We start from the raw sequence: 72089 nt of genomic DNA, 5'->3' as shown, positions 1-72089 counted from the left end.
AATATCCATAGATTTGTAGTTACAAGACACTTGTCTTATAAAACTACTTACATTAGTAAACTATCTATTACATAAAAACATAAAAAATACTTATTTTCTACGTCGCACGACGAAGGTCGGTATACCGGCGGAGGATATCCGAATCCCACCTTTCTGCTATCATTCTCAGGATGCTATTTGAGCTCCCCCTCATCCGCAGTATAGATGCCGTCTTCTTCCTAACTATAATAATAAAAATAATAATAATTTCGCTGGGTGGTTGGATCAAGGGTCAGATGCAGAAGGCGGTGATCTTGGACACGACGCGGATAGTCCGCCGGTTCCTCTCTCTGCGGCCCTGACCACCGGCAGCTTGGGCCTTGCCCCGCTGCCGGCGGTACCCTAGGTTAGGTTTTTTATAATGTGTTTATATATTTTTGTAATGTTTTGTAAGTGTTTTTGTATTTTACTTTTATATCCATATTATAAAAACCTAGCCTAAGATGAAAGATAAATAAAGAGAATAATAATAAAATGTTTTATTGCAGGCATAAAGAAAAAACCCATACACTTCTTAATAACTAACTATAAACTAGCTAAAGTAACGAAAATAAAAATAAAAATATTGAGTATTAAATATAATTCAATACTCAATATTGTTATTTCCGGTTCTCATTCTGATGAACAGATAGCCAGTGCCTAAAAACATGACTATTTGGGTTCTCACTTATCGTCCTCAGAATTTCGTTCTTGGAACTTCTAATAGCTTCCCAAAAGGAGGCTACTCTTGCTCTGAGAATCGCGAAGAAGTCAGGTACTCTGGCCGTCGCAAACATGTCTGATGCACTACAGTATCTAGGCTTTTGCATCAGGATAGGATATGCATCATTATACTGTACCCTGATGCTACTATACGCCCGCCTCGTGTACCTAGTCCATAACTGGCACGTGTAAAAGCTTTTTGCACTATGACATAAAAGTAAAAGTTAATGATGATATTGTCGCTGTTACTTACTACAAATGTCATGCAACTAGGTCCAACTATTTGTGTTCCTATTCTAGCCTTTTATAAGTACACCGTGTTTTTAGGGTTCTGTAGCCAAATGGCAAAAAACGGAACCCTTATAGATTCGTCACGTCTGTCTGTCCGTCCGTATGTCACAGCCACTTTTCTCTCAAACTATAAGAACTATATTGTTGAAACTTTGTAAGTAGGTATATTATGTGAACCGCATTAAGATTTTCACACAAAAATAGAAAAATAACAATAAATTTTGGGGGTTCCCCATACTTGGAACTGAAACGCAAAAATTTTTTTTTCATCAAACCCATACGTGTGGGGTATCTATCTATAGATAGGTCTTCAAAAATGATATTGAGGTTTTTAATAACATTTTTTCCAAACTGAATAGTTTGCGCGAGAGACACTTCCAAAATGGTAAAATGTGTGTCCCCCCCCTGTAACTTCTAAAATAAGAGAATGATAAAACTGAAAAAAATATATGATGTACATTACTTAGTTCTGTATTACTAAATAATTATTAACAATAGTTTTGTAAGTTTTGTACATGTACGTAATTACTAACACTTTTATGGGCTTTGCCTGAAATAAATGATTTATTATTATTATATTATATTATTATTACCATGCAAACTTCCACAGAAAATTGGTTTGAACGAGATATAGTAAGTAGTTTTTTTTTAATACGTCATAAATCGTAAACCGCAATTTACCTATCACTCACGTTTCACATAAAAAATACATGGTTAAAATTATGTAAGTACGGAACCCTCGGTGCGCGAGTCCTCATTTTTGTTGCTCAAAGCGTTGTTGTAACACGGGCATTAAAAACTCAACCAAACAATTGAAATCTGTAAAGGGGCCCACTGACTATCAGTCCGCCGGACGATATCGGCCTGTCAGTTGTTCGGAACTGTCAAATTTTTGTTCTAACTGACAGGCCGATATCGTCCGGCGGACTGATAGTCAGTGGACCCCTTAACATATCAATGTAATTTCGAACATTGATCATCCGAGATAGTACTTAAGTTTAGTAGCAAAATAAATGTATGAATTCGTACTAAACACAAATCAATAAATATGTAAACTGACCCTAATGCAGTACACGCTTGTCCGGGCCTTGATTATCTCCGAAACTTTGAGAAAGTTACTTGATCTAAGCTCAGGATTGAAATTAACGGAAATAAAAAAAACGGTGTAGGTATATTATTCCTTAGTTTTACAGTAATAGTATTTATTCATGAATAATACAGTATTGTGTTTGAAAATACATGAAGAGAGGAAAAAAAACAACAAAGAACTTATCAAATATACACCTTCATCACATTACCTTGATTACGTTACAGCGAACGCTAACTCATTCCACTCAACCAGAATTACTCAAAGTAAACACAAGAAAAAAAGAGCCCGGCGTGAAAGCAAACGAATGGCCTTTTCCGAGATGACGCAAATTTGGAGAACTCTGTTTTATTAAAACAAGTGAGAGTCGGACTCGCGCACCAAGCATTCCGTACCATTACGCAAAAAACGGCAAATTAATCACGTTTATTGTATGGGAGCCCCACTTAAATATTTATTATATTCTGTTTTTAGTATTTGTAGTTATAGCGGCAACAGAAATACATCATCTGTAAAAATTTCAATTGTCTAGCTATCACGGTGCATGAGATACAGCCTAGTGACAGACAGACGTATAGAGCATAGACGAGTCTTAGTAATAGGGTCCCGTTTTTACCCTTTGGGTACCGGAACCCTAAAAGAAGCCAGTGAAAGCAAACGAATGGCCTTTTCCTAGATGACGCAAATTTGGGGAATTTATTCCATTATTATTTACTTTAGTAAATGGGGGCCAAGTGCGCGTCGGTTCTACAAAGACTTGTCGGCTTCTATAGTGACCAGAGGGCTGGCCAATAATCCGCACAGCGTATTAAAGTAGTATCGCCATACCGTAAAAACGGGACCCTATTTATAAAACTCCACTGTCCGTCTGTCCGTCTGTCTATCACCAGGCTGTCTCATGAACCGTGATAGCTAAATAGTTAAAATTTTCACAGATGATGACGCCATTTAGGGAAGAGGATCCATCCTCGAAAATTTGGCATTTAAATTAATGACTTTTCGTTTTGACAGAAAGTTCAAATTCTATTGACAGTTTTTGTGGACGCCATTTAGGGAAAAGGATCCATCCTCGAAAATTTGGCATTTAAATCAATGACTTTTCGTTTTCACAGAAAGTTCAAATTCTATTGACAGTTTCTTGTGGATAGGCTCCTTTTCCCTAAAAGGCGTCACTATTTCTGCTGCTGCTGCTATAACAACAAATACTAAAAAGTACGGAACGCCTCGGTGGGCGAGTCCGACTCGCACTTGTCCGGTTTTTTATTTGTACTTAAATAGTAAATTTTATTATGTTCGTTTATTTCTTCTTTATTTTTCATTAAATACAGTATTTATATAAAAAAGTAAATAGATTTATTTTCTCGTAAACAAGGTGTCTAAATAAATACACAATACGCTACAAAGGAAATGACACATTTTATTTATTTCCAGTACAGAGAACAATGATGGTGTTCCGGACATTTGGAATGGCTTCGGTCAACACATGTTACAAAAAGGTTCCTTTGTGGCCAAAATAGAAGTTAACGACCCGGGTATTAACTACAGATAAAATGTATCCTGCCTGTGAGAGCACTGCGTGGAAAACAGAGAAAACGCCGGTTTTCCAGAAAGTTTTTCACCGAACTACAAGAACAGCAGTTATTTGTACAAGGGGGCTGTCGTTTAACCGCTCGTGCTAATATTCACCCGAGCAAGCGAAATGTTCCATAATTGCCACCGAGTGAAACACAAAATTTTTCACCACGCGCGGAAAAAACTGTAAAATATCATACAAAATCAGACCAAATCAAATCTAAATGAACATTATTAAACATTTTTCATTCAAAATCATCATTTAAAAGTCAATTCTACTAGCTAACATAAGGAAACAGCTCAAAATTTGCATCAGATTTGCCTCACATGTGGATAAAATACAACTTTCTCATCAGTTTTTGAACAATCAAGAGAGCCTTTACCAGCTGGTAGGGTGACTAAATATTTCCTTGCAAAATATTGTCTTCGGTTACCGCGATTGTTACTGAAATAAAACTATGAAAACCTTAAAGTTTATAGTGTATATTTCTCCGTCAGTAAGTTTATAGTCTATATTTTTCGGTCTCCAACTAGATGGAGCGATCAAGTAAAAGGGACCCCATCCTCAACCAGCTTTTGCTCGGTCGTCAGAGACGCGATGGACAGGCACCGATGGAGGCAGATTAAAAGAACCAGGTATGGAGCATCCACATCCACTGATGACCACGATCCTCAGTCATGAGGGAGCGACCACAGAGAGAGAGAGTATATTTTTAGTATGTTGGTATTTTTGCACTTTGTACTTTTTCCTCAGTCACCCGTTGACCACGAAAGCTGTAAAGGGTTCGAAACGTCGAGATGTATAATAAATTCAATATACGCGATATAATCCGTTTTCATAGTTTTATTTCCTTGCAAGTTCTCTCCGGTACACGAAGGCCTTTCTCGAGGTATCGCCGCAAATGTGAGAGAATTAGGCGCTCTAATGGCGTACATCAAATTAAGTGTTCATCTGGTCGTTGCGTACAAATGTAGTGCATAATTATTTTCCATCGTAATTTCACGGAAACCTACGAACGTGTCTTGCTGTATCATACGTCACGTCACGCTTTAGAATGAAATTTTCAGTTGGGGTACTGTACACTTCCTTTTGAAGTAATTTTATTTTTATTTTATTTTATTGGGAAACAAACAGCTTACAATCTTACACAATATGAATTAATATTAATAAAACACAAGCCAAAACAGTTTCCACTAATTAATTAAGGCAGAAAAGCTCAAAGGGAACTTAATGAAATACAAAATGTAGAAAAGTAATTATTCAAAGCAATCAGGCAAACCAAAAACTTGAATTTTAGCTGAAACTTATGCTTTAGAAAAAAATAAAATAAAAGGTACAATACAAAATTTATTTATTTTATTTATTTAAGGTTTACCAACAATTGTTGACATCGATACATTAATAATGTACTAAGCTAAAACATGTAAGGAGTGGTGTCACAATTACTAACAGGTAAACACCGCATGCATAACAAATATAAGTAAACAACTATAGTAATAAAAACTGTAATAGATGTCATATATTAAAGAAAAAGTGACGAAGCCCTCCAGTGGTGAAGGCCGGATTCGAACCGGCGTCTTTAGCTATCGCGGCTAACGCCATGAACCCCTAGGCCACCCCGCCACGGCGGTGCCCGTCCGAATTTCTCGACTATATGCCATCTTAGTAAGACTAGGCGTCTTTGACCAGCTCTAAGGGCAAGCAGTGCGCGCTTGCACCTCCTAAACGAACTCCTTACGGATTTACGTTGTAGCGAGAGAGACTGGTGCTGCCATCTATGAACAAGTTTGGGAACAAATCAAATTATTTTATTAAATATTTTGATTTGTGTTTTTTAAAGTAGTCACACTACTATATATAAATTAAAAACTGTAATAGATGTCATATATTAAAGAAAAAGTGACGAAGCCCTCCAGTGGTGAAGGCCGGATTCGAACCGGCGTCTTTAGCTATCGCGGCTAACGCCATGAACCCCTAGGCCACCCCGCCACGGCGGTGCCCGTCCGAATTTCTCGACTATATGCCATCTTAGTAAGACTAGGCGTCTTTGACCAGCTCTAAGGGCAAGCAGTGCGCGCTTGCACCTCCTAAACGAACTCCTTACGGATTTACGTTGTAGCGAGAGAGACTGGTGCTGCCATCTATGAACAAGTTTGGGAACAAATCAAATTATTTTATTAAATATTTTGATTTGTGTTTTTTAAAGTAGTCACACTACTATATATAAATTAAAAACTGTAATAGATGTCATATATTAAAGAAAAAGTGACGAAGCCCTCCAGTGGTGAAGGCCGGATTCGAACCGGCGTCTTTAGCTATCGCGGCTAACGCCATGAACCCCTAGGCCACCCCGCTACGGCGGTGCCCGTCCGAATTTCTCGACTATATGCCATCTTAGTAAGACTAGGCGTCTTTGTCTTAAGTATAAGTATAAGTATGCTAGGTAACTAGTTATTAAGTGCTAATTTTGGGTTTTTTTTTTTCATTAAGTTAACAAATTTACCCAGCTTCATATTGAACACATCGAAATTGGAATATTTAGAATTATACATTGAGCATGCTCTAACTAGATATGAGATTTTGAAATACTTTGTACGACAGAGTGGAATGGCAAATAAAATTTTTGATCTAGTTCGGGAATTAGGACATCTATATGAAATATTGCTAATAAGATATTGCGACTCGATTAGATTATTTAATAGTTTAAACAGAAAGATTTGATCTTTTTGCTCCCTGCGCAGCTGGAGACTTACCACGTTTTCACCCTCAAACAATTTAAATCTATATTTCATCCATTTAATAAATTTATTTTGGATTTTTTCGATGGCATTAATATGCACCGAATATTGAGGACTCCAAACGACCGATGCAAATTCTAAATGCGATCTGACAAAGGCATTATAAAGTAAAATAATAGTTTGGGGATCACTAAAATTTTTGCTTTGGCGGAAAATAAAACCTAACTTTCTATATGCCTTTGCATACATGCGTAATCACATGTAATTCCTTAAGAAAACCTCGGCAGGAACCTACAAACATATCCGAGAACATTTTCCAAATCTTAAGACGAAAAAGGGTCACCCAAATCGTAAGACCTGTCCTAACTGTCATATTATACCTTACATTAGCGCCATCATTACATTAAACCTGGCCAGATGGCAGCCATTGTATCGTCCATTAGGCGACCGATTCTGCTTAGGATTTTAATAACAAAACATCCGTGAGACAGATAATATCAATGGTGAGTAGGGTAGATAGGATAGATATCTAGTCACATGTACAACAAAGTCAATAGGTGCCTAAACATTTACCCAAAACTTTACTACGATTGCAAATCAACAATTACAAAATGGTTAAAATCAAAAGCTACGAGGAAATAGAAGACTTACAAAAATAAAATACAAAATACTATATGTTACTAGAGATTCACACATCAACTTACTATTTAAATACATACACACATACGCACACAAACGCTCACACACACACATACACACACACACACACACACACACACACACACACACACACACACACACACACACACACACACACACACACACACACACACACACACACACACACACACACACACACACACACACACACACACACACACACACACACACACACACACACACACACACACACACACACACACACAAAATTACTGGCTCCTTTACTCCTTTTTTAATTCCTTTAATTCCTTTTTTATTACTGCATGTCTAACAACCCAGTTGTTCACTTAGTTCTATAAACAAATGTTATATATAATTTTAATTGTATACATGTTATATTACTTAAACTAGTATTTAAAAAAAATGTTTCGTGTAACAATCTGTTAATTAAGGAAGAGCGGTGTTGCCCAACACAGGCAAATTTTGCTTACCGGGCAGCACTATCCCCTACTTATAGACACCTGTATATTTTACAAAAATAAATATTTTTTTTTAAATATGGGGTAGACATGACGTCACGATGACGTCATCACGTGACGTCACGATGACTTCATCACGTGACGTCACAATGACGTCATTGATCCTGAAGCCCTACTATCCTGCAAATGGCAGTGACTACGCGAGAATAGATGCGACACCCGGGATCACTACTGTGGCTACCCGCAGGTACGCGACCCGCAGCGCTCGCTCTGAAAAGTTGCCTCTTGTGTCTCATAGACTAGCAAAACGGAAAAATATATATCATAGGCCGTATAGGTTCTCAACCACCTACTGGCTGACATTACTGCTGCACAAGTGCACCTATATTCCAGACAAAACTCAAAAAATGGCTTCTCGAGCAGGCGTTCTACAGTACATACATAGTTGTAAGACGCTCTAATAGTAACAATGTTAATTGTAATATATTTTATCTTAATGTTGACATGTAATTGAATACTGCCAATAAAATGAATTTGAATATATTAAGATTATAATAATGCCGAAAACGAGGATAGTTTCTCGCCTCCCCTGCCGCCGCGTAGCCGCTGTCGCCCGTGCCGAGCAATCGGACAGCAAGCAGTCTGCGTCGGTCCGCCAACGTGCAACGCGTCGGGCAATCTTCTACTTAAATGTGACCCGTTTTAATATACGGGCCACTTGCACCATCCCACTAACCCGGGTTAACCGGTTAAACCTGGAGTTACAATGGTTAGCAGTACAATTTGACACTGGGTTAACGGTTTAACCGGTTAACCCAGGGTTAGAGGGATGGTGCAAGTGGCGCTTAATTTGTCTGTGTTAACAATTTGTAATTCATGTCACTAAGGGCCACTTGCACCTTTCACTAACCCGGGGTTAACCAGTTAAACCTGGAGTTACCATGGTTACCAGTACAATTTGACACTGTTAGTGCAAGCGAGACGCTGTAGTTGAATTTCGCGCAAAACAGTGCGCAAAATCAGAGCAGTAAATAGGTAGTGTCATTAGGTATTTTGCTTGCACTTATTGGTGCGCGTAAGATACCTAACAGCACGGCCCAAGTTTGTATCAAAACATGATGAGAACCTGACCTTAATAAACTGTTAAATCAGAAACAGCCTCCGTGAGGCCTTGACAATCGCTCATGCTGATTAGTTCCCGCGCGAGTCATAGAGTCGTGTCATTTAGATATTACGCTCGCATTTATTGGTGCGCGTCAGGTTTACTGTGAACTGTGTTAAGATCGTGTCATAACAAGATCAAAACTATTATCAAATTCTTAAATCAGATTCGGCCCCAAGGTGTCCGCTTTAATAGGGCTTTAAAAAGGCCTAACCCTTTATAGGCCATAAAAACTGTGATGTTTGCAAATCGTCTAATTGAAAAGTTTTAACGGCGCTTGGCGCTTTACGACGGTTTTTTTTGAGATTGGTGAATTTGAAACCCTTTTGATATTGTTTCTCAGGTAGCATTTATACGTCATTATGACGTACGGTACGACATTATGACGTATAAATGACGTCATTTATACATCGCTTGCTACAGTTGCTACCTGGGATATTATTATGTCAGTGTAGTAAATTTTGTTGGGTTGATTTTACCAACACAATTAAAGAAAAAGTGACAAAGCCCTCCCGTGGTGAAGGCCGGATTCGAACCGGCGTCTTTAGCTATCCGGGCTAATGCTATGAACCCTTGATAGGACTAGGACTATTATTTGATTTGTTCTTAAAGTTGTAGATTGTTATGATTTGTAAAATATTGTAATTTTATTATAAATTCCCTATTTTGTAGCTGTTAATATAAATTATAATATTATATAGGCATGCAAAATGGGCTCAGTTTGCATGGTTAAATGTTTTATTTCATACACCAAATCTGGATTTTTTTATTGGCGTTCGTACAATCCCTATAAGATGTCACAGCGATACGATACCGATCTGTCAGTGTCAAATATGACGTTTTGGCAGAAAAAAATCACTTTTGACATTGACCGCTGGATCACTGGTCGCTGTGACCTGTGACATCTTATAAGAATAACCAAGCAAAGGCAGTCCATATACAAATACCTACAGAATTTGGATTAGCAATTCGATTCGGACCTGACAGTAATTTTAACGACATTTCCTAACGAACTTCTGTATCTCCTAAATTGGTTAATAAATTTTTAAACGGTCCCGAAATTGGTTTTTATCGACGACTTTTTATGTAGGTATTTGTGAAGGGGTTTCAGTAAAATTTTAGCTGTTTGATTTGGAATTACATTCTTTATGGCTGAGATAAATTTTGACCGCCTGAAATTAAGCGGTCACCGTTGTTTATTAAGGCCTAGAAGGCCTATAAATAATCTTAATATTTTAATTTATTTTTATTTCAACTAGAAACACTACTATATAAATTATAAACTGAAACAATTGTCATATACTAAGAAAAGTGACCAAGGCCTCCAGTGCCAAAGGCTGGAATCGAACCAGCGTTCTCTCCTTCCTTTCTTCCTCCTTCCTTGTTCCTTGGACACTGGGGGCCTTTGTCACTTTTTCTTAGTATATGACATTTATTTCAGTTCATAATCTTAATAGATGCCCAAGAGTTACTGAGATCCGGGACAATATCTCTCTTCTACTTAATAAACCGAACATGTTTACTATTTAATTAATTCGGTTAAAAGCTAATAAAACAACAAGTACCAGCGAAATGCACGAGCGAATGGTAACAAAAAGACAACATTTGGATATTAATTTTGACAAAATGTATTTTTGAATTGGCCTCTAGGGCAAAAATGGTGCAAAACAATAGATTCCAATCTAATCTTAATAGACACCCATGAGTAACTTAGGGGCAAAGCCCCTTTTCTACTTAACAAACCAAACACGTTTACAATTTAATTAATTCGGTTAAAGTTTCAAAACAATTTACAGCTTGCCCCGGATAATCCGGTTATTCTGGCCGAAATCGGTTTATGTAATAAATGAAACTCATTTTACGGTTAAATCAATATGTAAGGGTGATCATACATTACACTGGTACTAAGGTCAATGTGGAGAAAACAGTTTAAGGGAAGACCATCTAAAATCTATTTTGTTGCCTTTAGGGCCACCCCACACTAGCGTCTTCCGAGCGGGCTTCAACTCTATGGCTACTGCTCGACGCCACGTTGGCGCAACTGCGCAGCGGCGCCATTTTTCATAGCCCTGACAAGACGCCGACGCTCAAAAGACGCTAGTGTGGCCTTTAACAGTATAGCGTTATAGCTTTTCTTTTCTGACTGTGTCTGAGCCAGAGCCCGGAATTTTCGCGCCAAAACATAAGACTGTCGCAATCTTGCTAGAATTAGAAACATTTTTTAGCGATATCGATAGTTGGGTAATGGAAGAAAAATTGGCCCACTAATAATTAAATCAAATAACTAATAAGTAAATTTACGCAAGATTTTTATAAAACTATAATAATATAGAAACAAATGCAATTTCTTCTTCGAAATCTACGTCCTGACACATAGCAGCACATGCCATTATATTTGGTATGCGACAGTGACAGGAGTAGATAATTATTATCATGAATTTCTCAAACTTCTCTGGGAGTGAACAGTTTCGTTTATTTATGTATACTATTAAATTATATATACTAATTATATCTGTTTGTATATAATTTTATACAAACCGCACAGTTTTTTTTTTAAATATTATATTTATTTGGTTGACCGTTCTTTTTCATCTATTACACAACTATCGATATCGATGAAAAAAAAATGTTTCTAACTCTAGCAAGATTGCGACCCGCGGCCTGACTATGCGGATGTACATCCGATATCGGATCGGACAATGTGAAAACGCTCTTAGCCTGCAGTTAAAATTACGCTGTAAATTTCATTTTTATTTTCCGTTGCTCTTTTTATTTCCGTTTTGTAATAACAGTAACTCAAGCCTTAGCTTAACAGACATAGTAAAAGTTGGCGTAATCAGTTTTTTATGGTCTTTGTTACTTAGAAGCCTTCATCATCATCGCATTTTAGTACAAGTACTAGATTTACATACATACATACATATCAAGCCTATTTCCCGGAGGGGTAGGCAGAGACCACGGATTTCCACTTGCTACGATCCTGACATACCTCTTTCGCTTCCATTACTTTCATAACATTCCTCATACACGCTCGCCGGTTAAGGGTGATCTTGACCTGGCCTTTCTTCAGGATTTCCCCGATCTGATCAGAGAAAGTCTGCCGAGGTCTGCCCCTTCCAACTCCCGTTTCTACCTCTCCCTTATACACTCTCTTTGTTAGCCTTCTTTCACTCATTCTTTCTGTAGTATATGTGCAGGGCGCATAAGAGAAAGGCACACGTCCGTTCAGTAAGCGATTTGTTATGAGACTGTCGGTAGGTCCATAACTTATTACCTATATACATATCATTACTCTCTTCTTAAAACTACCCATTAAATATTTTTTAATACAAAAAGAAAAACTTTAAATCTCAGTCGGCCAACCAAAATCTTATGCTTAAACATATATATTTATTATACTATATAGTATACATTTTAACAAATAACTATTACCTATTTCTTACTCTCTTCTTAAAACGACATAGAAAGGTACCTATATATAGTTGTTATTTGCTTTATGTCGGTAACTAAACAAGGTCATAATATAATAATAATAGGAACGTTGATCAGCTGATGAGCTGTGTGTAGGTATAGGAACGTACATAGGTAAGTATAACATTTAATATAAAGTTGTTTACTTTCGAAAGAGGGTCACTGACCTTCCTATTGATCAATAATTGATAGCAATGTATTTACATTTTGATTTGTTTCCTAATAAGTGCTTAAGTACATTTTAAACTAATTATGGTATTGATATTGACTAAATAGTAGTATTACTTACACAGATTATATTTATCTAATTACATGTAGGAAAATAATTTGTTTTACAAGAAAATTTTATTATATGGTTCTTAGTTACAGGATACCCGCACGCTAACCTAAATAAACACTTATTTACTTCTACTTATACGGGTATTTCTTGTCCACACAACAAATAAAACTTTTATGAATCTTATTGCAACGAGATAAGGTGTACCAATGGTAAGTTAATAACTATAATTTGTATTTCGGTGGATTAAAAATCCGGCACTCCCTAATATGGCGGGGTTGAGGCGGTTCAGGTGGCGGCAAGGGCGATGTTTGGGGATTAGTACTGAGGCCAGCGTTAGGTGATGGCGGTGTACTGTGGCGCGCGCTTCCGGGTGGAATGACCTTGTGTGCCGGGGTGTCTGGCGTTGTGGCCGATGATCTCGCCTGCTCTGGCGTACCTGGAGTGGGTGCAGCCTCTCTAGTCGCATTCCCTTGTTGCGATGGTCTGCTCTGTGGTAGCTGATGGATCTGGTGGACATACTAAAACACTTGAACGCCGCTTTAGCTGATCGATGTGCCTATGGGACCCCCTGCCTAAGCTATCTAACACTGTATAGTCGGTTGTCCCTTCTCTCCGTAGTATCTGCCCCGGTGTCCATTTGGTGTTGCCCTGGTATTGCCGTGCCCAAACGAGTTCACCCGGCTGAAATACACGTTTTATACCTGCAGTACTAGACATCTGTTTCTTTTGGGAATCGCGCACCTTTTTTTCGCAATCCGGTCTAATAGCATCTAATTTGGTACGTATTTGCCTACCTAACATTAATGCCGCCGGGCTTTCACCCGTTGTGCAGTGTTCGGTGTTACGATAATGTAATAAAAATGTATTGATTGCAATATTTATATTTTGCTTTTGCCTAACAGCTTTTTTAATTACTTTTTTGATAGTGCGCACGGCATTTTCGGCGGCTCCATTCGACGAAGGATGATATGGCGCGGAAAACAAATGTTCTATACCATTAGTTGTCAAATATACCGCAAACTCCCTACTAGTAAACGGTGGTCCGTTATCGGATACCAATTGTCTTGGCAGACCCCAGCGACCGAAAGCCTCACTTAGTTTCTCAATTGTATTAACGGCCGAGGTACTACAGCGTGGGAAGACCTCCAACCATTTTGATCGTGCATCCACCAAAATGAGATACGTTTCCCCGCCTATAGGGCCTAAAAAATCCGCGTGCACCCTGGACCAAGCTCTCGCCGGGAATGGCCACGCCGCGGGCCCATGCCGGGGCGGCGCGTCGGCCTCGGCCGCGCACACCGTGCACGAGCGACACATGGCCTCCACGGCCTCATCAACGCCGGGCCACCATACGTAACTCCTTGTAAATGCATTAGTTTTCACTATCCCCATATGACTTTCATGCAATAACGCCAATACTTTTTTCTGACAGCTCTGTGGTATCACTACGCGATGGCCCCACATAACACATCCTAATTCCTCATAAAGTTCGCCTTTCCTGTTATGATAGGGGCGTAAATTATCTATTTCTATTTCAGCTGGCCAACTCGATCGTAAATAACTGAGCACCCGACCTAAAATTTGATCTCGTTGGGTTTGTGTTTTGATTTCGTGGTAGTCTAACAACATTTCATTTTGGACAAAATGCAAATAAGTTTGCTCGGGTGGTGGGCCATCCAGCGACGTCGCATTTTTAACTGGCACCGGCAAGCGCGACAACCCGTCGGCGCCGTTCGCGTCTGTCCGTACGTATTCAATGTCGTAGGTATATGCCGACAGCTTGATCGCCCACCGCTGCAATCTACTCGCTACCATTGCAGGGATACCCTGTTTCGGACCAAATATGCTAACAAGGGGTTTGTGATCAGTCCTTAACACGAAACGCCTTCCATACAGGAACTGATGCAATTTTTCAAAACTAAACACAATCGCTAACGCTTCTTTGTCAATTTGCGAATAATTACGCTCCGCGTCGTTAAGCGAGCGCGAGACATAGGCGACCGGCCGCTCCGCCGCCGCGCCCGGCCGCGCGCCGACGCCGGCGCCGGCACAGGGTTGGGTCAACACGCCGGAGATCCCGCGTGAACTAGCATCTGTCGTAAGAATCAGGGGTTTGTTTTGATCGTAATGCATCAATACTTCGGCACTAACTAATACCTGCTTAACCGTTTTAAATGCCTTTTCACATTGTTTACCCCATGTCCACGCTACGCCTTTCCTAAGCAAGTCATATAAGGGTGACAATATGGTGCTTAGCTTTGCCACGAATCTAGCATAGAAGTTGACCACGCCTAAAAATGATTTTAACTCTGTTATGTTTTGTGGTCGTGGAATTTTAACAATTGCCTCAATTTTGGCCGGATCGGCTTTAATACCGTCCTTAGAAATTATAAAACCTAAGTACTTCACTTCTTCAGTAAAAAAGGAACATTTACTTTTTTTGAGTTTCATGCCATGGCTATGCAATCTCTGTAAAACTTTGTCCAATATCAATAAATGCGACGCCACGTCTGGTGTACTTATTAAAATGTCGTCTAAAAATACTTCTACCTGTGGAATATCCTTTAGTAAACTGGACATGATTCTCTGAAAAATACCAGGACTAGATGATAGACCGTAGACCAACCTATTGTACTTAAACAATCCCCTATGCGTGTTAATAACCGTATATTGCTTCGAATCATCTAGTTCTACCTGATTATATGCTTGAGTTAAATCAATTTTCGAGAAAACGCGAGCCCCGTTCAGCCTCACTAATAAATCATCAATTTTTGGGAGCGGGTACCTATCGATCAGCAAATTCGGGTTCAAGGTTATTTTGTAATCGGCGCAAATCCTTAATCCACCATCAGCTTTACGTACCGGCACGAGGGGCGTAGCCCACTCCGAAGTGTCGACGGGCTCGATGACTCCGCTGCGCAGCATCTCGTCCAGCTCGTGGTCCACCCGGTCGCGCAGCGCGTACGGCAGCGGCCGCGCGCGACAGTACACCGGCGCCGCGCCCTCCTTCACGCGAAGAGTCGCCTTGCCGCCCGTAAACCGCCCCAACCCGCCGCTGAATAGCTCCTTATACCTGTCGAGTAATTTACACAATTCATCATTACTCACTGTTTGACAGTTAAATAGTGGGATATTAATCCCTAGCTCCCTCAGCCATTGCCGGCCTAACAAAGATGTGGTACCCCCTTCTACAACAAACAGTTCTAAAGCTTTTAATTTCCCTTCGTAAACAACATCTGGTCTTATAACTCCTAACGGTTTAAATTTACTCCCATCAATAAATGTAAATGACAAATTGAATGGCTTAATTGGCCTATGCCTAAAATATTTATAATAGTTTTCCTTACTAATGCAGGATATTGGGGAGCCCGTGTCTATTTCCATGTCTAACATTATGTTGTCTACGTGCATAGACATGCTTACCGCGCTGTAGTCGTTCAAGCAGAGATGATTCAGATTTTCTTCAAATTCAGGGTCCGACGAATTGTCCTCGTCGGCCCCTGGCCCTCGTGAAAGGCGCGCCGCGAGCCTCGACCGCCCGCGCCGCGTCTGCCGGCGCCCGAGCTGCGCCCCCTGGCAGCCCCCTGGCTGCTAGCTGCGTCCCCAGACGGACACATCCGCCTTAGATGCCCCACGCACCCACACTTGCTGCACGTTAAATTCCTATAGCGGCAACTCGCTTCACGGTGGCCTTCCCGTCCACAAACTGCACATTTGGAGTCATTATTCGGCATATTGCTGGTGCTGGCACTGTTACTCTGTCTGTTATTAGGATTATTGCCTTTATTTCCGCCACGTGGTCCCGGTGTGACTAAATTTACAGACGCCATGTCCGATCTGGCAACGTTGCTCTCGCTCGCACACGGGCGTTCTACAGTCGCTGCGTCCCTCTCCGCCGCTTCCAACGAGAGCGCAAGACTTACCGCTTTTGAATAGGTTAAATTCTTCTCGGTAAAGAGACGTTGTTTGATTGTATCGTTTTTTAATCCACACGTAAACTGATCACGGAGATTTTCCTCTAATGACGTATCGAACTCACAATATTTCGACAATTTCTTGAGCTCCGCGAGGTATTGTGCCACGGATTCGTCCTCGCCCTGACGCCGCAGCCGGAAACGATACCTCTCGGCCATAAAGGAAGGCTTGGGTTCCACATGATCTTGCATAATCCTAATGACATCAGTGTATTTCAAGTCCCCGGGCTTCTTAGGGCTAGTTAAATTTCTCAACAGCTCGTATGCGTCCGCGCCCATGACTGCTATTAACGTTGGTAATTGCACATCCGTTTTAATGTCGTTTGCTTTAAAATACATCTCCAAACGTTCGATGTACGTAGTCCAATTGCCAGAAGCTACTTCGAAAGCCTTGATCTTCCCAACCGACATTTTTTTGTACCACGATAATGCACCAACACAAAATAACCGCTGTCACGTCCATTAAATATTTACGCACACTATCACAGCAAAAAAAAACACTATTCGTATATGTTTGCACGCATCAATCAGTCCGTATTATATTACTTAGTTTAATCGTCGATCGCCAATGTAGTATATGTGCAGGGCGCATAAGAGAAAGGCACACGTCCGTTCAGTAAGCGATTTATTATGAGACTGTCGGTAGGTCCATAACTTATTACCTATATACATATCACTTTCCACGTGTCCAAACCATCTCAACATACTTACTTACTGCTGTGGCGCGACGACCCGAATTGGATCTTGGCCTCCGACACCAAAGACCGCCATGCTACTCTGTCCAGTCGACGGCGCCGAGTTGGCTGAGGTCTGTCTGCACTTCATCTCTCCAGCGGCATCTCAACATACCTATCTCAATTTTTGTCACTACATCTTCGTTCAGTCCACACTTTTCCCTTATCACGAGGTTCCTAATTCTATCTTGTAATCTCACACGACACACACTTCTCAACGCTCTCATTTCCAATGCATTCACTTGGCTCTGATGCCTCTTCTGCCATACCCAACTTTCGCTACCATACATAAGTGTAGGCACTAGATTTAACAATACTTTATCGACGAGATATACAAACACTACGTACTATAACGTCATACAGGATGGTCAGATCAGATATATTCAAGGAAATCAGGTCAATTTTAACAAACGTCAGAGGTTGTTTATCAAACTCAAAGAAGTATTCTGAAGATAATAAGTACGTTTTAGTTCATTGATTTAAACACTCCCTCACTTTGTTTTGTTAGCTTAGTTTGATTTGAAAAGCTAAATTTTAGTAGTCACCACGCAAAAAAACTAAACCCTATAAGTAGGTACTTAACATCATTGTGCCCACCACCAGTCAGTAATTCTGAGGACCTACCGCGAACCACGTTCGACGTGTTGCCTCACTGTCACACTTACGTACGAATTTACAAGTGCGACAGAGAGGCAACACGTCGTACGTGGTTCGTGGTAGGCCATCTGAACCCCTATTGTAAATGCCATTCAATAGCGTGACCTGCGTTCGCGTTTTTGCGTTATCTCTATTTTTGTATGGGATTTTGAAAAGCGCGCCAAGTGGGACGTTTTGGAAACTCAAAATCCCATACAAAATGATACTCAAAATAAACGTCACGTCACGCTTTCGAATGAAACGTACACTAGAGGTAGCTACTGTACTGGGAAGGATCTTACCAATCAGCAGGTTTTGTAAAACTGCCAATAATAAAATAATAATAATAAATTAATTTATTAAAGACCAACTTGGATCAATTTGTGTTAGTGACAGTTTTATCTTAAGGCTAATGTTAGTATATACATTATTATTTATTGCCTACTAACTATATACTACAATTGTAAAATTCCAGTTTTTAAAATAAATAAATAAGCAGATTTTCTCAAAAACCAGTTTAAAGAAAATCTGCCTACTTACCTATTTCAGGCTATCAACCCTGTCCGCAATATCCTGTCCCAATGAATTTAGCGATGTTTTTAATCTTCACTTCGTCCTACCTAAATTAAGCACAGCTATAAAAAAGCTGGTTGTTTCTAAAGTAAATTGATATAATTTAACTAGGTGATAGAAGTGCAACCATGCTGACACCGCAGATACCTCTTTAAGTGAGACAAATTTTCTCGCCCCTCGATGTCCCTTGTATTCATGTTTAAAACAATATTTAACTAGTAATCATACGATTGTAATTAAATCTTGTAAATCAACTTCCTACTTAATAACCGTATCGTCTAGAAACTTTGAATGTTTTTATTCGGCGATATTTGTGTATATTTTTTTACAGATTAATTATTGGCAGGAACCTATATTCATGTCAAACTTAGTAGTAATTAAGAAAGTGTAATTATTATTCGCAACAGTATCACTGATGTCAGTATACGTTCGAATTGGCATGAATATATAATTTTAAATTAGCTTCAAACTTCATTAAAGCCGTCACTGTAGTTTCACAATTACGCTGCGAATGACAGTTTCAACCTGATTTCCCAATATCGGCCGTACTCAGACAATGGCGGCATTATCATATTAATTAACATTAATTATTTGAGGCATGCCAATAAAATTTCATACATGCTTTACTTTCAGTGTAGGCAGGACGTTATTGAAAACTAATCATACTACCGTATTGCTGATTTTAAAATAATTGATTGCTCGGAAACACGTAAGATAGTTCTTCCATGTATTTCCATAAATTTGATTTTTAAAATTAAATGCTTTTTATTCCTCTCAGTTTTTTTTATTTTACATAAAATTGTGTACTTTTTTCTATAACGTCAATATTCTGAGAGGACAATGGGAACTACATTTTTATGAAAAGGCGTTCTCACGCCGTCATCCCGTTTTGTCTTAATAAACAATTAATTTATATTAAACATTCCTATTATCAGGTTTAATTTATAAAACAACTCGTACGACTCTTTTAAATGAATGTGCATTATCAAGCAGCACTTTTTTTTAATAATTTGTGGTTATCCAAGTACATATTAAAATTACAAACATAATTTAACATAAGATTGTCTTCTGACAGCCTTTACCAAATTCTCCGGTATTTTTTTTATTTTTTTTAATTATATAAGCCAAATTATACCTTAATACATTATCTTTTCACAATAGTTAAAACTTTTCTAATTTTATTGTATACAGATTGAGATAGTTCTGAGGTGTTTTTAGTGAATTTGACTTTTTGACAAAAAAATGCCTCCCATATAAAAACGACTTTCAGTGCTTGGAGTCTAAAGTATTTCTGACTACCTCAAGTAGAAGTTTAAAATTTTTTTTTTTGGAAAGATGACATTCTAATGAGCATAAAACAGCTTATAAAAATATAAATTAAATGATGGTATTGTAGCAGGAAGCGAATGAATATTATCAAAAAACGCTGCACAAAAAACTAAAGGTATGATGGAATATATTCAGCAAAAACTCGCAGAAGCCCATTTATTATAATATGGTTGTATTTTCAGTAGATAGTACTATAACTACAGATTATTAAAATTAAATAGGTAATCGCTTAAATATGTGCATTCAGTAAAAAGATATCCCAGATCAGGCATGCTCGGATTTTATCGCGTACTATCTTTACTAATGATAGTTATACAGTTTGTACCGATATATTTATTTTCTGGGTTACTTAGGCATTTTGTTTGTCTTAATCTAAACTAAATCCTTATCAGAAGGCCTATAAGAAACATCGAAAATCGAATTTAGTTAGTAGAATAACGCAAATTCTCAATTCCTTTTAACACCACCTACTCGTATTTAGTTTAGAATAAGGAATAATCACAAACTTCAGACCCAGCGTACGCCAAGGGTCAAACCCAGCCCCCGATGCCCCGAGGTCAGCTGAAATCAATGGCTCATCTGACCTCCGTTATGCCGTCATTTTCTTGACCCTAATGCATTGTCATATCTGCACGGCTGCTATTGTCATCGCTCCGTAAATTTTGGTCTCAAATACCATGTAGTGTGAATTTGATTTCAAAATGTATGTAGGTACCTAATCAGAATTTATACGCGTATTATAATATTTACATAGCTTGTACGGTGACAGCAGACATTTCTATACAATTTTGTGTTTCAAGATGACAGCATTCACGGTACCCGAGCTATGTAAAAAACTATAATGCAGAATACACTAGAAAAATGTTGTATACAAGACTTAGCTCCTATGAAAAATGTTGTATACAAGACTTAGCTCCTATGAAAAATGTTGTATACAAGACTTAGCTCCTATGAAAAATGTTGTATACAAGACTTAGCTCCTATAAAAATGTTGTGTACAAGACTTAGCTCCTATGAAAAATGTTGTATACAAGACTTAGCTCCTATGAAAAATGTTTTTAAGGTGTGACATAGCATAATTTCATCCGATAGCGTGACGTGACGTACGCGTTTACGTTAAGTGTCATTTTGTATGGGATTTTAAGTTTCAAAACGTCCCGCTTGGTGCGCTGTTCAGAATCCCATACAAAATGAGAACGCAAGCGCGTACGCCACGTAACGCATTCAGATGAAATTTACACTGGTTTCTGAAAACTCTAGTTGTATGGAAATTGTGAGTGTGAGAATTGCGAACGTTTGAATGAAGATAAAATCGAAGAGATGTAAATAGCGAAATTTCAGCCAGTTTATCGAGATTATTTTAATTTTTTCTTCAAGTATCCCACACGTTTTCGATATTTCAGGAACACAGTTCGTGACCTCGGAGTAGGGTAGTTCAAATAACCTTTTTTTCTCAACTGCAAGGTGCTCAACCACTTTGAAATTTTTGAAATTGTATGAAATCCAAAAAAAATATTAGTATTTATTTTTCAGATGTTTATGTGATTTATAAGTACTATTATAAGTTTTGAAATAGAAAAACATTTTTATTTTGAAAAATTTATAAAAAATAGAAATAAAAATGTTTTTTTTACTTAATAACTTATAAATCACATTTTCAAATAATGCAAAAAAAAACTAAAAAATATAGTCAATATATTTTTTTTTTTGGATTCCATACAAGGTTTAAAAATTTCAGTGGTTGAGCACCCCCTTGTAGTTGAGATAAAGTTACACAACTTGGCGTATTTTATCAACATAATAAGTCTAACAACAAATATCAAGGAAAACCCAGACGCAGCTTTTTAGATCAAGTGAAAGAAAAAGTAGAAGTCGTGTCGTATTAAAAAGTCAAAGAGCTGGCGCAGGATAGGGAAAGCTAGAAGATACTCCACCGACAAGAGAATAACTCTTAAGTTAATGATGATGATGAAGTCTAACAAAGTAAGGGGTGCCGCTTCTTCTAGCTAGTTTTAATTTTTCTCATACAAACGTGAACCACCCTTTTTTTTAATACCACGTCGGTGGCAATCAAGCATACGGCCCGCCTGATGGTAAGCAGTTAACGTAGCCTATGGACGCCTGCAACACCGGAGATATTAGACCCTACCTCGGAGCAGGGAAGATAACTTTATACACGTGTTATTTTTGATTTCCGTTAATTTTAAGGGGAGATTCATCAGGTTAAATAAAGTTAATTTATCTAAGAAACTAGTATTTTAACTCTTACAGTTTTTGAGATATTCAATAAATAAATTTAATTGCTGAGCCCTGTGTAAAAGATTCTTCATTGCCTTCAAACTTTATTTATTTTTTAAGTTTCGTCAGTAAAGAGTTTTCCATTGATAGCTATTCACTACAAGAAGGTTACTGAGATGAGTTAGTTTGACAATTCCGACATTACCTACTTTTCTTTCATTATGTGTCACACGAACTTTTACGTAACTCTAAAGGACCTTTTACAAGGCAATATTCATTTATTTTGTATGAAAAAGGAAAAAAATTTTTTTTAGAATTTTACAAAAAGCGATATACCAGGTAGCTTCTATTAATGTACCAAGCAACGTGTCGAATTTAACGGAAATCAAAAAAAACACGGTATAAAAATTGTCGTCAATAAAATTTAGAGATTAATTTTTTCAAACAACTATAAACATTATAACTGGTCTGAGAGAAGGAAAATACTCGTTTATGCTATCTAAGCAATAAGAACACAGTTTCTGACCTCTAAGGCAGGAAGATAACTTTTCGTATAAGATTATTGACGGACGCTCCGCTGCTGTAACTTATTTCGGGCTTGATGTCGCTTGGGACGTATTTTGATAAAAAGGTTTGAATGTTTGCTGTTCATTTTTCTCTCTTATTGCGCGTGTGGAAATGTTAGGATTGAAATCTAAGAAACATTTGGAGATATTATAATTATATATATATAAGTAGGTATGTATATCGTCGGGGAGGCGTCGTGGTTAGAATGCTAGCGATCACATGGCGCCTCCCGTCAACGGCAGGTGACGGAAACGCCGCAGGGGATGTTAGTGGGTATTCTCCTTCTCTCCCTCTGACTAGCAAGCAGAGGGAGCCTTGGGAGGAGCGAGTCCCACATACCACCCTCCCCCCCCCCCCCCAATGGGCTTCCCCAGCCCGGGGGGTGAGATGCGTAAATAATATTGTTTTTTCCTTTAATTATCCTTAAACTTAAGATAGGTTACCTATTTTATAATATGGATGTAAAAATAAAATACAAAAACACGTACAAAAACAATATAAAATAATTATAAACTTATTATAAAAAACCTAACCTAGTGTGCCGCCAGCAGCGGGGCCAGGCCTAAGCTGCCGGTGGTCAGGGCTGCAGAGAGAGGAACCGGCGGACTATCCGCGCCGTGTCCAAGATCACCGCCTTCTGCATCTGACCCTTGATCCACCCACCTAGCGAGTCTCTCAAGGTGTTGGTCGAGACTCTTCGCTATGAGACCGTTCGCTGAAACGACTATCGGGACAATGATCGTCGAATCAGCATCTTACATGGCGGTTATCTCGTGAGCCAAGTCTAGGTACTTACTGGACTTGTCCTTCTTGGCTTTCACGAGATTCTCATCATGGGGATATTTATTATTATTATATCCCTACTAATATTATAAATGCGTTGGTAACTGTCTGTTTGCTACCTCTAAATCAAACCGAACCAAACCGCTTAACTAAAATAGGTGGAATTTGGTATATGGAGATAGTTGGAGTTTTTTGACCTTAATTTTAATTAGACAGGCACCGTAAAAACCTACTGCAGGTTGCAGTGACGTTAGCGACGACATAATGACGTAATAATTACGCAATTATGGCGTCATAATGACGTCGCTGACGTCATAATGACGTATAAATGCTGTTAAGTGTGGTCCACAAATTCAAAACGTAATTAAGTATGAATACCAAGGTTATTTGGCTTTGTTTGAGTGATTCCATACATATATCTGGCCATAGAACTACGACATTAAAATAATAGTCACAGCTGAGCTGAACAAAGATATATTACACAATTAACTAATAAAAATACAAGTAATTTCCGCGTTGCAGTTTTTCGTTTCCATTGTCATTATTTTCACGGCAAATAATTCGATATTGCGATAGACTTTGAGGCGTATTTAGATTACAAAAATATGATATTAACATGCTACAAACTCGCACCAACCCACATAGGGCAGAGAAAACCTGAGTGTCGTGTCGTGAGGTACTGACTTTATATCAAGTCAATGGCGGCGAAAAGGTTAATCTCATACACACCCAACTAACGTCATCTTGACTGATACTAGAAATGACGTCAAATCAAATTCTTTTGTTTTTGACGTTATCATTATATTTTTCATGTCATTATTATGCAATATTAACATTTTCACAGACAAGATTTTTGTTATAACAAAACAGTTTATCTTCATGCTGGCAGTAATTTGTGATTTTTAAACGCATCATAGAGGGTTTATGATATGTGTATAGATAAAAAAATCTAACTATAATTCTGTGATATTGCGCCAAACCCACTCAATAAAGTACGTAATCGGTATAATATTGCAAACATCTAGATACGCCTCCTGACCTGTCTGTCGTCACGGCACGGCGCGCCGGATTGGGGACACGACTTCAGTTGCGATTGAAATACGTTGCGGGATTGCTAATTTTGCGGGGCTTTGTTATTCCGTCTCTAGTTTTCGTATATAATTGCTATTTTATATGCCGAGTACACATATGGGACCAAGAGAAGGGATGCAGTTATGCGGGAGCTCTTTCTCGTTCCATCATTGCTAAGGATCGCCATATCTAAATCTCATACGTGCCCCACCCCGACCATGCTTGCCATTCATTGGGCCTAAAATTCGATATCGTGTTCTAATTAGGAAAAAGTAGAAGAATTTTTTTACGCTTCATAAAATTCAGTGTTGTCTTATCATCACCTTTGCTGCGGCAATTAGTGTAAAGTTAGACCAAGAGAAGTCTGCAACGATTTTGATAGCACACGCAGTGCTAGTGTCATTTATACGTCATAATTTCATAGAAGTTTGACGTTTAAAATAACACTTGTACTGCGTATGCTAACAAAATCGTTGCAGACTTTTCTTTATTTAACTCTAAGTACATATTTTGCATGGAGTCTGTCGATCCTCGCAAGCAGTGGTTGTGTTAATGGACGTCAATATGACATGCATGCAATCCGTGACCGCCGAGCTGTCAGTTGCATATTTGAAATTCCAATTAATTACTCCTACGAATCCTACGTCATTTCATCATCATTCGCTTGCCCTTGTCCCATTCACTTGGGGTCGGCGCAGCATGTCTTTTTCTTCCATACCTCTCTGTCACCCGTCATCTCATCATCTGTCACGAGTCCTACGTCATTTGATGACTATAATACCCGGATCTTCACAGCATTGTCCCGGCATTTTGCCACTGGAACCTCCGCTCGGCAACCTTATTCCAAACATCGGCACAGGCACTAGTTTTAATCTCTTGTCGGTGTATGTGAGTTTTTAGTTCTTTTTGCCTTTTTTTCCAAGAATGATTTTTTCGGCTCTATGCAGCACAACCGAGGTTTAAACTAAGACTACAGTCCAATATCAACCTTCAAAGGAAAGGAGCCAAAAATTTAACGCTGTATGTAACAATTGTATTGCTTTATGTTTTAATTAATTGCTCTATGAAACATTTTAGTCTTATAAAATATGAGCTTACATAAAAGAAGTAACATTTATTGATCAAAAATGTAAAATTATAAAAAACAGAAATGAGCAACGAAAAGAAAACGACGCTAGTACAGGTTATATTAAATTAGATATCTCCCAGTTTATTTAATATCAAGAAAAACGATTATCCCAATTCGTATCAATCCATTTTTATTTGAGTAAAAATTTTTATTTAAGTGAATATTGCGGTATAACTATCGGTTTATGGTAACGTTAACGGGTAGGTATTTAAAAATGTACCTACTATTTGCTTTTTCTCCAACACATATGTTTTCGGTAAATATTACTACGATCAGAAATACTTGAGTAGGTCGTTAATAGTATTGTAAAGCTTTTACACATTCAACCTTTTTTTGAGATGCCACAAAACTGAGTAGTAATCACCCAAAATTTGTAAACTTAAAAAATAGGAAAAGCCTCCCCCCTCCTCAACCTCCTAACCTCTTAACTATTCTTATGAAAACTTAATTAAGAGCCCCCGGCAAGCTCGGTTCTCCATACAAACGTAGTTACGCTCTCATTTTAAAACGACTAGCTAGATTGCTCCGAAACTTTGTACTTACAATAGGATAAGGTATATCTAGGTCTGTAATTAGTTTATGTGGGTTCAAATACAATAGTAAAAAAAATACAGCGAATTTAAGTTTGTCGTACAAAAATTGTTTTTGCTCTATTTCGTTTGTTGTATATACTAGAGCTATATAAACTAAATACAGACATATATATACCTCATGTCATTGTATGTGCAACGTTTCATTACAATCCAATGAGAACGAAACTCCGTTTGTATGCGAAGGTGAAATTCGGCCGAGCTTGCCGGGGACTCTTAAGTACTTGAAATATTCTCACGTATTAATATTACTAACATAACATTTTTATACATCGTTAGTAAATACATCATTATTTAGGTAATACTAATTTGAAAGCGAGCGTGTTGGGAACTTTTGCGCCTGGAATGACCCGGGGTGGGTTATTTGATTAGTTGTTATTGTGCTTTTATGTTGACTGTTTTTTTTTTTGTAATTTATTCATTTAATTTAATAATTGACATTGTAATTGTATTTAGAATTTTGATTTAGTTTAGTAGTAATACTGTAAATATATTTTATGTATAATGAGAAATGAAATAAAACTGATGTATTATTTATTTTAAAACTATGTAAGTTAGCATTGAGTAAGCGTAGGCCTGTTTTTTCGTGGTGCGTGATAGATCAATTCCTAAGTTGTAAAGCGATGTGATGTCCCTCCACGTACTTGAGCAGTAAATCGTACTTTCGCTTCACTTTGCTGTAGTCGGCCGTAATGCGGAACTTTCGTACCAAGTGCACAAGGTTCGTCTTCACCGACATCAATGCGTAGTTTTTTCCTGAAAATAAATTCGTAAGCCTATAAGTAATTTGTCGAAATATTGGCTCGGAAATTGTGTTAAGGTGCATCCACACCCCGCTTAACTTTTGAGAGCAACAGTTAGTAACTAGTTACTGTTGTGTTGCAAAGTGTTGCCTCCACAAAAATTTCCAGCTTTTTACCACGTCTCATGTCTCAAGCATACCGTTCTTTTAAGTCAAAAGTACAAAATAATGTGTGTGAAGCCCGATAAACCGTTAATATTTTATTAAATTAATACGTACAAAAAAAAAAAAAAAAACAACTTCATACCCTGAAACTTAATTAGTGTAAGTAAATAGTTAAATGACATTTGTAATGCAGAAATAATATTTTTGCATGACTGACAGTAGCATAGGTCTCTTTTTTAATTTTTTTGATACTTTAAAGTGGCAACACGACAGTTACGTAAGATGGTATCACACTATGGAGAATCAACCATACTTTATTCTAGTTGGGATCATGTTCCTAAGGTGTCAGTACTGTCAGTAAAGGCCTAAAACTCACCAATGCAGTTCCGCCTACCAAGGCTAAAAGCACCATAGCAGCCAGGGTTCTGAGGCAGCTTGGAGGGGTCCAGCCAGCGATCTGGATTGAATTCCATGCGGTCCGGGCCCCAGATCGGCAGGCGATGGATGCCCCAGAAGGATACGATACAACCGCTACCCGCTGGCAGAGTATAGTTCTCTGGAAGAATACATAAATAACAAGGTTTAGTAATATAACACTTAAAACTCGCGTTTGTTCACATATTAAGTAATATAAAAGGGGTTTTACCGCGATATAAATTCATTATGTTTACCTTATCCGACGTTTAAGCTAATTTACATCAGCCACAGAATAACTATCGATTGTAAAGCAGGATTTCCACCACTACGCAATTACAAGTAATTCGCTTCCGCATCCGCTTCCTTAGAAGTATTTTGTCGGGTGCCACCCCTTCTTGTGGAGGGGCAGCCTTAGCCGCTCGCTTCGGTAAAGTTTTCTTCTCTTTGACTGGAGCGGCTTTCGGTTTCCTTCCCTTGGTCTGTTTCTTTACAGTTTTCTTCCCCACTCCCTTTCCTTTACGTTTATCTACAATCCTAATATCTTCAAGTACAATTATTGTCCTTTCTAGAAGGACCTGTGGGGTCGCTGTGGGCTCTGGTGGGGTCGCTGTGGGCTCTGGTGGTGGAGGTGGTGTAAGAAGCACGATCATGTCCCGGCTGAACTCGGACTCGATGGGAGATTGCGGGGGTTTAACCGGGGGTTCTGGGGGTATACACCAGTCTTCCACTTCGTCGGTGGAGGGAACGACGCTGGGAACAGGCGATGGCACGTATATCATGGGGCCTCCCACGTCGATTGAACTGCTTATATGCTTGAGTTCTCCAGACCCTCTTTGAGAGCGAGAAATCGTTCGATGGATTCTAGTGAATCGCGAAGATAATACGGTACCACCGCTGCGCCGGTTTTAGTGGGTGTAGAGATCGGTGATTTGAAACCGGACGGACCCGCCTGAGACTCATAGGTTTTAATGGGTGTAGAGATCGGTGACTTGAAACCGGACGGACCCGCCTGAGACTCATCGGTTTTAATGGGTGTAGAGATCGGTGACTTGAAACCGGACGGACCCGCCTGAGACTCATCGGTTTTAGTGGGTGTAGGGATCGGTAATTTGAAACCGGACGGACCCGCCAGAGACTCATCGAAATTGTAATGGGGAGGGATTGAAAGCCTGTACGAATCAAGAGAATCCTGTTCTGATGGGACATAGCTGCTTTCAGAGGGCGGCGGTCGTGGCACTCTGAAACCGGACGGGCCCGGCGGCGATAGAAGCATGTCATCTGTGGTTGTTTCCGAGCCCGCTTTCCTGGCTGCAGGTTTCGGTGGCTTTTTACCTGAAACTAGTAGGACTTTGTTACGGAGGCGCCGCACTATGCCTCTGGTCTCGGAAGGCGCTCGCGCCGAGCGGAGAGTGGACCAGCGCGGGTCATTCGGCAGCCCTGTCTTTAGCTGACGAGCTGTAGCGGCTGCTTTCTTGTTCAACCTGTAGCTAAGACGTGACGGGCTTGGCGGCTCCTTAAAGGTAAAGCTTCCATCATCTGAGGCTGTCGACGCTGCCCTTAAAGTGGGTTTTTCAATAGTTTTCTTTGGTGTGGGCGCACGTTTCTCTGACGGTTTCACTTTTTTATCTGTGTTGTGTGTTAGTCCGTTACGCGGTTTGGCAGGCCTGTTGTTACAGTAGTACACGAGCGGTATATCGTCCGTGGACTTCGAGGACAGCTTCTTGCGTTTCTTGATGGGCCCCTTGCCAGCCTCGGTTGACTTTCGCTTGCCCGACCTCAGGCACATGTTTCCCTTGTTGCCCTTGCCCTTGACCTTCCGCCGTCTCAAGGGCACCCGGATCCTAGGTCGGACGCGCCGCCCGTTCGCCACGGGCGCGGGCGCGGAGGGTATCTCGTCGTCTCGGAGACGCTCCAGAACCACAAGTGGTTCTTGCTTATGTTTATGTATATTATGCATAGACACAATGTCAAGCAGGTTCCTTGCTGACATATTGTTGTGGTAGATATTTTTGGGAGGGTAAGGTATCCCACTTCTGATGTCAGGGATAGATGAATGATGACGAAGATTAATGATACTCGATGAATGCCATTGCAAAAACGATACAATTGAAAAAATACAAATAATAGGAATGTAGTGAGGTCAATGCGACACTTTCCAATTCAAATTTGACTGACGGTTTCTCTCAGGATGCCAGCCCCTTTCGCGCTGTCATCAGAATCAGCCAGGAACCAATCTATTAAAGCAGCTGTTCGGGTCATTCAAATAAAAGCCACTGTATCGCAGCCAAACACACTCAAGCATAGACAATTTCAATACTTGACATTCCATCAAACGCAGCCGTCATAAATTCATAATAGACGGTCTGCGACAGGTATAATTTGAGATAGAATATAACAATATTGCAAGAGAGTAACTCCGTGTCTGAAACAGCCCTCGGCAGATTTACCCTAAAACAACGATTCTGAAACAGGGCAACGCTTCGGCAAAATCAACATCAAAATCTTTAAACTGCTTAAAATACGAGTCCAAACATTGACTACCTCATAAACTTTATAGTGTACTAAAAATCAAAGCACAAGTTTTTTTTTAAAGTCGCTGAACAAATGTTTACAATCTATGTTTTAACGCAGAATAACTTATAATAGTACTACCGTACAGAAAATTCACTCCTTCACAAAAGCCAGATTTAGGTACGCGCCGCAGTTTTATGACCGAGCTGCGAGTGTCGGCACGGGGTTGTCACTTGACAAGTTTTTGTACCTATACCTACTAATTTATTATTTTTAAGATAAATTTGTAGGAATTACAAACGTTGATTCTGTAAACATAAAATTTTTAGCCGGAGATAGTATGTCTGATTCTCACGGAAGTAGGTATGCCACAGAAGTACTTATTCCTTTGAAAATATGTTGGTCAATATGTATGGTTCGGAATTTAAAAAAAATGTTTTTTCTGCTTCCTTGTTCTTCCGTTTATTCAGACATCCATAAACAGAACATTATCTTTTATACAGATTAGATCGCGATTTAGGTTTCGAAGCCATTGTGTATTTTCAATTTTGCGCGAGCGCCACGTGACACGGCTATCGTGCGAGCCGAGCGGCAGCCCACTGCCATACACCTGCCCGGGCGGTGCGCCGGCCAAATATACCTAAACTGCGCAGTGACACTCCCCTGCATCAGCTATGCTCATGGATGACTCAACTCTGTGGCCGGCTAAGGTAAATATAATAAAGTTTTATCGCGTTAGACACGTTTATATCACTAAATAAGATTAGTAATGTCTATGGCCTATGACTTTGCCTCAAAAAATCTACTCTAATAAATATACTGTACATATTTTTACACAATGTTTTCACACACATGTTTATTACACAATTTTTTATCACTGCTATATGTTGCTAGTGGTGCATTATCATACTCCCCGACTCCCATAAAATCGTCTTTGTGCATGCTTTACAAAATACTTGGAAGCTCGACATGACAGTTTGGCATTTCATGCACCACATGCTCTGAGTTGGACGCTCGCCACTGTGTCCGAGGGCGTCTGCTAGCTGGCGCGGGTGCACGGAGCGGGCGCACGCACGCGGGTGCCCTTGTCACAGGGCGGACACGCTATACATCAAAAATCACTTGCGTTTCTATGTGTGAACGGCACGTCTGTACACGCGTCATGCGTCGTAGTGTAAGTTGCTTAAAAACAGTACTAAGCGGCCGGCAAACGGCCGTCAATCTGCTGTCGCGGGGCGAGGTAATTCGAGTCGGTGCGGGGCGGTGCTTGGCTGTACTGTATGATAATACTATTACTTATTCTGTGCCTTTGTAGATAACATCCGTCGCATGCGTCCGCGTCTGTTAGCGTTGCTCATACTATTTTGCGTTAACCAGCTCCGTGCAATCGCGCCATCTAGCGGGCGCTTTAAAATGACTGATCTTTATCATCTTCAAAATCTGACCGCGAAAAGGATATGGATATTCCCCAAATTACATTATCCACCTCATAACCTGATCGCTCTAGCTAGAGCTAAGATATACAGCTTAAGGATTTGAAATATCACCATTAACTTACTAAGTTTAAGTTCCTTGTCAATATCCCTCGCGATGATGGGAGTCACAGGGCTGATGCGCAGCACCTCTTTAATGACCGCCTCCGTGTACACCAACTTCGCCATGTCTTCCTTGCACAAGTCCGCACTGGAGCCGAGGACTGCCATTATTCTGTAACAAACAGAGGATACCTTCACCAAGTATTGGCTGAAGGGTCTCAAGTCCCGGCGGTTTTGTCACCAGCTTCCTGACACTGCGGGGTTGCGTAACGCATCGCAGCTATTATGTGTTTTGTAGGCTTAAGATATTTTTTTAGATATTATGATAATTATCTATGGGCCACTAGTTGCCTGAAATAAAGATTTTCATTTCATTTAAGCTCCAACCCAGTTAATTTGACGTCCTGATAACGTCTACTCTTTCTCTCTCTTCTCATAGCCGATTTCGACTACAGCGACTGCATTATATTCCTTAGGTGCGGGAACTAAGCTGGCCCGCCCGCTCGTGCGCTCTCATGTGACTGCAGTAGTCAATCAGCAGTGACGTCAGCGACGTCATAATGACGTATAAATGCTACCTGGGAATCTTCGCCTGCAGTACTCGTCCGCACCAAGGGCATTACAAGACTCCATATACATAGTGATAGCATTACTTCTCAGTAATTCTACATTACCTTAAATCTACCCAACCCTTTGAGAAGATATTCAGCGACATGGCCTGCATCAGTCGGATTCAGACGACACTATCCCAGGTAGCATTTATACGTCATTATGACGTCAGCGACGTCATAATGATGTCACAAAGTTACGTCATTATGACGTCGCTGACGTCACTGCTACCTGGGAAGCATTGCTGTTGCAGTATTGGTTCTATGAAGAACTTCTATGAAATTATGACGGTTAAAATAACACTTGCACAGTCTGTGCCGAGTTAGCTTGATCTGACTCTAATAACTTTTGATTGAGTGTGGTCACGTAGAATCCACTATTGCCTTGACCCTGCCTAATGGAGTCACCTGCGTGAATCAGGTTTTCATGGCAGACGAAAAGGCAAATTCGACTTATAGTAATTCGTGATATGACGACCAATGTTAAAATGAAGAGCATACATTGGGTGATTTTACTGCTATAATGTAGAAGGTTTGATACAAAAATAGGGGTAAAACTAGTTTGCGGTCATAAACTTTTGTATAAATCAATCCCCTTAATTAAATGGATAAAAAATATGCTGAGAATTAAAAAATAACATTTCATTTGCCCTCATATTAAAAGATTTTGGAGGCTAAAATATCGCCTTTTTATTAGCCAGATAAAAACATGGTTTAACATTTAAAAGATAACTTATCGTCAATAGTCAAGTTAAATCTTTGTAAATTTTTGTATGTGAGTATTGGTTCGAAATGAAAGTGATAAAATCTGTAGCTTGTAATTGGTTCAGTAAGTGTTATCAAAATCGAAGTCATAGATATTTTATTTAGTATGGATTCCGAAATATGGCCACCATGTCACAAAGCTGTCGAGAGGCAAGGTCGAATTGCGCTTTAAAGTTTTAACCGTAGACAAGTTATCAGTAGGTATGTCACGTGTCAGGTTTCGCAATGTTTACAAAAAAATTATCCTGCCAGTGTTAAATAACAAATTCGTATCACGGTTTATTAACATAATCAGATATTTTTATTTGTCACATTAGCGCAGTATAAATTTTAATGTTAAAAAAGAGTAAGCGTGGATTTTAACATACCTAAGGTAGTTTATTGGCATACCTTAGTAAAAGAAACAACTTAAGGAAAAAACACAATTAATTAAAGATAAAGGCAGAGAACAGATGGTCTCCTCTCTAAAGATCGATATCTTCCAGACACCTTTTGAATAGCGGAAACGGAGAGTTTAATCAAAAAGTTAATACTTCTGTTAATGTAGACTTTTAGGGTTTCTTTCTCTTAGGTAAATCTACTCTTGGAGCTATTTGAATCGTCGTCTAGAGCTTCCTTATCACTTTATGATATTAACGGACTGTCTCTGCTGCGATAGGTTACGAAGGAATTCAAAGCGTTTCCTTTGAGCTCTATTATCTGACTAATGGAGATGGTCGAAAAAGCTCTTGGGTAGGCACAAGGTAGCTCTTGAGGGTGTGATTACACAAAAGATCTCGATGGGTCGAAGTTTATCCGCAAGGGTCAACCGAAATAATAAGATAACATAAGCCACTTACTCTTCATAAATCTTCTCTTGGATATCCAAATGTGTCCCAACGAGCACTAGAGTGGAGATGAGAGCTCTGGATGACGTATCATGTCCGGCTGCGATGAGGGTATCCAGCTCCTGTTGAATCTGATCGTCTGTGAAGGAACCGTCTTCGGCCAGGTCGAGAAGGAGGTCTAGGAAGGCTATGAAGCGGCGAGCTGCGGGATAATATACATTTTGCGGATTAGAAATAATAGATTGGTAATGGCACCTACCTGTAAGTTGTGCGACTTTCACACTGAAGGTTGCGTCTGGATCCTCGCGAGTGAGTGAGAGATCAAGGACATTCATATATTGTGCTCGATCAAATTTATGATGGCCGTGATTTGCCGCTAGACGCGCCGCCGGTCGCGTGAGTTTAGTCCTCGGCCGAACCCCTGGTCGTAACGATAAGTTTCTAGGAAGTTATGTACCTATCGATATTTGGTAAAGGAAAAAACATAAGGAAGAGAGTATTAATAAGGTTTATTCTATGTTGTGCGCGGTTGTGTGTCGGGTGCGTGATAATCTCATACTTTGAATGGCCAACCGCATAGGTAAATGACCCAGTCATGAGGCCAATTCGAACGTAAATTAATTAGTTTTATAACATTATTTATTTCTTAATAAAATAAGTTGTGCATACTCGTAATAATTAGAAGTGCAAACTTATTGTAAGGTATTTTATTTTATTTATTTACACAAAGGGTACATGCTTACAAACAAAATTTATGCATCGCCAAACTGTAACCAGTTTGTTGGCGATTGAAGCGCTCAATAACAAAAATGGAATCATGCACCTGAACAAAACAATTAGCAGCATAAACACTAATCCTTATATATAATATAAAAACTATATATAATATTTGAAATCTATGCATGTTTTAGGGTGGGTGAGGTGTATCATATGTGTATCAGTTATAATTTTAGATTAAACCAAAAACAGACTTACATGATGTGTTAGCTAGCCTTGCTTCTTGGCGTTCCTTTCTTCTTTTGTATAGAACCTGAAATGAATATTAAGAATATCACGAAAGTTTTCAGAAAAAATATATTTTGGGAATGATATTCAGGGGAACTCAATTGTGCACGCGGTCGAATGCTGATAGCAAACCTGCGGCACCCCACCTAAGGCGCAGTCAGCACTCGTTGGTGGTTTTGGACGGTAGTCCTCTGGTTAGTCCGTCATCCCCCCTGGTTCCCCTGGACCTGGTGGCATTATTTCGAATGCAACCGTCGCTCTTATTCCCTTGCTTATAGAGCTCAGTATTATCAAGCAAGTGAGTTAGTAATTTGCGTAAGCTTATTAGGTAGTTAGTACAATTTAATGCATTTTAGAAAGCCGTCTGGATTTTTGACATTGAGAAATATGGTCGGAAAACTATTCTGGCGGTGGCGCCGAATATGACTTATGTTACTTAATATGATATATGACATTTTAAGTCAAGAAAATTGTTCATTAAATTAAGAAAATCATGGGATATCTTGTCATGGAAAAATAATTTCTAATCTATGTAAACGTAGTGTTAATGACCCCTCGTTATTCCGTCTACGATCTAAAAGAAAGCGAGTCTTGTTTCGCTTTTTATACAGGATACTTTACAATGCAAAAAATCAAGCAAAATAAGGAAAAATATATCTACAAAAAATCCAATGGACTTTCGGAAAGATCGTTGGCCTCTATTCGTTTTTTGCCCGATCAAGGTTGCCTTGCCACTTCGTGAAAATGTGGGCGTTTTTTGACATATTACGGCGACCGATCTGGCTTAGTCGGTAAAGTGACCTTGCGTATGAAACCGATGGGCCTGAGTTCGATAGAATAATTCAAGAAGAAGGTTTATATGTATAATACATCAGCAATGCACCCGTGCGAAGCCGGGGCGGGTCGCTAGTACTAAAATATGCTTAAAAATTGAGACCTAGGGGCTCCGAAACTCCCGAAAACATATCGCGCGAGTGACTACAATAATAAATATTAAATAAATAAATAAATATTATAGGACATTCTTACACAGATTGGCTTAGTCCCACGGTAAGCCCAAGGAGGCTTGTGTTATGGGTACTCAGACAACGATATATATAATAATATAAATACTTAAATACATAGATAACACCTATGACTCAGGAACAAATATCTGTTCTCATCACACAAATAAATGCCCTTACCGGGATTCGAACCCAGAAATACGTTATACAATACGTGAGTCAAACCGTATAATTAGTTTAGGGAGGTTCGATAAATAATCATAAATTATAACTTTACTATAGTCCGACAAGAAAGTGTAGAAAATTATTGAGCGCGCCACTTCCTATGTAACTGTACATTACATTTTTGACGTAAAATGCTTAACATGTCAACAATTTAGTATGGAAATTTTTAGTTCCACTTTATTCAATTTCTACTATTTTATGTCGCACTTTATTTGAACTACATTTTTTTTTTCGTAAAGTTAAAGTTTGACTGTCTTGTTTTACAATTATGATAATATTGATGTAACAATAATATTAGGATCATGAATAACTTTTTCCGCTCTCAAAATCGGATGTAAACAAACTAGAGGTCACTAGAGGTGAATTAGTCAACATTACCAACCGACGAAAAAATAATAATTTAGCACCGGTTTTTGACTACCTACTAAATCTTCTTTATAGGTCTGTTGTTGTGACCTACTCGTAAGTATGACGCATTCGCGGGCTAGACACTGTTTAAAAAAAACCAACTTAATGCGAGTCGGACTCGCCCACTGTGGGTTCCGTACAAATTTACCTTTTTTTACAAATTTCTAGTTTTCTGATTTTTTCCTGTATTTGTAGTGTAAGACGATATTACTTGCAAAATTTTAAAGTTCTAGGTCAACGGGAAGTACCCTATAAATTTTGATTCCCTTGAGAGTGTTTGATTTTTTTACAACTTCATGGGACTATAAGATCTGAGTATATGGTTTAAATTTCAACTCGATACCTTTACGCGTTCCCGAGATAAGGGGTATAGGACAGACAGACGGATGGACGTACGGACAACAAAGTGATCATATAAGGGTTCCGTTTTTTTTTTCTTTTGAGGTACGGAACCCTAAAAACACTTAAGTAGAACAAGTTTAATTTCATCTTTCACGTATTTTGAAGCATGTCAATGAACATTTTTTGTTGCCTTAATATAAATAGCACTTGTTAAATAACACTTTTACTCCGTAAAATCATTAGAAGTACTAAGAACTTGCTGTTGATAGCGGGTAACAAAAAGGTCCATCACTACCACCACTTTGTCGGGGACGTGACGTAGGTATATGGCAGCTACCTTAAAACTGCAGCAGAAATCTATATACCGTTGAATTTAAAGCTGACTTATCAAACGTTATCGGCTTCTTAGCTTTATCGGAAGTGCGTCACCACTGCGTCACCTACCAGACACTTTAGGAATGCCCCTTTATATGACTTAAAAAAATGCAAAAAGCTAGGGAACTTTTACTGGAGTAACAACTTATTTAGTCCGCTTAGGTGATCAAGAAGTTGGCTGTCGATTTTTTTACTTACACTTCTAGACATGTTGTGAAGCGTAGCCATGGCATCATTTTCCTTCTGTTTCATCGCCGTGAAGCGGTAAATGATGTCGGGATGAAGCCAGAAGCTAGCCAGCCTCTGCGCTAGCAAATCAAACCCTGTCTCCACGGCTTTCTTGTATTTGGTGTCGATGACCGATCTGTCGTCCAGTGATATGCCAATAGCCGTCTCTGCAAACATGCAAGAGCTTCTAAAACTTGAGCCAGCAATGCCGCTTGCCGATTAAATATGGCCACAAAATTGTTGCCTGAATACTAGTTTTAGCAGCTAGCATGAAGAGGGATAAAGACAAAGAGCAAAACAATGATAACTTACGGCACACACTCTCCAAGGTCCTCTCAGTCAGATACTCTGTAGGGTCAAAAGGACCTGTGCCAGCTACAGCTTCTAAATCTTGAGCCAGCAATACCGCTTGCCGGTTAAATATGGCCACAAAATAGTAGTCTGAATACCAGTTTTAGCAGCTAGCATGAAGAGGGATAAAGACATAAAGAGCAAAACAATGATAACTTACGGCACACACTCTCCAAGGTCCTCTCAGTCAGATACTCTGTAGGGTCAAAAGGACCTGTGCCAGCTACAGCTTCTAAATCTTGAGCCAGCAATGCCGCTTGCCGATTAAATATGCCCAGGAATCCGTCAAGTACGTGCTGACTGAATGTAGGGTTCAGTAGTTTGCGGTTTCGCTTCCATGTGGGCACTAAAAGCAAAATGGGTTAAAAAAAATCTAAACTTATTATAATGACCTTATTATAATAACAATCCGAACCAGGATTTTTTTGTGAATAGGTTAACAGCAATCAGCATTTAAAAAGCAGACACTGACTTAAAATTATAAATCTAGCTTTCAGTAAAATCGGATACACGATCCGATATTTAATTAAACCATTTTTTCTAGTCTTAATGTGTTCGACATATACCTGTAAATATTGCCAAAAATATTTTTTATACTAAGTAGGAAGGGGAGACCAAGGAGAGTTGACACAAATTTTACTTTTTCTGCCACAACTATGTTGTATTAGAAGCTAGATTTACGAAGTCTGTATCATCTGATAGTAAATTTCATAACCATTTACCACCCAAAACAGAAACACCATATTGAACTTGGAACTACATATTTAAAACATTTATTTTTTGCATCTATCTGACCTGTTTCAACTCTCCTAATACCGAGGTAACTTGAAATGTTGGTCTTGGTGTGATAAGGGCACAGTTTTTGCTCTTTCAGTATGGCGTAAAGGGGCCCACTCACTACCAGTCCGCCTTCAGTCTCTGATCTTCACCCTTCTATTTTAGCTACCTAAGTAAATACAATATATGCATGTCTAGTTTCATGCTTTCTTCAGAGATTAAACTTTTGAAATTTGTTAGGGGAATGAGCCGAATTATAAGTTGTAATAATTCTTACCATCGGCAGTGATGAGGCCATTACCGACCCAACTGGAGCCCATCTTGTAAAAGTAACTCTTCTCTAAACACGTGTTCAGCGCTGTCATGGCGTCGTCTGGGTCGTTGATAACTACAAATATAGAAATATTAATGTAACAGTTATAGTTGGTCAAGCAAATCTTGTCAGTAGAAAACGGCGGCAAATATAAAAAAAACCGGCCAAGTGCGAGTCGGACCCGCGCACCGAGGGTTCCGTACTTTTTAGTATTTGTTGTTATAGCGGCAACAGAAATACATCATCTGTGAAAATTTCAACTGGTTAGTTATCACGGCTGATGAGATACAGCCTAGTGACAGACGGACAGACGGACAGCGGAGTCTTAGTAATAGGGTCCCGTTTGTACCCAAAGCGGTACGGAACCCTAAAAATGTAGGCGCGAAGGGTTGTCGTCCCATAGTAAATTTGAATTTCGCGCCTTTTTCTACTGACAAGATTTGCTTGACCAACTATATTTATGATAATAGGGTTTATATACATTTAAAACTTCCGCATTATGAACACATACTGAATCATAACTTATGGCGAGTCTGGCGTGTATTTATTGTGTGAACTTCACAAGTATTTACAACACCATCCGCCATCCGCGAACAACGACCGTGTAACCTGCCGGCCTAGCCAAGGTGACAATCGCTATCGCTTGCGACAGTGACAGTTGCGTTTCGATCGCTACGGAGCGTAAGCGATTGGCATGTTGGCTATGCGGCCCGTGTCGGTCGAAACATCGAAATAAAAGGTAAACAATATAAACAACTTTGCGATAAACCCGTTAGTGCACCATTCAACCCGGGGTTAACCAGTTAAACAGTTAACCCAGTGTCAAATTGTACTGGTAACCAACTAACCATGGTAACTCCAGGTTTAACCCGTTAACCCCGGGTTCGTGGGATGGTGCAACTGGTGCTTACAAATTAAGATTCATATAGAGTTTTGAATGATTCTGCGTCGAAATATCGGGAGCTCACAAATAATACAAAAGGTAATCACGGTCTATACGCATCCCGGTCAATATAAGTCTAAGATTCATATTTATAACAACTTGAGAAATCTCTAATGAATGTTTCGGAAACCTCGAGAATTTTCTGCAAATTCCATTGCTAGTTTACATATGTGTATTGCACTTTAAGATAAGATAAGAGAATTATTTATTTGCTTAAACAGGGTGATTGTGATTTTAGAATTAGATGTATGTTAATTAGGACAGCTTAGACAATTTAATCCCAAGAATTGGCACATCTCTATTGAAAATGTTTTATTTAAACATCGAAATAATGAACACTATAGAATAGATGGGACCGTGGATACGTATTATTAATTTATTACTTACGGAATATCACGGTAGGTCCTGCCCAGAGAGCGATGACGCCGCCTGCCTCTTCAGCCGCTATGCTTGCATGTTTGACATTCTCCCAGAATCCTGGAACAAACCATTATTATCACTGATGGGAAAGAAAGCATAGAAGAATGTACCACACGGTAGCTATAAAGTATTAAAAAAACTATTATTCTTAAGAAATTTAGCCTATAAACTTTTTTTTTATACCACGACGGTGGCAAACAAGCATACGGCCCGCCTGATGGTAAGCAGTCACCGTAGCCTATGGACGCCTGCAACACCAGAGATATTACATGCGCGTTGCCGACCCTTTAAAAACGTGTACACTCCTTTTTTGAAGAACCCCATACTGTAGCCCCTCGGAAAAACCTCGGCAGGGAGCTCATTCCACAGCCGAAGCGTCCGCGGGAGGAAATTCCTCTTAAACCGCGACCATTTAGGTTCTAGAGCAATGTTAATAAATTAATTATTAATAATAATAAATAAACCTAGTAAGGTACCTATATGTAGTCCAATTAAAAAATTGACACTATAGTTTGTTCTGTACTCTGTATGTAGTTCAAGAAAGAAAGTACAGATAAAAGTGAGAGCGCAACAAACTTCAGTTTGGCGAAAATGTTGTATAAGTACCTAATCCTGAGTGTTTAAAAAAAAACATTTATTTAACAGCGCAATTTGTACATATTAATTTGACAACCATCAGATATTTCTACTTACATACATATATATTAAAACTGCGAAAGTACAGTCTACGGGTCTAATTTAGATTGCAAAGATTTGACCCGAGCGTTATATAAACTGAAATAAATGTCATATACTAAGAAAAATTGATCGATTGATTGATTGTGATTGATTGATTGTTTGATTGATTGATTGTGTATTTTCTGAAAATAATTTAATTTGTTCTATTACTTCTAACAAGCGTTATATCACAAACAAACATTGCAAGTAAAAAAAATACACCATACACGCATACACCGCATTAGGGAATGCAATCCCGCATGAGGAATTCAATCCCGGTATTTAGCGGGATTGTCAGTCTCAGTCTCAGTCCCGCGGGATCCTGGTATTTGCGGGATCCCGCAAGTTACTATAAAATTTAACGAATTGGTACTAAATTTGAAGGTTTAATAAAAAAAGTAAACAATATTTAGAAATAGTACATTGTGTATTATGGGCGGTAAATAAAAATATACGAACGAGTGTGAACTGAAGGCTAAAAACACGATTTCATCATTCCTGTACTGTGGCACGCCAAATGTTCCTCACAAGTCTCATTACACTTGTGAGAAAAAAAGAGGAAAAAAATAAAACTTCTGCTTAATTACGGTACACGTAAATTTTGGATTTACGGACCGCATCACCTAGCAAGTGTGACGTAAAAAAACACTACAACTCCAGGTCTAAATTTACGATTTACGGACCGCATCGCCTACGTGAATAGGTAACACCTTTTACGAGCAAGTGAAATGAAAAATTCTTTATTCAACTTCTTAAAAAATAAAAAAATAAAAATACGCCCCACAGTTTTATTACTGTTTGACACAACTTTCATTTAGCACTCTGCGAATCTTCCGCCTTCAAAAAATACTTTCACATAGCGTAAATTTCCTACTAGGTACTGTTGCTGTACTGCCAGTACTTGGAAACTCTTTATACACTGTCTCCAACATACTTAACAGTATGTACATACAAGCAAAAATATTTTTTCATATAAATAAATGTTTATTTTTGAATATTTAATCAAAACAAATATTACTCAATTCACAAGACAGCAAAAAATAGACAAATTCGGGCGAAATTCCCTTCCGTGCAGGGACCGGACAACCCTTTCCGCGATAAAACCCTTTCAATGGGCGACACTTAAACACGGCTAACACATTGAAAGACTTTCCCTTTTGAACTGCAAGCCCATTCATACCCTTACCTTTGACTAACCCTTACCGAAAAGCTAACCAAAAATAAGGCTAGCTCTTAATAAGGGTTACCCTTATCTTTAAGCGCTTTTTATAAAGGTTTCCCTTCGCGTGAAAGAGACAGGATTAGTATATATCTACGGTAGTGTATGAAAAGGAAAGAAAATACGTGCCTAGTCAAAGAACGCCGCCGTCGCCACCGAAGATCGCTCGGATTCGAAGTAATGTGTGTTTTATGAACAAGGTAGACGACTTAAATTAGCACGCTTATATGCTAAAAGGGAAGCCCTTTATAAGGCTAACCCTTATAAGCAATATGCAAGGTGTTGGTGAGCGGATGATAAGGGTTTTGTAAGGGTCTTTGGGCTACCGATTACTCAAATGTGGTAGCTTTGTATAAGGGGTTTTAAAAGCAAAACAAAGGGTTTCGTCTGGCAAAGGGTATGGTGAGTTAAGCCTTATGCAATACCCTTATAAAACCCCGATAAGGGATAGCGGGCCGGTCCCTGCTTCCGTGTCCTATCCCCCTTCCTCCACAGATGCATCTAGGCACCGTGAAGAACTTTCGCCAGTAGGAGACATGTTACTTGTACTTAGTAACACGTAAGAACCACGTCGCTCCTCAATCCCGCAAATCCCGCGGGATCCCGCTTAATTTACGCGCGGGATTAATCCCGCAAATTGCGTACGGGATCCCGGTATTTCGGGATCCTGGTATCCCGGTTTTGCTTTCCCTACACCGCACATGTTTATCAGTCGCCTTTCGGTGAAGGAAAACATCGTGAGGAAACCGTACTAATCCCAATAAGGCCTATAAGTTTACGAACGAACTAGTTTAGTTTCAGAACAGTCAGATGGCAGTCGCTTTCGTAAAAACTAGTGCCTATGCCAATTCTTAGGATTAGTTTCCAAGCGGACTCCAGGCTCCCATGAGCCGTGGCATAATGCCGGGGCAACGCGAGGAAGATGATGATTGAATTTACACACTATATATAATTCAGCCGGGCTAGCACATGATTGGCGCGAGATTATCTCGCCGCGACATAGACTACCCGTCCCTCTTTAATTCATACAGTTAGTAAAAGACGGGTAGTCTATCTCGCGGCGAGATACTGTCGCGCCAATCATGTGCTCGGCCTACAGGAACGAAACGAAAGCTTCCGTTTTTTAAAAGATTTTCTTTACTTAAGGTCTGTTTTTTTATTCCGTAGACTAAAATGACGTTTCATGTGTTCGTGACATTTCTTAGTACCACATGAAATGTCAAAAAAAATAGAATATAAACTAACCGCTATCATACATGGTGCATGTTGTCATACGATCGAAATTTTTTTTTAAATAAAGATAAAATAAACTCACGTTCACTCCCCCCAATCAACTTATACACATGCCCAACAATCGGCAACCTCCCCTCAAACGTCGGCACCAACGCAGCCAGCTCCAAATACCTCCTTCTTCTCATCTGCACCAAATATAAAATCAACACAAAACAAGCCAGCAGCGGTAACACGACTACAGATAACATGTTTAAGGCAAATTTGGATGATTACTGGATGGCTTTGTCGAGTTTTCCTTATATATGGATGTGAAATTAAACCGATATTGTTCATTTGCGTAGCAGGTTTTGTGAGAATGAAAATTTTACTAAATTAGTTCCCGGCAAGCTCGGCCGAATTGCGACTTCCCATACAAACGTAGTTCCGCTTTTTAAAACTACGTGCTGGATTGTAATGAAACTTTGCACATACAATGACATGAGCACCCGGTGGTATCGTTGAAAGCGAACGCAGCCTACGCGCATGAGGGTAGACCGAGCGCGGTCTACACAACTTTGACACCCACCCGCTATCTTCAGTTTCCCGTGAACAAGATGCATGTATCTGCGTCGAAATATCGGAAGCTCGAAAACAATACAAAAGGTAATCACGGTCTATATCCCGGTCAATATAAGTCTAGCAAAAAGCTATACTTAACTTAACACCACCGACGCATAAAGAGGGGTGTTATACGTTTGACGCCAATGTCTGTCTGCGGTATCGTAGCTCTCAAGCGGATGGACCGATTCCGATGCGGTTTTTTACGTGAAAGCAAGTTTGCTTGCGGTGGTTCTTAATAGCTATTTTTTATAAAAATCGATTAAACTTGTAGAGTATCAGCACTTTTCCAAAATGATGTAAAGCACTTTTGGCATATAATGGATTTTGTTAGCATAATGCGTAGGTAAGGACAGTGGGGGGAAACTCCTCCTTTCGGGCAAACTCGGCTTCGCTCGGCTCAGCATTGCTCCGAGCAATTGGCACAACTTGACGTCCCTTTGCGTGCACGACCAAAGATAAAATAATGACTTGAATTTTGACAACCCTAGAAAGCCAAAAGGGATAGTGCCATTAGAAAGGAATAGCATGATTCGACCCTGAATCGCTCTCAAACTTCGGGTTTGTAGGAAGTGTCCTTTCTGTACGGTAGTATTATTACTTAAGCAGGTAAGTTTTTTATTTTATTTTATTTAATAGTTATGTTTACAAGTTATATCGCTAGCTGGTTTATTGCGCATATGCACGTTGGTGAACGAAAAATAAGTAAATTATTATTTTGTTATGCCGTGTTCCTGCCAAGGTTGCCAGAGCTCAACGAGGGTGCGGAGTGTTAGGGTCGGCAACGCGCATGTAACTCCTCTGGTGTTACAGGCGTCCATAGGCTACGGTGACCGCTTACCATCAGGCGGGCCGTATGTTTGCTTGCCACCAACGTGGTATGAAAAAAAATTAACAAATCATTAACCGTGCTCTTTTGCTGCATAATATTCTATGCTCATGTAGAATATAACCATCAACATACAAATCCACGCGTACGAAGTCGCGGGCAACAGCTAGTTACATTATAGAATTACCTCGAAGAGTATTAGTTAGTACAGTCAGCGATAAAAGAATGTAGCAAAAATGAAATTTATGCCAAATACATTCCTTTGTGAAACTGCTGGTAAGTATGTAGTTGAGGTTAAAATATTGAGTTTGCCTATAAGAAACTTTATTTCATAAGAAATTAATTAATTGTACATTAAATGTATGCATTTTTATTAAAGAAAGTTCGGAAAATATCCCAAAATCGGTCAGAGATCCAACATCTATTTACGAGGTAATCTTGATAATAAATTATATACCTATATTATTATACAGTACAGTACGGTACAGTAACTTTGTGTGATATAAAATGATTGGATTTTCCTCATCATTGCTTTTAGTAAAAGGTTTGCAATACATTTATAAGCAAAATTTCGAATAATCTCTCACGAATAACTCTATTGGTGCCGTCGTACCGTAAACTTTGTAGGTTTTTATGATGAAGAGGCAAACAAACAGACGAATCGTCTGTTGGTAAGCAGTTACACCCATGGACAACTGCAATATCATTCATATTATTCTCTATTATTATTACTAATAACTTATTTTTTTGTCTGACATTTTTATACTTTTATTTTAATTTTATAGGTTTTAATGACATGCACATTGAGAGTCAAAGAGTATTGTACGCCAAATTCAGGCTGATTGTGATGTAACCAAATACTAACCCTACCACCATTTATAACCACTCACATTCAAACAATAAAAATTTGTATTTGTATTTGTATCAAAGTGGACGCAAGTGCGTTGCCAGCGTCAAATAGATTAGATTAGATTAGATATATTTATTTCACAACATATGATTACAGTACAAATTACTTTAATGTCAATTTATAAGAATCTACATTGTGATCGTCAGAAATGAACCACAACACCATCCACCCAACCAGCCACCCAGCGACCCGAAGCCCGAAGTGGATCTTGGCCTCCGATACTAGGTTTCGCCATTCGTTCCTATCCTGTGCGATCCGACGCCATTCAGCCGCTTGGATGTCACATAGGTCCTTCTGGACCTCATCGATCCACCGGTACCTAGGCCTTCCGACCGGACGTCTCTCAGCGTCAAATATCAACGGTCGAAATTTCAAATGTCGTAAGGGACATAATATATGGCCGTATGTTCCTTACAACATTTGAAATTTCCACCGTCGATATGTTAGAAGGTCGTATCAGTGCGGAAGTGCCTCGGGCGAGAGTCCGTTTCACAGTTTAGCTGTGCGACGTAGGAAATTTCTGGAGAAATGCACAAAATACACACAAATAATAAACTGAAATAGATGTCATATATTAAAGAAAAAGTGACGAAGCCCTCCAGTGGTGAAGGCTGGATTCGAACCGGCGTCTTTAGCAATCCGGCCTTGAACCCCTAAGCCACCCCGCCACGGAGGAACCGGTCCCAATTTCTCGACTATATGCCATCTTACTAAGACTAGGCGTCTTTGACCAACTCTAAGGCCCGGGTCTGCAACAAACGCCGTAGGTCACGTCCGGCGTGACGCTCTACGCGACGTACGAATGCTTATGATTCCGTACAGCGTCACGCCAGACATGACCTACGGCGTTTGTTGCAGACCCGGGCCTAAAATAGGAGACCATAGCCTAAGAGCGAGCAGTACGCGCTTGCATCTTCTATACGAATTCCTTCCTTTACTTAAAAAAATATATACAATAGGTATTTAATAAAATAATTTGATTTGTTCCCAAAGTTGTGTACACACAAATATTTTTATCAAAGAAATGGACAGTTATATCGCCCGCGTCAGCGCTGCAATAGCAACAGCAACCGCAACCGCCATTCGGATGTAACCTTAACAAACAACAAACCCAGTTAATTAATACATTTTTTTAAATCCATTATTTGCAAACTTTTCCTTCTTTGCGTAGACGTCATAAAAACGTAATTTCGAAGCATGGATTTGCATGAGGAAAAAGGTGTGACCAAAAACCGGTATGCCTTTTAATTTATGCGGAGTTGAGTGATACACGCAGTTGAAAATAAGTGTAATAAATATTTAAGTAACATAATATTATTGTTAAATCTTACATGACATGTTTAAAAGGATTTTTTTAATCTGTTTTCCATAAATATTGGCGGGTAGATCCTTTTGTACGTTATAAACACAATATCGCCGTATGTCCTTAAAATCTTCCATTGAGTTACGAGCTCTTTAAACCAGCAATTTATTTTCACCTCAGCAGCTCAAACAACAACAACATTCCTCACTCCAGGGAGTGCGAGTGCGACTTTCCTCACTCCAGGGAGTGAAACAAAGTAGCTTTTTAATTTAGTGAAGGCCATGAACTGCCACTTCATTTTTTTTCTCTGTTCGCCGTTATAATATACTATTACATTTGAATGTTTGCGGATGTCTATTAATTACTTAAATAATGATAAACGAACATTAACTTTTTTGCAAATTTTTATAACTTTCTCGGTAATTCTCATCCAAGAGAATGTTCTCGAGAAAGTGCGGAAATTTCCAAGAGAAGGAATTCCCGAGAGCGAGAACATTCTCGCTGGCACATCTCTAAACAAACCTAACCTAACCTATCTATAGGATAACCTGAGGAAAATCCTGAAAAGTTAACGGTTTCAGAATTATGACTAATAATTACATTATGACTCAATAATTATGTCAAACAACGGGACCCCAATATCACTACATCTTATAAAACAAAGCCCCGCGCCGCGTCTGTCTGTGTGTATGTATGTTAGCGATAAACTCGAAAACTACTGAACGAATTTCCATGCGGTTTTCACCTATCAATAGAGTGATTCTTGAGGAAGGTTTAGGAGTTAAGGTTTTGTGTAACCCGTGCAAAGCCGGGGCGGGTCGCTAGTCTTAAAATAAATTTGTCATTTTTAGGAATACTTCCACACTTTGCCATTACAAAGTTTCTGCAGAGTCAGCTTGGTCCAAATTCATTTATTTCGTTGGTTTTAAGATTTACTTTTACGAACATAATATTGTCTTCGGTTACCGCGATAGTTACTCATGAAATAAAACTATGGAAACGGATTATATCGCGTATATTGAATTTATAATACATCCCGACGTTTCGAACCCTTTACAGCGTTCGTGGTCAACGGGTGACTGAGGAAAAATTACAAAGTGCAGAAATACCCACATACTAAAATAATGAACAATCATAGACTACAAACTTTAAGGCTGGTTGTACATGCAAAAACGGTTCATAAGGCTAGTTAGACACTACAATTATTTTCAAGTAAAGATATATATTTATACGCGATAAAAAACAATGGATGGATGTTTTACGAACATTTTAAAACGATTTCCGCGGTTCACGCTAAGCCTTCCCAATGTTATGATATCCTGGAGCTTTTCCTAGATTTACTTCCTAGCAGGGACCGGACAACCCTTTCCGCGATAAAACCCTTTCAATGGGCGACACTTAAACACGGCTAACACATTGAAAGACTTTCCCTTTTAAACTGCAAGCCCATTCATACCCTTACCTTTGACTTACCCTTATTGAAAAGCTAACCAAATATAAGGCTAGCTCTTAATAAGGGTTACCCTTATCTTTAAGCGCTTTTTATAAAGGTTTCCCTTTGCGTGAAAGAGACAGGATTAGTATATATCTACGGTAGTGTATGAAAAGGAAAGAAAATGCGTGCCTAGTCTAAGAACGCCGCCGTCGCCGCCGACGATCGCTCGGATTCGAAGTAATGTGTGCTTTATGAACAAGGTAGACGACTTAAATTAGCACGCTTATATGCTAAAAGGGAAGCCCTTTTATAAGGCTAACCCTTATAAGCAATATGCAAGGTGTTGGTGAGCGGATGATAAGGGTTTTGTAAGGGTATTTGGGCTACCGATTACTCAAATGTGGTAGCTTTATATAAGGGTTTTTAAAACCAAAACAAAGGGTTTCGTCTCGCAAAGGGTATGGTGAGTTAAGCCTTATGCAATACCCTTATAAAACCCCGATAAGGGATAGCGGGCCGGTCCCTGCTTCCTAGGATAACTACACAAAAGCATCATACCGGCATGGGCGGAAGGAATGTCAGCTTTATGAATATTGGCGTAAGAGTGATTTTAGAAGTGTAACTAGGACTAGTAATGGTTTTTTGAAGTGAGGCGTAAAATACTAGGTACTTCGTTACAACTGCCAAAGTCGTCAGCTATAAAATACTAAGCTATACGGTATTCTGCAGACTTTAAACTTTTATATTTGGTATGTCATCAGATTTTTACGAACTATCGTATTTTACGACGTGATCATTCATTTGTTTCATCTAAAAGAGATGAAGACGAATGAGATGTTGGCAATGAGAATAAAAGAAAATCCACGGGAAAAACGATAACGAGTAAATTTTACGACATTGAAAGACAAATCCATATTGGATTTTAACTGTAGTTAAATATAATATTTCACAGCTTGCACGAATTAATGTGCTAAAAAGTTATTGGCAAAAATAGGTAATTTGACCGTTACGTCACATAATATATGTGTCTCATATTATAAATTCCATAGTAACTAATCGTTTTGACACTTCAGAAACTTAATTGAATGCGTTTTTTTCTGCCAGTTTCTGCATTAGTGCGACAAGCGCCTGAGAGACAACATGAGAAAAAGATTGCACGTGGAGAAATATCAGTTTTTATATATGGGGACCGTGGGGCCGGAAGGTTCTGGAGTGGCGTCCGCGTACCGGAAGACGAACTGCCGGTAGGCCTCCAACGAGATGGAGCGACGACCTGGTGAAGGTCGCGGGAATTCGGTGGTTGCGAGCGGCACAGGATCGGTCGGAGTGGCGAGCCTTGGGGGAGGCCTATGTCCAGCAGTGGACGTCTATCGGCTGACATGATGATGATGATGATGATATATGGGGAAAGTTCTTTATTTCTCTACTTGTGAAATCTTCCAATAAATTTCTACTACAGTCCGGTTTTCTCACGATGTTTTCCTTCACCGAAAAACGACGCAAATATCAAAATGATATTTCGTACATAAGTACCGAAAAACTTATTGTAGGTACATAAGTACCGAAAAATTTATTGTACATAAGTACCGAAAAACTTATTGTACATAAGTACCGAAATACTTATTGTTACGGGCCGCAGGGTTCAAACCCGCGACCTCCGGATTGAAAGTCACCACCAACAGCGCACGCACAGATTATATAATTGATATGTACTTACAAATCATACAAAAGTTAATTATTTCACTTTCCACATGATATCAGCATGTTACAAATACAATGTTGCGAGCTGGCAACATCGAAAACGCTACGTAATAATTCAACGCATGTTGCGATTCATTATGTTTTGAACGATGATTTCAGAAGTAAAGATAGGCCCGTTCTTATAATTTCGACCGAACATTCTCGTTTGGTGTGCCTAGGTGGAATGCTACAACGCGGTTGGCGAAGTTCGCTTCACGCGCGCGATTGGTCGCAACAGTTGCGTTAGGCAGCACGATTGGCTCGAATTCGTGCGTGCCACCCAAAATGACACCGCTGAACTGGCAACATTCTCAGTGCCCGTAAGGCCAGTATTTACGAAGTAATATACAGGACGGTGGCTAAAAAATAAGTGCATTACTGTTACCAGGGAGGTTTTGGAATTATACTGAGCAACTTTTACTATGGGACCAACCACGAAACCGCATTTTTTTTTTTTACCCTCCCATAGAAAATGGACAATGGAAATGTATGAAACAGCCAAATTTTTTTCGCAATTTCGTGGTTTGTCCCATAGTAAAAGTTGCTCAGTATAATCACAAAACCTCCCTGGCAACGGGAATGCACTTATTTTTTAGCCACCGTGTATAAGTCAATGGTTTTGAAAGACGCCTTTTAGCGTCGGCTCGGGTCAATTTACATGGGCTTTATAACTCAATGGCGTTTATTGATTCAGACAGATGGTGTTAGATGTAGTGTAGCTTTGAAAACAGTAGGGGAAAAATTGTCTACACATCATTAGTCATATTTGGGCGTTTTCTACAATAAATATTGAAAACCTGATTCTTTCAAATCTGGACATTCTTGGGCTCATTCTACTCATGCTATACAGAACAAAGTGAGGTAGTGTCAGTAAATAGGTCTTATTTTCATAGAAAGTTGACCCTGCCTTTTAAGCGGATCGTCGCGGATGAAGCGGATGAGCACAGATATTTGTTCCCGAGTCATGGATATTTTCTATGTATAGTATTAAATTTGTATATAACATTTAAAACTTTAGCGTTTTGAACACATATTAAATCACATTTACAATCGGGTCTATCGCGAATTTATTTTGTTACCTTTATTTACCGACGTTTCGACACAGGTTTCACTGGTCGTGGCCGCGGCTAACTGACGTCCCAGCAAAATGTCAAAACAGAGATTTGTGTGACCATTTTGTGTGTGTGATTTGTGTGTGTGAGATTTGTGTGTGGTCACACAAATCTCTGTTTTGACATTTTGCTGGGACGTCAGTTATCCGCGACCACGACCAGTGAAACCTGTGTCGAAACGTCGGTAAATAAAGGTAACAAAATAAATTCGCGATAGACCCGATTGTAAATGTGATTTAGTATTTGTATATTATATATATATCGTTGTCTGAGTACCCACATCACAAGCCTTATTGAGCTTCCAGGGGGACTTAGTCAATTTATGTAAGAATGTCGCTATAATATTTATTTATATTTTATTTTATTTATATTGTCACACTGTGTCATTGCAATGCCATGCAATGTTAGCTTGGTTTGATTCTAAAAGTCATAAAAATTTAGAAAGACTATTCCACCTTCGGCGTGACATCGCCATGTTACAAATACAATGTTCCGAACTGGCAACGTCGAAAACGCTATGAAAATACAACGCATGGTCGTAGTAACTATAGCTTTGAAAATAGTAGGGGGAAATCTTGTATAATCCTTGTCTATTTGTGCATGCTCGGAGCGTTACAATTACTTTACCTACTCAATTCAGTATTCAGTCATTTATTGCCTTCATAGGTACATAATAAGATGTTACATAATAATTTTGATCAGCTATGAACCCTGTAGGGCACTGCAACTTAATACTCACTAATTAACTACATTCTTATCTACGTAACTTACTAACTAAGTAATTAGTAATAAGCTCAATTACTAGCGATAGTTAGGGAGACCGAGGTGAGCTGTGACAGAGGAGAGTTGTCACATCGTCGATTGTTTGAAATCTATTAACTAATTACGAGCTCGCAATAGCGCGCGTTTGTTAGTTCAAATAATTACTAGCTAACAAAATCGCACTATTGCGAGCTCGCTAACAGTTAAGTTTCCAAAAAATCGACAATGACAACTCTCATCTGTCACAACCTTTTTTTTTTTTTTTTTTCAATTTATTTAGGTAAACAAACAGCCACTACAAGTAATACATATTATACTAATTACTACAATGTCTACAATATGTGTGGCCCACACCGCTTACCACTAATTAACATGAATAATGTTTATTCAGAGTCAAACTAATCACCGTCAAGTCTTAAGGACTACCGGTGTCGACAACAACATAGAATGGTTGATTATGCAAAAATATGTTGGGTAGGTACTTGGAATACAGTGTAAGAAACTAAAAGAAGAACCCTTGGTACATTATTAACTCTTGTTCTTGCGTTTCTTAGCGTACTGTTTCATAAAGCATTACTGTGACTTAAACTGCCAATAGCATTTCTCGTCTTCTTGGTACATTATTTACTCTCACATTGCTCGTTTTCGCCCTTTTATGGACCATTGGGAATGACAGTAGGGCAGGGACCGGCCCGCTATCCCTTATCGGGGTTTTATAAGGGTATTGCATAAGGCTTAACTCACCATACCCTTTGCCAGACAAAACCCTTTGTTTTGGTTTTAAAAACCCTTATATAAAGCTACCACATTTGAGTAATCGGTAGCTCAAATACCCTTACAAAACCCTTATCATCCGCTCACCAACACCTTGCATATTGCTTATAAGGGTTAGCCTTATAAAGGGCTTCCCTTTTAGCATATAAGCGTGCTAATTTAAGTCGTCTACCTTGTTCATAAAGCACACATTACTTCGAATCCGAGCGATCGTCGGCGGCGACGGCGGCGTTCTTTGACTAGGCACGTATTTTCTTTCCTTTTCATACACTACCGTAGATATATACTAATCCTGTCTCTTTCACGCAAAGGGAAACCTTTATAAAAAGCGCTTAAAGATAAGGGTAACCCTTATTAAGGGCTAGCCTTATTTTTGGTTAGCTTTTCGGTAAGGGTTAGTCAAAGGTAAGGGTATGAATGGGCTTGCAGTTCAAAAGGGAAAGTCTTTCAATGTGTTAGCCGTGTTTAAGTGTTGCCCATTGAAAGGGTTTTATCGCGGAAAGGGTTGTCCGGTCCCTGCAGTAGGGTGCCCGTGGACCATTACGAATGAAGCTAGCTCTTTAATTTTCACTTAGGTAATATTAGAGAATGTGAAAACAAGATATTTAGTAATTAGGTAATGTATTAAACAAATACAAGAAAACAAGACAAAACGTTAAAAAAAAACCGGCCAAGTGCGAGTCGGACTCGCGCACGAAGGGTTCCGTACCATTACGCATAAAACGGCAAAAAAAATCGTTTGTTGTATGGAAGCCCCACCACTGAAATATTTATTTTATTCTGTTTTTAGTATTTGTTGTTATAGCGGCAACAGAAATACATCATCTGTGAAAATTTCAACTGTCTATCATGGTTCATGAGATACAGCCTGGTGACAGACGGACAGACAGACGGACGGAAATCGGAGTCTTAGTAATAGGGTTCCGTTTTAAGCCTTTGGGTCGGAACGCAATAATGCATAGACTATAAGGGGCTACCTGAGGTTTTCATCGATTTTTGACAAGTTTTGAAGCGTATCTCCTACTTTTGCACTACATATAGAATTATAAGACAAGCGGCTATCGGTTCTTCAATCTTTTATCTCCATTTTTGTCTACCGACTTGTGAAAAAAATGAATACTTTTTTATTTATGATTGTTTTAAACATTGTCTAAAACAACACTTTTTTCGTATCTCGATTGATGTGAAAGATCTTACTTATACGAAATCTACATATTTGGGTTCGTCTTAGACGTCTCTAAAATTTGTCTAAGGTTTTAATTTTAAACTAATTGACACAAAAGTTATGGCCAGAAAACCAGTTTTTTGGCCTAAAATTGTTCAACTTTGATGCCAAATATTTCGAAAACAATGAACTTTGAAGTAACTATACTATATTGCTAAAATCCGTTGATGTTAATATGATAAGCTACAAAAAACATTAGAAATCTAAGGGATTCAAATCGAAGGTCATTGGGGCATGGGATCCCCTTAACGACAAAGTATGGGAGTGTTACTATAAGCGCCAAATTCCTATGAAATTATGTTTATAAGGCGCTACCACACTTCGTCACTGCCAAATTGATGCAAAGTTAGCTAGAAACAGTCCTTTTTGGATTTTTAGCTAACTTTTGCACCATCTAATAAACTCCTAAGACTGATTGCTCCTTCTGACCCGAAAAGATTAATGTCAGGTAAACGTAAACGTCTCAGACCGGCACTTAAGGCTTAGGGGTGATTGCAGACACCTGAGGCGAAACGGCACCATTTAGATTTGTTTATGGGCATTTGTTGTCCGGATTTCGGGAGGTTTAGGGTAATGGCTACTATGAACCCTTTAATAGAAGTCAGGACTCCTAGTATTGACAGAGCAGAAAATAGGTAAATATTTAAGTGTTTCAGGGGACTAGCCGAGACCGAGAGAAAAAAACGATAGAATACATTTTAATTAACATTCTCGTTTAATATCTTTTTAAATATTGATCCTAGCGAAAAAGTGTATAAAATCTTTCTTGTAAACAATTTTATGTAGATTATACAAGGACATTTTTTTCCGAAATTATCGTTCGTAAACCGTTTTTACAGACAACCATTTTTTTATAAAAAAAAATTGGATATTTGCCCCTGACGCTGAACATTGATATAAACTTATTAATCGTATTCCCTTTGTATTACCTATAAAATTTAACCAGCATGTAATTTTGTATGTTTAACCGCAAAAAAATATGTTGATTGCGATTCCAAATCAACCTGATTTCACAATGTGTGTTGTCTGTTATGCGTAGGAACAATCAGAGAACACATCAGTGGTACATCCAGCTGCGGGTTCTTGTTAGCGAACTGTTTGTAGTCTGAATCGATTTTAGAAAAAGACGTTTATAAGAGACGGGTACGGTATTACTCTCTGATAAATTGAGCCTAATTTTCTCGTTATATTTTCTTTCACCGATAAGTTAAATACTGTCCCAATCCGCGTAGATATATATATTGATAAATAACAGACATTGCAGTCAGTCGTTATTAGGGTTCCGTACCCAAAGGGTAAAAACGGGACCCTATTACTAAGACTCCACTGTCCGTCTGTCTGTCTGTCCGTCTTTCTGTCACCAAACTGTATCTCATGAAAGTCATGAACCGTGATAGCTAGAAAGTTGAAATTTTCACAGGTGATGTATTTCTGTTGCCGCTATAACAACAAATTATCACAATTTATCGTTCCTAAAAATTAACACCATACCATGCCGTGTAAGCATTTTCATTTAGTCTAAAAAGAGCATTCCGTAAATCCGATAAAATAACTAGTCGTGTCGTATTATTCCATCACGTCTCTCTTGGTTGGAGCTATATTCTGAGGCTACGTAACTAATGTGACTGAGAAGAGTATAGTCGTGTCGTAATCGTGCCGTATAAAAATGTGTTAACATGAGGGCTGTCCTGACAGCACATTATTCCATCACGTTTCTCTTGGTTGGAGCTAGATTCTGAGGTTACGTAACTAATGTGACCAAGAGGAGTATAGTCGTGTCGTAATCGTGCTTTATAAAAGTGTGTAATCATGCGGGCTGTCCCGACAGCACATTATTCCATCACGTTTGTCTTTGTCGGAACTGGATTCTGAGACTACGTGACTGACGATGACGTGACCGAGTAGGTATAAATCTTCAAATCCGAGGCGCATAGCGCGAAAATCGGAAATCACGGTCGGTTGGGACCCCAGGGTTTGAAGGTCAGGTGGGCAAAAAATAAAGTTTATCAAACTATATCGTGTTACATATCAAATGAAAGAGCTCATTGTGAGAATCTCAAATATATTTTTTTATAATTTTAAGATAAATAGTTTAGAAGTTATTCAAGAAAATAGGCAAAAAATGACCATTCACCCCCCCCTTTATCACCGAAACTACTGTGTCAAAAATTTTGAAAAAAATACACAAAATAGATCACCGGAAAACCTATTAGAAATGTGCAGTCAAGCGTGAGTCGGACTTAATTACTTAGCTTTTGATCCGACCCCTACGGGTTTTTTAAAGACATTTCACTTAAAAAATACATTGTTTAAATTGTGTAATGTACGGAACCCTTGGAACGCGAGTCCGACTCGCACTTGGCCGGTTTTTGTTCTATAGTCATACTTGCTTGTTATCTTGCATGGCATCTCTGTTTTATTGATCAATAAAGGGATTCGCTTAATAGAAACACAGAGGTCCAATATATTCTTATTTTCCTCGTTTTACCGCTTTTTTTGTTTGGACCCTATGGGGGTCCGTGTGGGTTGAGTAATCTTATCTCATTATTTAATACAAATACAAATACAAATTTTTTATTGTTTGAATGTGAGTGGTTATAAATGGTGGTAGGGTTAGTATTTGGTTACATCACAATCAGCCTGAATTTGGCGTACAATACTCTTTGACTCTCAATGTGCATGTCATTAAAACCTATAAAATTAAAATAAAAGTATAAAAATGTCAGACTAAAAAATAAGTATTAGTAATAATAATAGAGAATAATAATAACAGGTCAATGTCATGCATACAGAAAAGTGGCAACACATAATTTTCATAATTTTCATTTATGGGAAAATACCTCGCATTTGACCTTTTAACCTAGCTTGCTTGCTTGAAGCAATTTTTCATTACAACGCACGACAAGGTGGCATGGATGTCGAGGTGCTTGAAAATGCCAAGGTATCCCTTAGGCGTTCTAAGGTATACCTAGGGGTGACCCGCATCTGGCAGAATATTATTTCTCAGAAATACACTTCGCATAACACGTATTGCAGAAAACTTTTAGTCGAATGTTACTTTCGCATAAATATACTTGCCATAATAGTCTTTTCGCATAATATTCATTTAGCAGAATTTCCTAAGTGGATTAGGTTAGGGTTTTCTGCCAAATAATATTATGCGAAAATAAATTCAGCAAAGTAATATTATGGGAAAAGCAGTACTAAAAGAGATGTATAATGACCATTATTAAGAATAGGAGAGGAAAAATGATCGGCCACCTGATACGACACGACCAATTCATCAGGAACGTCATAGAAGGGAAAATAAACGGAAGGAGAGGTAGGGGAAGGCCAAGAAAAAGTTATATGAGCCAAGTAAAGGAGCATGCAGGGGCCGTGTCGTACCAGGATACTAAGGGGCTGGCTTCGGATCGACCAAGGTGGAGACAACTCCATCACGCTGCACCGACAAGAGCCCACAGCTCTTAAATTGAATGAATGAGTACTTATGCCAAAAGTATTTCTGCCAAACGATATTTCTACCAAGTAACATTAAGCAATATAAAAATATGTAAAAAACTTTCTGCAACACAATAGGGAATCCATAGCAAGGTGTCCAGAAATCTTATGAACGCCTGACATGTACAAGACACCTTGGTATGCCTGAAAACGCCCGAGGGCTTGCTCGGCATTCCCAACCACACCACGGCATGCCTGAGGACGCCTCGGCAATAAACCTACTGAAGAATCCCTTGTCGGGCCATGCCAATAGTGGATGCCGGGCCTAATTTAATATCACTGTCACTGTCATTAATCCAAGAAGATCTAACACAGGCATGGACTTCCGGTTCGAGCGCCATCTTGATAGTTAGCATCGTGATTAATTACTTTGTTTTTTGCTCATTAATATTGTTTAAAGTGTAATATTGTTTTGACATACCTTTGCTTTGCATGAACTATCTTAGCTTTAAATTATATTAATTATTTTGATTTTCGCTAGAATTGTAAGTACCTATCTGTTAGCATTTTGTGCCCTATCAGGGTGTACCTATAGCTAGACAGCTGAAATTTTCACAGATGATGTATTTCGGTTGCCGCTATAACAACAAATACTAAAAACAGAATAAAATAGAGATTTAAGTGGGGCTCCCATACAACAAACGTGATTTTTGACCGAAGTTAAGCAACGTCGGGCGGGGTCAGTACTTGGATGGGTGACCATTTTTATAGATAATGGTACGGAACCCTTCGTGTGCGAGTCCGACTCGCACTTGGGCGGTTTTTTTTACAACCTTTAACTACAGTAATAACTGCTACTGGTAAATTAAACTAGTGGACCCGTACCTATCAAGTACTCTAGCGTGTGCGTAACTTACTTATGTATCTCGCTCGTACTCGCATATTAGTGCGAGCGAGATGTATATAAAGTAATTTACGCAGACGTTAGCGAATATGTCAGTTTGACACTGCTAAGGCAGTCGTGGTAAGGCTACTTTTAGCTAAATTTGCGCGAAGCTCCCATGATATTTACAGTTTGATGAGAAACAAATGAAAAAATATGATGCCTTTCCGGATGAGTGGAGGTGAGAATAGACTATTGATTGGTTGATAGTGTTGATACCAACACTAAGTGTTCTCTTCTCCGCTCCGCTGAATTACAACCAACTATTGGTTGATTCCCACATATTTCGTCTCATCTCCAATGGAAAGGTACAATGAAGAATGAAGAATGGGTATTAGGCCTACAATTTATGCAGTTTTTTTTTTCTCTGTACCTTCTTACAATCCCTAATAAATATTTATTTTTTATCAAAAAACCGTACCTGTTGTGCATGTTTATCATATAATTATTATATTCAATTATTTATGCTTAACTTTCAGGAACGCATGACCTTCTTTATTTTATTTTTCTGCGTATAATATGTATATGCCCTAGGACCTAGGTCACTTGTACATTAGGTAGTTTTAGACGACGAGCTCAGTAAAATACGAATATCAGCCATGAAAATCCAGTCTAGACACATTCGTTGCGTTTAAAAGACCTCCGAAGCATAAGGTCATATAAAATTAGACATATGTTACGTTTCCTATGAAAATGAACCTTTATGCCGATGGCGCTTACGTCATATTTGCAGTTTTGTACTAGAGAAAATTATTATCCAGTACAAATGCGACAAAATAGTGAAAGAATAATGGCGTAAGCGACATTTATAATACGGTGCTTTTCAGAGATAACGGCACTTATACGTTCTACTGATTTTATAAGATAGCGGTTTCTGTAAATATATGGTAAAACGTATACAAGTGGATTGGATGTGCTTAGTCTTGCTTTTAGTTTATTTAGGTTCATCTGGTCCTGGATCTTTGAAGTCGATGGAAAAATATGGGAAAGGCTTTAGAAGATAAGATACACCTATTTTATACACCTACGAGTTACCCGTTCAACAAAGTTGCGTTCGGCGCTCGAATTGGATTATTCATTGGCTAGATAAACAAGACTGCAAAAAATCAGAACTACCGTATTTGACGCAAAGGAACCGTGTACTTTCAGGCGACAAAGTTACTGGAATAATAGGCCACAGGGGCACTTTTAAATGTCAAATTTGTACAAGCATTAAAAATACGCAAAAATTACAAAATACAATTACAAATATGAGATCAATGAAATATTAGATATGTTACCAGTTCAGTTTAGGCCGCCAGAAAATTTGAAAATAACAAAGTCAGTGGTTAATGCATTTCTTTTATCCACTTAGTTCGGTTTTTTGCGCCATAAAGGTAATCGCTTGTCTTTTTTTGAAAAGTTTATACCTTTATTTTTTACCTGTAATCGTTACCGTTTTTATTTTATTTAGGTACTGAAGTGAACAATATAGAGTAATTTGTTTTGTGATAACTTTTATAGAACTAACATAGGTACCACTATGATTCACAAATTTTTGATGACTTTACAAAGCGGACGAATTATCAACCGATATAACATGAATTGACATTTGATCTTCAATATTTTAGTGAAAAGAAATGTTTGTACCACCTTTCACAGAATTATCTGACCAATTGTATACCTTATTGCAACGATATAAGCCCTATCCATAGTCAATTAAGTGTGTTGTTCGTTGTTCAACGTTCAACGTTCCACGAACCGGCCAAAAACCGCTCACATAGGTACAAAAATCACGCTCATTTTATAGCGACATGTTTGAAATTAGATCGGTGATCAGCGTATAAGACGGACGGCTGTCTATCATATTTTGTCACGCTCTAACAAGTACGTAAGTGCGAAAGTGACGCATGATATGACAAGTGACAAAAATGCGACCATGATACCGATGCAGGAGTCGAGAAAAATAGTTATTATTACCATCAATACGCGAGATCTAACGCAATTTACTTCACCATCTATATAATTAGTTACTTACAAAGTATAAGCACTCAATCAGGATTCAGCAAGTATTTTCTACAAGAAGATTTAATTTGTGGTATTTTCTATAAAAAGGGACCTTATTATGGTCGATGGCGCTTACGCCATTAATAACGATGTTCCGATATAAATACAATGCCGCGCGACGCTGTGCGGCGTAAGCGCCATCGACAATAAGGTCCCTTTTCATAGAAAATGCCAAATTTTTCCGCAAAGGTATGTAGGACTGTTTTGTATAAAATTTAATAAGCTTTAATGTTGTCTTACACCATATTTCCATAAAATACATAGATTCAGAGTAAAAGGCATTTTTTCAGGAAGGCACACATTTTCCATGATGGCTACGGTTCCTCGAGGTCCCCAAATAGCAAATGGTGTGGACATGAAAAAGGGACCTTTAAATCCTTTAATTAACATAATTATGTACCTAGTACCTACCAAATTTCATAACTAACTGTCCTAGAGATTTCGAAGTTTGTGATATTCCGATTGTTGCTAATATACAGTTAATGACCACTGAATAGGTTTAGAGACGCGCTATTTTTATTGAAGGGAAGTAGGTGTACGTCAAGTGCCATCGCTTTGGCGGGTAATTATAACAATTTGGCAATGGCAAATTGAGAGCATTGCTCTTATTGCTCATATCATAAGTCTTTTGTTTTTTAAAGCTGTTACTTTGGAAAGAGGTTTTAAACTTCAGACTTGGGTAAACACACATTACACACACACTTGGGACATTAGGTAAGGTGATAAAAAATTCAATTAAAATTGAATTTCAACTTGAAAATTAGTTAGTTAGCTGTGATAAAAAATAACTTAGTTGTGTTAGTGCTATAAATGTGATCGCCATCGATTACTGAATTCGAAAGGTTGGTTCCTTATCACCGATTCAATTTCACCGTGATGGAGGCGGCTAGGTTCGTGTAACTTAATAATTAATGGTATTTGAATGTACCTTGACCCTGGCCCTGAGTACTGTATTGAGTATGGGATGGGGGACATATATAGGTACGTAATTGGTGGCCTTGGATGAAAATGACGCACTTATTACTTATTAATGAATATCATACGCTGTAAGGAATATCTTTGTAATGGGTATTTTCAATAATGGGTATGACAAGAATAGCAAGCGGCCAATGGATATCTAAATTTAATTAAGTTTGTTTAAGTTTAATTTTAATGTCGTGTAAGTTTGGATTGGCCTCCAACGGCGCGATTCACTAGATATGAAATAGCATAGAGTAACTTATACTAGAGCGGTACTGTCATAGTGAATTTTGTAACCCCAGTAAATTCACTGCCATCTGTCGACACACTTTAAAACTAAAAATAAATATTTATAAAAATACGATAAAATGTATTTAAATATGGATAAATGATTTTTTTTATTTGCATTAATTATTTTTATGATTTTGACCCATGTTCTTTCACTGATATGCGTTAAAATTATAAATAACAAACGAAACCGTCAACGCCCTCTATACGAGTGTAGGCCAAAACTAGTGGCGCCCTCTGATCGAGAATCAAATTTTCGTGATTTTCGAGGCACGTTTTTTTCTTAGACTGTATCCATCTATTACGGAGTTATATCTATCTTTGGAAATAGTAAAGATATGTGACATTTCACGGCATAGCGCCGCAATAATTTGCGACGCTATGCGACTTAAGCGCCATCCAATATTAATTGGAGCGGCGTTAATAATAGCGTAAGCGCCAACCGCCATAAGGTACCTTTACCGTGGGACGTCACATATCTTGACTGTTTCATATCTAGTGAATCTCTAATTCATTTCCCGAATCGCGCCGCAAGTCTTTGTTTTGTATAATTATGAATCCTAGTGCTAAAAAAAAGGGTAGTGCTGCACTCTGGTGGCAGAACATTGCAGTAATATCCCCTGTTAGAGATATATCTCGACAGTTGATGTTCAAAAGTATCTGCAATTTAATAGTGGATATTACTGGAATTTTCTGCCACCAGAGTGCAGCACTAGCCTTTTTAGTAAACCATAGAGTAACTTATACATACTGTGCCTTTAACAGGTTTTTGACAAAATTTCAGAGATAATAAAGTACGGCATTGATGCATAAAGGCGGTTTGTTTACAGAGGACCTACTGGGAAACGCGAATCCGAAATTTCGCTATCTGCCTCTTTAGCGCTCCAATGCAAGAGTGACAGAGATGTTAGATGACGAAATTTCGATTTTCTTGTTTCGCGGTAGACTCTCAGATTGTGGTAGTGGCGCCCCCTACGCAGAGTTGGCGTAATATTCCCTATTGATCGATCTTTTTTTATTAAGCTATCATAGAATGGTTGATGCTTTTGACGCATAGGTTGATATGTAATGTAATGTTAAAGTGGCATACATCACTTTAGTTATAAAGTTGCTATATTATCCGTTTATCTTCATCTCGCTTTATTCCAACCATACATTACGTAAGACCGTAACATTTATTTTTAATAACGTCCTAAACTTTCACCCTCACCCGAAGTTTCCTATCGCCCCGAAAACGCGTAGAATCCATCCCGCTGAGTGCGTGAAACAATTTCTAGATAAGGCCACCTGGGTTGCGGAATGTATAGTTTGAATGGTCTAAGTCAGGAAAAGCCGTGGAAGTATAAAGTATACTTTATAATTTCACGGCTTTTCCTTGTTTAAATACGATGACATGAAATTCCAATAGGGAACATTACGCGAAACTGCGCAGGGGGCGCCACTACCACAATCTGAGGGTCTATCGCGAAGCAAGAAAATCGGAGTTTCGTTATCCAAATCCAAATTACTTTATTGCCAAAACATGATAGTACGAGTACAAAAAATAGCAATACAACAATACTATACAAAAGTTCTAGTTTAAGTATACTGTGTTATTCTAGGTTAAATACTCACTTATTGTCTAATCTAATTTTAAGTCAGGTCCTCACTGAAAACCAGCGCTGCGGATTACCGCGGCATTATGCTGAGTGGGGTCCTATTTTAGCGTCCAATGTTTTTTGTCTGTATGTTTCCTTTTTTTCATATATGTAATCTGTTGTGGCGTTAAATAATAGTATTTTATACAATCGTGATATAATAGAGAGCTTTTCAGTCGAGTACCGTGTTTAAGCAACGAAGCTTGCTGAGTTGCTTAAGTTAAGGTACGAGATTGAAAAGCTTGATTATATCACTATTGTATACAATACTTTTTCTACGAGACAAAAAAATAATACTTTCAACTAGTAGAATCATATAGGTAAACAAACCAAAAGTATACAGCTAAGATACGCAAGCTGCCGCAGCCCGCGATACCTTCATACAGTTCATACCGATGCCCCGGCCGCCGGGCCCGGCGCCCCCGGCGGGTTGGTCAACGACACCTCCTCGTAACTATGAGGCCCTGGTACCTGCTCCGCGCTAAATTCAATTTTAAGACAGTTTTTTTCTCGATTTTGGACACCGTAGCCTATGGAGACTAACAAGCAACGCTAAGTGGTTTTCGTAGGGTATGGATGTTGCTATATGAAGGGTGTCACATGCGCATTTCTGACTTATGAAGAAATTGTTTCTACTACAACATAAAATAAAATGTTTTTGTTGGCCAACCAATCACAAAGCAGATGCATTGAATCGAGTCTCCTCGAAATGTATGAAGTTCTATTTTCAAAATTTTTATAATTGACTAAACCGTATCGATAAAATTCTTATGCTTGAGTCGGAAGTGCCATAGACTATCCAACGTTGAAAAGAGTAAGGTTGTAGTGTTGCATGTGAAGTTGTAATACACAGATTATACTCGACGAGTAGAAAAATGTATTTTCTTTCTTTCTTCTTCTTTCTAATAGATCATCAAACTTTGCAATACATGTTTGGTTTTCAGTTTGGTCCTTTTTTGGAGGTCTGACGAAGTACATGTTGATCTTTTCTGAGCCGTTATATGTAAAATGATGAGCAGTTATGAAAAGCAATAGTATAAAGAACTTTTCTCAAACATGCTATGTAATATTGATATTACGTTCTTTATATTAGGCTGGGAAGTATCACGACTCCGGCGCGGCTAGACGAGGGGCCCGTAATGAAATTTCATATAAAGTTGCAGGCCTAGGCCGGGAAGTGGCTCTTTTTTAATTTCCATTTCACATATATTTGTGACACAGCATCATGGCATTCAGCCAAAAAAAAACTATAACCAATATTTGCTTATGGTTCGGAATGACATTCTGCCAATACCCCTTAAAAAAAACAATAAACGATAATTAATATATTTTGCAGTTTTATTTGTATCGAATTTACAAAAAATATATAAATAAAACATTATTAACAAATTCCAATAATATTGAATTGCAAATTTACCTACAAATACAGATTTAAAATATAGTTGGTCAAACCAGTTTGTCAGTAAATAAGAACAAAAAAACTATACTCATCCTTTTCTTTTGGGTGTTGGTACCAGTGTAAGACAAAGATAGTATAATTATCTGTCTATGTTTGAAATGAGACAGTCCTTTGACAAACTATATTTCATTTACATATAAGCGGTAAAAATGTCTCCTCAAACACGCGTTGGTGTTTTTTTAATCGTTTTGGAGGTAAAGTTGAACATTTTTCATTGTGTATCTGTAATTCTATTTTATTGGATTTATTGTGCGTTGTTTATTGTGTTATTTAATATGAGTTCCGACGAAAATATTAAATGAATACCTGTTAATTATACTCCATGTTTAAGGCAACGATGTATGTGAAGCATAATATCAACATAAAAAACGATGTAATCTTAGTTATGTGGCTAAAACTACAGTCAGAAGGATGCAAGGCGAAAAATCAAAGATACATAAATATACCTTTGAACATTTGTGTAATAAATTGATTAACTACATGTGTAAAATATACGACACGTGTGATAAAGATAGGTACAAGTGGTAGTTATATTTTGTGCCTAGTTTACTTTTAGTTTCTTTAGAATTAAAACTTTGATTTCGTGGAGATTTCTTTATTTATTTCATTGCATGTTTGAGAAAAGCACTATACATACATCGGCGTGAAAAGGGGTTGTCGGCCTCATAACTATCCGGCCTCACTACGTTCGGCCGTATATATGCATTCGGCCGGCAACCCCTTACTTCCCGGCCTCTGTAGTAATGTACTAATGTTACAATATTACAGTCAAGTAGCTAGCGTATCGTGTGTTTGTAACTGTTTACGAGTGTCATCTGTTGTTGTTACTGTGGTTGGGTATATAGAGCTGGTGGTGCACGGGATTTGTACATGTGATGTGTGCACACACATGTACAAAGAGCGATAAAGAGGCAGATAGCGAAATATCGGATTCGCGTTTCCCGGTAGTTCCTCTGTAAACAAACCGCCTTGATGCATCAATGTCATAATTGACATATTTTATTGTCTGAAAACTTGTCAAAAACCTGCTGTTAAAGGTACAGTATGTATGGGTTACTTAAAAGGCTAGTGCTGCACTGGTGGCGGAACATTGCAGTAATATCCTCTATTGTCATTTACGTCTCACTCTTGCGCCTGATTGGGTAAGACTTACTTAAATTAAACTCATCATCATAACTCTTAAGAGCCTGGCTCTTGTCGGTGGAGTAACCGCCACTCCGTTCTTCTTTCTGCCACTGTTTTGAGCTCCTGATACGTCACTACGTTGGTTTTCTCTTTGGCTTGGTCCAGAAACGCACGTCTCGGTCTTCATCTGCCTCTCCTTTTTTCTATTCTTCCTTCTATTATAGACTTTATGTAAGTATCGTGCCGTATCAGGTGCCCCAACATGTTAAACTAAACAACATGTTAAATTAAACTAAACGTAATTTTAATCACTATCAGGCAACTAGGGCCCATTACAAACTAACATACATTCAGTTATAAAAATCTTAAAAACTGAAAATCATTTGGCGACACTGTTTTATGTTGCGTCGCGTATTCTGGTGTGGGATTCAGCAGATTCTAACGGAACCGCCGAAATTCCAAATAACCATAACCACACCCTTCGGCCAGAAGTCTTCGCTCGCTATGGTTTCGACTTTTCGAGCAGCGGCCGCAGCACGCGCATGTTAATGAGGGCTACCGTTTTTGTGCTCACCAGTTGGCGCCACTGTAGATGTAGGTCCAGAAAAACAGATTAAAAAATTCCTCATTGCTTATGTTTATAAAATCAATACGTTCTAATAAGCACAAAGGTATTTTAACGTCCAAATATGCCATTTTTCCAACCTGGTTAATTTTGCATATATTTTAGTTGGCACTTTTTTTAAACCCCTAACATTTATTGAGCCATATTTATTGTTTACCATGATTAATCAAAAATGGACAAAGATTTACCACAATTATGAATAAGGAGTGAAAATTCCCGATAAAAATGCTTGAAACCCCCAAAACTTCTATGCATTTGACATTTTGAAAGACCTCCAGATGGACACTAGCGCGGAGCTAGTAGCGCCCCTAGCGGCAAAATTAAACGCGGTAGCCCTCATTCCCAATGGTTGCCACCTGTATCTACCCACACCATAGGTACCGCTTTCTCAGGCCCTCAACTAATGGCTTTCGTGTGCAAACTGTGACAGGGTCTGATTTATTGAAGGTTTGAAGATCGTATCGGTCCGGAAATAACGCAGGCGACAGTTCATTGCGCATTTTAGCTGTGCGAGGCGGGAAGGACTGCGAGCCAGGCGCAAATTTCGTCAGTCATCGCCTCCCGGGCGAAAACTCGTATAGCGGTTGAACCCTCGTCAACGTCTGCTGCCGCTCCGTTGGTTGGTTGAGGAATGGCAGCCACCGAAACGCGTAACACGGTCTTTCCACCGCGATACAACCGGCTGACGATTTGTTTTATTAACAATAGCATCTAAACTATCATCTGACAAAGTATCAAACGGGAGGCGATGACGCCGATGACTGAAAATAATTTTCTTTTTTACATGTTCATGTGACCAGCTGACGGTCTTTCTACAGCGATACAATCGGCTGACGATTTTGTTCATTCAACTATTATCTGACAAAGTATCAAGCGGGAGGCGATGACTAAATTTTTTTTATAGACTTCATTTGCTGCCATTTCTCAACCCACCAACGGAGCGGCAACTGACGTTCACGAGGGTTCATTATACATAGCCGTTAACCACTACACGAGTTTTCGCCCGGGAGGCGATTGGTCATGGAAATCTGTTCCTGGCCCGCGGTCTTGAGATTTCAGTAAACTAACCAAACGAACGTAACTTGATGAACCGAATGGTTAAACGATTTGGTTTATTCATTGTTGGTTAATCTTAATCAAAATACTGAAATAAAACGCTATTAGTTTCGTCCTGCTGCCAGTCCTCCGAAAGCAGAAGACAGCTAGTAATACGTTAGAGTGAAATTGCAATCCATACTTTGTCTGTTACCTTTTCACTGTCTGTTACCTGTTCCTTTTCTGATTTAGTTGAAATCTGGTATAGATATAGTTTTGAGTCCCGGGGAAGGACATAGGATAGTTTTTATCCCAGAAGTCAGCCCTTTAAGGGGGTGAAAAGGGCGTGTAAGTTTGTATGGGAAATCGATAAAAAGCAGGTTGGATAGAAAATCATCATCATCTTCCTCGCGTTATCTCGGCTTTTTGCCACGACTCATGGGAGCCAAGGGGTCCGCTTGACAACTAATCCTAAGAATTGACGTAGGCACTAGTTTTTACGAAAGCGACTGCCATCTGACCTTCCAACCCAGAGGGGGAACTAGGCCTGGTTAGGATTAGTCCGGTTTCCTCACGATGCTGCGTGGAGATTGGATAAAATATAAGCTAAGTACCTATTCTATATTACCTTTTTCCTCTATCAGATATAAAGGCAGTCATTTTCGCTACCTCCTCTCCCTTATAACGACCTCAACGTTACACAACACAGGTGACTGCTGCAAATAATTTATGTGGCCAATATCCGACATCCATCCCTTTCTCGCTGATAGCTATGCAAGAATATCCGACAGCTATCTCTTTCTTGCTGAAGGTCGCGCCAAAAAATGTAGTTTATTTAGGAAAGGCTTTATTTGCGGCACTTTTTAGATAACTATGGGGGGTAGCGTAGCGAGACAAATCATTAAAGGACTCAAAGATAGATATAACTCCGTAATAGATGGATACAGTCTAAGGAAAAAACGTGCTTCGAAAATCAAGAAAATTTTGATTCTCGATCAGAGGGCGCTACTAGCTTTGGCCTACTGTCGTATAGATGGCGTTGACGGTTTCGTTTGTTATTTAAAAAATTTAACGCATATCAGTAAAAGAACATGGGTCAAAATAATAAAAATAATTAATGCAAATATAAAAAATCATTTATCCATATTTAAATACATTTTATCGTATTTTTATAAATCTTCATTTTTAGTTTTAAAGTGTGTCGATAGATGGCAGTGAATTTACTGTGGTTACGTTTTTTCCTTAGACTGTATTCATCTATTACGGAGTTATATCTTTCTTTGAAAGGACTAAAGGTACAGTCGAGAGGACCTTTATGGAATTTTAGTATGACATTTATGACAATAAAATTGTATAACCTTTGGGTCAAAATACAGGGTTTTTACCCTTATTATTCGCTTAATCTTCGGCCATTGTCACACCCCAGGCCAAAAGTATGGAAACAACGTTGTTTTCTTTAATATCTCATGTTTCTATCTTTTTTGTATATATTTCTAAACTAAAACTTACATTAGGCAAACCCAAAAGATTAAAAATACACGCTTAATATCAAAACATCCTAAAATATTGCCAATAAGCTAAAAAAAAGTAGGAAAAAGTTACATAATTATACTTAACCTTTAATTACATGACAAAATGTTGACATGGCAGCTATCACAGCCAGAGTAATTTACTTTTAAAATGTTCTATTATTATTTTTACTAAATTGTCAATGAGTAGTATAAAATCCATCGCTTAAAAGATCACACTTTTCTTTTGAAATACAAGCTTGTTTCCATACTTTTGGCCTGGGGTGTATGTACACCAAATGGGAAATTCATCGATATACATCATCTGTGAAAATTTCAACTATCTATCTAGGGTTCATGAGATACAGCCTGATGACAGACAGACGGACAGACAGACAGACGGACAGAACACTGCGTATTTCACCCAAACTGTGCATTGCAGTCTTTCTCTGGGAGCACTTGTATTTTGTAAAGCTTTTTTTTATACTACGTCGGTGGCAAACAAGCATACTGCCTGTCTGATAGTAAGCAGTCTGTAGCCTATGGACGCCTACATGCGCGTTGCCAATCCTAACACTCCGCACCCTCGTTGAGCTCTGGCAAACTTACTGGTGGGTAACACAACACTATGAATGAATGAATGAATGAATATTTTTATTTCGTGTAACACATGGACACATATTTTTATTAGTAGAACTTACAAACTAAGGGGTTAGTATGTAAAACGAGCTTAGATTTAAAATAATACCATGCAGATGGGGGAATGCAATCCCTCACAGTGCGACAAGTAGGGACAGTCTACCCTGTCCGCTATCATTCGTAGGATGCTGCTGGGACTACCACGCACCCGGCGCACCAGGGATGCTGCGCGTGCACGCATGGTAGTATAGAAACATTCCACGCGAGCCGTCGCGAACATCCCCGATGCGCTACAGAACCGAGGCAGCCCCATCAGCACCCGGAACGCATTATTGTACTGGACCCTAAGAGCCCTGTATGCCCGTTGCATATACTGCGCCCACAGATTGCAGGTGTAGAGGGAAGTGCAAACTATGAGTAGAGTCTGTTATTAGGCTGCGATTTTCTGTAAGGTTTTTGTGCGGTTTCCAGTTAAAATATAAGCGATTATATTCCGTTTACTAAATAAAATACACACAAGCTAAAACCTAACACATGAGAGTAAACAAACGGTGAATAAGCCCTTTTTCGAGTTTCTGGAAATAATCGGCGATGATTAATGATACCTACGCCATTTGATGCTCGGCCCGACGATATACTTACCTACATACATAGGGTTTATGCTACAGGTGGTGCAAGGCGTAAGAAACCAGCGATCTCATTATCCAAACTGTAGTGTAACCCGGGATTAAACTCGAATAGGGTAGGGTATAGGTGGGTATTGATCTGAATCTTCGGATTTGGGGCCGTAGACAAACCCCACTCGAAAATTAAAAATGTATGCTTGTGACAAGCGTACAACCTACATGCTCCATAGGAGAGCAATACTTGGCGTAGCACTTGACGTATGTATAAACTTAGGCCGCAATGAGGCTATAATTTATCAGAGATATTATAGAAGTCTTTTAAATACTCATGAAGAACCTATGATGGTGTAATAACTACATTATGATTCATAATTAATCATATGTAATATTTTTTATACTACGTCGGTGGCAAACAAGCATACGGCCCGCCTGATGTTAAGCAATCTCCGTAGCCTATGCACGCCTGAAACTCCAGAGGAGTTACATGCGCGTTGCCGACCCCAACACTCCGCACCCTCGTTGAGCTCTGGCAACCTTACTCACCGGCAGGAACACACACTATGAGTAGGGTCTAGTGTTATTTGGCTGCGGTTTAACGATGTTGTTCTTACACCGTCATAGTCAGTGCAATTTTTAGCGTTCTGGAAGTCTAGTTATTTACCTATATAGTATGGAACTATTTTGTGTTCAATTCTTCTGTAGTTTGGACCACCGCCTGATGCTCCCAGGCCGCCATCCCCAATTTGCATGGCTTCCAATAAATTCGGCCGTAATCCTATTACAAACTATTATTATTTAGTACCTATAATATTATATTATTATAAATTACGTAGGTACCGTAAGGCCATCCGACTATAATACTCCAAGAGCCCTATGACTACTATGGCCCAAAACGAACTTGAATAGCTTCGCTCAAGCGTGATTATTATTTGTGGTATTTTCTATAAAAAGGGACCTTATTGTAGATGGCGCCATTATAAACGATGCTCCGATATAAATACAATGCCGCGCGACGTTGTGCGGCGTAAGCGCCATCGACAATAAGGTCCCTCTTCATAGAAAATGCCCCATTTAAATGTCGCATTTCTATACCAAGGGCTACCAGAAGATCTGCTGCATCCTGCATCTCACCAGTCATCTCACACCCGACGCAGCACCCTAAATTTTAACTTAAATTACTAATAATGAATTGCCTATTTTTGTACTTATGCCATACGAATAATTAAAAAAACCGGACAAGTGCGAGTCGGACTCACCCACCGAGGGTTCCGTACTTTTTAGTATTTGTTGTTATAGCGGCAAGCGGCAACAGAAATACATCATCTGTGAAAATTTCAACTGTCTAGCTATCACAGTTGATGAGATACAGCCTGGTGACAGACAGACTGACAGACAGACAGACAGACAGACGGACAGATGGACAGACAGACAGACGGACAGACGGACAGAGAAGTCTTAGTAATAGGGTCCCGTTTTTACCCTTTGGGTACGGAACCCTAAAAACCCCGCTGACGGATTTGGCCACACTGACTTATTATGCTCTCCGGTACAAGTATGTTTGAATTTTCTGTAGGATTTTTATGAAAATATAATTCTCTAGGTCGTTTAATAAGAATCTTAACAAAGTAATACTTATTACTATTAGTTTCCAGCAAAAATAGATATAACTCCGTAATAGATGGATGCAGTCTAAGGAAAAAACGTGCCTCGAAAATCAAGAAAATTTGATTCTCGTTCAGAGGGCGCTACTAGTTTTGGCCTACAGTCGTATAGGGGCGAATCAACTTTTACGAGGCCAATTTGAAAGAGGTTTCAAAAAAGTTTTTTAAAATAT

The 72089-nt window shown here is 38.9% G+C and overlaps 1 protein-coding gene across 1 annotated transcript; it reads right to left on the bottom strand.

Moving 5' to 3' along the window:
- Positions 1 to 26679: 26679 nt before the first annotated feature.
- Positions 26680 to 71393, bottom strand: LOC134750792 (cytochrome P450 4C1-like). The gene is made up of 11 exons (XM_063686036.1): positions 71348 to 71393; positions 40035 to 40124; positions 38669 to 38779; positions 37748 to 37960; positions 37576 to 37704; positions 37234 to 37430; positions 34652 to 34706; positions 33689 to 33878; positions 31500 to 31648; positions 27390 to 27569; positions 26680 to 26862 (listed from the first exon to the last, which is right to left on the bottom strand). Exons 1-11 carry the CDS (start codon positions 71391 to 71393, stop codon positions 26708 to 26710), a joined length of 1515 nt encoding a protein of 504 aa, XP_063542106.1. The 3' UTR covers positions 26680 to 26707.
- Between the last annotated feature and the right edge of the window lie 696 nt (positions 71394 to 72089).

This window comes from Cydia strobilella, chromosome 20 (assembly GCF_947568885.1).
Source record: "Cydia strobilella chromosome 20, ilCydStro3.1, whole genome shotgun sequence".
Lineage (NCBI taxonomy): Eukaryota > Metazoa > Arthropoda > Insecta > Lepidoptera > Tortricidae > Cydia > Cydia strobilella.
This window is presented reverse-complemented; position numbering and strand designations above follow the sequence as displayed.

Coding starts and splice junctions, on each gene's coding strand:
- LOC134750792 (XM_063686036.1), bottom strand. CDS start 71,393: ATGACTGGTGAGATGCAGGATGCAGCAGATCTTCTGGTAGCCCTTG. Junction 38,780..40,034: donor AGGACCTACCGTGATATTCC/GTAAGTAATAAA, acceptor CTATATTTGTAG/TTATCAACGACCCAGACGAC. Junction 37,961..38,668: donor TGGCCTCATCACTGCCGATG/GTAAGAATTATT, acceptor TTTTGCTTTTAG/TGCCCACATGGAAGCGAAAC.